Source organism: Diplotaxodon limnothrissa, linkage group LG7, assembly GCF_057381915.1.
Source record: "Diplotaxodon limnothrissa isolate DT_005_m linkage group LG7, D_limnothrissa_male_GT1.1, whole genome shotgun sequence".
Taxonomy (NCBI): Eukaryota; Metazoa; Chordata; class Actinopteri; order Cichliformes; family Cichlidae; genus Diplotaxodon; species Diplotaxodon limnothrissa.
The window spans coordinates 55,691,250-55,751,154 of record NC_140602.1 but is presented as its reverse complement, the minus strand read 5'-3'; the positions used below and the strand labels follow the sequence as shown (position 1 = coordinate 55,751,154).

At 39.9% G+C, this 59,905-nt stretch overlaps 2 protein-coding genes across 4 annotated transcripts; both read right to left on the bottom strand.

Annotated features, from left to right (window-relative positions):
• Window positions 1-1,594: 1,594 nt before the first annotated feature.
• On the bottom strand, window positions 1,595-51,390 carry erbin (erbb2 interacting protein). 3 transcript variants are annotated; one of them, XM_085359974.1, is made up of 26 exons: window positions 50,626-51,390; window positions 26,959-27,153; window positions 26,645-26,762; window positions 21,660-21,738; window positions 21,432-21,521; window positions 20,648-20,704; window positions 18,817-18,880; window positions 18,535-18,609; window positions 17,696-17,840; window positions 15,708-15,780; window positions 13,546-13,675; window positions 13,348-13,463; window positions 12,629-12,698; window positions 11,127-11,226; window positions 9,704-9,825; window positions 9,266-9,439; window positions 8,944-9,126; window positions 8,739-8,856; window positions 8,481-8,664; window positions 6,877-8,389; window positions 6,225-6,368; window positions 4,387-4,443; window positions 4,053-4,220; window positions 3,201-3,293; window positions 3,027-3,101; window positions 1,595-2,932 (listed from the first exon to the last, which is right to left on the bottom strand). In XM_085359974.1, the coding sequence occupies exons 2-26, from the start codon at window positions 27,142-27,144 to the stop codon at window positions 2,825-2,827; spliced, it is 4,242 nt and encodes a 1,413-aa protein (XP_085216100.1). In that variant the 5' UTR covers window positions 27,145-27,153; window positions 50,626-51,390; the 3' UTR covers window positions 1,595-2,824. The 3 variants fall into 3 exon arrangements, with proteins under 3 accessions (XP_085216100.1, XP_085216098.1, XP_085216099.1); XM_085359972.1 differs by lacking the exon at window positions 6,225-6,368 and having other exon boundaries at window positions 1,596-2,932; XM_085359973.1 differs by lacking the exon at window positions 6,225-6,368 and having other exon boundaries at window positions 1,596-2,932; window positions 8,754-8,856.
• A 704-nt stretch (window positions 51,391-52,094) lies between these two features.
• nln (neurolysin (metallopeptidase M3 family)) lies at window positions 52,095-59,637 on the bottom strand. The gene is made up of 13 exons (XM_085358473.1): window positions 59,597-59,637; window positions 58,632-58,879; window positions 57,442-57,590; window positions 56,944-57,048; window positions 56,624-56,726; window positions 56,373-56,533; window positions 55,573-55,708; window positions 54,355-54,721; window positions 54,016-54,217; window positions 53,741-53,927; window positions 53,528-53,656; window positions 53,180-53,316; window positions 52,095-53,089 (listed from the first exon to the last, which is right to left on the bottom strand). The coding sequence occupies exons 1-13, from the start codon at window positions 59,635-59,637 to the stop codon at window positions 52,940-52,942; spliced, it is 2,115 nt and encodes a 704-aa protein (XP_085214599.1). The 3' UTR covers window positions 52,095-52,939.
• Between the last annotated feature and the right edge of the window lie 268 nt (window positions 59,638-59,905).

The window sequence follows — 59,905 nt, the reverse complement described above, 5'->3', positions numbered from 1 at the left end:
TTTATGTAGTGATCCAGTTAATCTAATCCTAGTTTTGCATTCATCCTTTTATATAAACCCACAGTATAATAAAAGAAAATGACACAAAAATCTGTGTTAAACAGCATTAGTTTATTTTCCACAGGTTACTTCAGAAACAGGTAATTATGTACAAAATCTGGAATGTTGGATAAATGCATATCAATCATCGTCATGATCATCATCTCACCGTGACCATTTAGAAAGAGTAGCTATACATTAAAACTGGTGCCTCTGAATTGCAATTTATTGCTGGTTTTACAATCGCAAGTCACTAATGCCATTATGACCTCTTTTCTAAAACTTTTTAAGGGTATTTACAGTTTGATTAGGAAGGTCTGAAATCCAAAGAAGGCTGCTAAATAAATAAAACGGGAGCGTGAGAAACAAACCAACATGGATGAAGAAAGCATGAAAACAAGCTTGATCTCCCTAGATTGTCTACAATGTCAGACTTTATTTTTTATTTTTTGCCATGATTATAAAGTGACCATTAACCATTTCCCATTAAAAGTCAGAGACAGTACAGAAAACAACCCACAAAATTAAAACAAATAAAATCAATAATCTCATCAGTGTGAAAACAAAAAACAGGTTGTGAGAAACTAAAAATGTCAGAAGCACATTATGTTGTCACTTTCCTGAAAACAAAAGTTGCCCAAACTAGACTGAATTTAAAAACTAAAATGGTACAGCTTCATTTAGATCAGCGTGATATTCTAAATATTATTTTATTAAAAGGGATAAAAATGTCGTCAATTTCCACAGTGTTGTCATTTTGGTTTGTCAGTGCCACATGAATCAAATACTTTCCCACTGTTGCCACGTACAAGAAGAGCCCAGCAGACGACTCCTAATCTAATCGGCCGTCGTGAGTCGAGGGGATGCTTCTTGTTCAAACAAGAACAAGAACATTGTTAAAATGCAATTTATATTGTACAACTCAGTGGTCACAAATGTGCGGCTGCAAATGAGGCATTCACTGTCCCAATCAGAGTCTAGTTTTTTACGCTGACGACAATGCTTTAAAAACCACAATTTTCCTTCGGTGACGAACATTACAAATGTTTCGACCTACATTAAAACATTAGAAGACACGGTATGCTACGCAACACACGCTAAAACCTGCTCTTACACAACGCAGAGTTTTTGTTTGTTTTTTTAATCTTTTTTGAAACACTACCATATATTTATTTCCTGTGCCATTTCATTACAAAAAGATTCTTTTCACAATATAAAAAATCATGTAAAATCATCAGGGAATACTAAAAGGTTGTGTTGTTTAAAAAAAAGATTTGTTTTGTGTGAATGAAAATAAAGGCTTTAAATATTGCTTCTAAGCCATTATGCTGCAAACGTACTCAGGAGGTTGTGAATATGTGAGTATTGCTTGGGTTCTGGCGTCAAAGGTCCCCCCACCACCCTGTTCAAACAGTTCAAGGTCTATGGCACTTGACAACTGGTTTCTCCTAAATCTATTCTCTGTACAGCGAAGAAAATCCCCAAAACAAAAAGGTGATTAAAACAATGGCTAAACATTTTTATAGACACACAAGGCAACCTATGGTCCATTTAAAAAAAAAAAAAAAAAAAATTATAATAAAACTGCCAGATGTTGAAACCCTCTCAGCTCACTGTCGGCTGCCTGAAAGAGGAAGCCGCTAAAAATAAAAATTAAAAACATGACTCAAGTCTCTCTTAAGATACCTCCTGCTTTTCTTTACCGTCTGTCCACGGTTTCTAAACTTGCTTTGGTTAAACTAGCATAACCGCCACATCGTCCTCAGAGTCAAACAGCTCTCATGATTCGAGAAATGCACCTAAAAACAAGGAAACAACTTCGATGTATCCATCTGCAGCAATCTACCTACTAACCAAATATGAATATTTCCCAATAATCTGTGTTTTTCTGTATTTTAAATGAAAGACTAGCAAAGCAGATTAACCAAACCCAACTATTATATGCCTTCAATTTCCTGTCCCATTATGTGATTGCATGCAGGGTGCATTTCTTCAGCTCCATTTATATTGCAGATTTCCACAATCCAATGTGGCAATGTGATATGCCCAGTTGGAGTGATGAGGTCAGGGATGAGCTGAAATAGTGAAGTGTCTGTATGATGGTGGAGATTCGCAGGTTTGTGGAAGCAAACTGTTTGATCTTGCAAGAACAAAATAAAAACGGGATGGGGGGTGGGGGGCATCTCTCCCACAAAAAACAAAGCCAAACGCCTCCTTGATCCACATTCGTCTCTACATAGCAAGCACGTAACACTGTCCTCCAGTTAAGATCGCAAGCAGACTGGAAAATGGTTTCAACATCTTAAATAAAAAGAAAGAAAAGAAAAAAGGCAAACTGGATGGCAGAAAAGAAGGAGCTCTGCCCCCTAGTGGTCAGATTAATATCCATCTGCAGAAGTGAAATCAAACTCCTGATCCACTCATGACGAGTTTTGGGGTTTAAAAAAAAAAAAAGATGACCTGTACAGAGACCACAGTAAGTGACGTCATATCTTCAGCTTCTTTTGTAAAAAAAAAAAGAATATATATATATGTATATATATTCCACAGTGATGGCCTTTTGAGGACTCGGACTCGTACTTGCAGATGTTCTTCTGCTGTCTCACTTTGATCCACTACATTCAGTGGTTTTTTCCCCATTTAATCAAGGCTCCCATGATCTCTACTATAAATAGTCCCGATAGGTAGCAATGGATCAGTTTCTGAGTACAAAAATATGACAAGTCAACGTATGCTTTTCAGTTCTTCTCCCATATGTCACACTCTATTTGAGGTCAGTTTCAGTCTATGCTTGGATTCCTCTTACGATAATCAAGTCCACAGTGTTTGGAAAAGTCTTCAGAAGGGACACTGCGTTCCCGTGATCGATATTTACAAAGCTATATCCGTTTGCCTGAGGAGGGAGAAGAAAACGGTAGATTAGATTATTGGTTAATATTCCAAAGACATTAATCTCAAAACACTGATTCCTACAGACAGCAGAGTACCTGGATGATTTTATCCCCAGGCTGAAGAATTTTTGATGCCGGTCCTTCAGGTTGAACCCTTGTTACAAATATACCCTGAAATTATAACAATAAGATATACAATCTTAGAAAAGAACTGACTTCTTTGCAAGAGGGGGACAAAAAAAAAATAAAAAAATCAAGGTATTAATTTACATTGTCATCAGGACGAAAGGGGTTTCCCCGGCCTCCGATTCCTCCTGATATACTGAAACCCAGCTCAGGATTCTTCTCCACTTTCACACGGATCTGAAACACACCCACACACTTTCATTAAGCATGATCACTCTTACGATACAATATATTGACATTAGTCGTAAAATTAAAGGAGAAAGTTTTCTCGACTTAAAGTGTCAGCTACGATAAATGTAAACGAAAGAAAGCTACTAAAATTCCGTTGGCGTGAACAAGAATATCAGGTTCTCAATGTCAGCGAACATTGAACTAATTTCAAGTGGCAGGGGAAGAACTAATGAAACCACCAGACGAGTACAGTCAGAGTCTACCATCACAGCTCAGAGGAGGTGCAGAAGTCTAGGTCACTTTCAGACCACATCAACTGCAATATGCTAAAAAGGTTAACATAGACTCTTTGAGTGTAATAACATCTGGCCTATTTAATGCAATTCAGCAGGCAGCTAGCGGTTAGCTTAGTTTACCACAAAGGATGAAGGAGAAACTAAATAAAACTGAAACGATAACCTGAGGCTCTACAGTTGGATTTTTACTGGACCGTCTCTGGTTGAGAACGCCAAGTTCAGACTTGCGGGAGTAGGAACAAGCTTAACTTGGAACAGCAGTGTAAGTTGCAAAAAAAGGGGCTGGCACAAGCTCAATATGGAATTTAGCCAGTCATCAAATCGGTCTGATATTCTTAAATCTCTGGGCCAGTCACGATGAGGCATAATGACAACACCTCAGCTAATGGAAAGAGGCTTCTCTAAGAAAATACGTCATTCCCTTAAATACTGAATCGCATATTTCTTTGAGTAATAATCCATCCTTCACCTCTTGTTGGATGGGTTCAAGTGGAATTCGTGAAGGCCCCTGGGGCTGCTGGGAGACTTTGAGCATCAGGTAATCGATGAGCTGCTCTCTGGAAGGGTGACGTGCCATGGACGACTGGCTCATCGGAGGACGAGCCGAAGGACCCATCTGACCATTCATCAAAGGCACCTAAGAAATAATCACACACAATCAGCAGGTTTTATTGCTTGGAATTTCTATCCCTAATTCCCATGTAGCAAAACTATCAGTTTGGATGAATAGAAGATGCATAACATCTTGTTTACTCTAAACAAACTTGTATTTGCTAACCACAGTCTGGCGGTAGTAGACTTACTTTTCTGGCAGGGTCCAAAGTGTAGTTTTGCATCCCTTGGGGACCAAAAACATCATCCTGGATGGGAAGAAAGGAACGATTACCAACATTGCACTCAACCTCAATCCACTGAAATCGATTTGCAACCAGGGGTTAAAGTGGAGATTTGGCAAAAGTGGAAACCCTAAGATTGGGTGCAGCAGCCGTGCAGCACGGTAGAAAGACTTACTTTAGCTCTGATCTCCAGCTGATTTCTTTGTGTGTACACACTGATCAACTGCTATTCTGATATTCGCTCTCTTTGTGGATTTAGCAAATATGACGATTATCCTTTCTCAAAATTATGATTTTAGAAAATGACAAGTAAAATTCCAATTTTTCTCTTATAAAATTTCACTTGCTGGGCAGTCCTTACCTTTGAAAATAATACTTCATCTTCCTCTCTTGTCCACACTAGCATGCCGCCCCCCCCAGCCCGTCCATTTATGCACACTCTTCTTCTACATGACTTACTAGACGCTAAAGTACCTTGGCCACAACTTTACATCTGCACCCTGAACACATCACAAGGATGGGAAGAAAAAAGGATGTGTCGAAGGTGTAGGAGGGATGTCATTGTTTTCTTCTTGAGCAAGTATCTCCATGCAGTCAGCTGGAAGGACATGCCTATTGGATTTAAGGTGCTGGGACACCATTAGGGACTTGCCCACTTTAACCCCATTTGCAATCAAGGATAACAAAAAACATCGATTACTGAGACTCTGGGATCACACAAGCTGTTGATTTAGACGACACCACAGAGCGATCAACACACCAACTAAGACACGAAAAACTGAGATTAAAGTCTGCATAGCTTCTATTTAAACACCAAGCAGAATATAATTTGGAACATTAGCCACCAGGAGATGAGATGAATCTTGAATGTTAAGCAGTAAAGTGGTTACACAACACTCTCAGACAGCTTTAGTTTTGCCTCTACAGATCTAATACCCCCTTTCTAAATCATTTAGACACACACATTGACTACTTACCTTCCACAAACATAGCTTTCATCCCCCCACACACACACCGTGAGAGGTTATGAAGCGATTCTGAAGTGATCAAAAGTTTGGATTGAAGAAGGTGGCAGACGAGCAAAAGCAGCATTTGAAGTGCAATTAAAGGAGAAGAAAATGAATGGTTTGTGAAATGCAAAAGCAACAAGGAAGACAGATGACGCACGGCGATATTGATTCTGATGTACAAGAGCCTGGTAGGTTTAAAAGGAGCTGCTTTGTACCATACTTAATATTCATGAATAAATGAAAGTAGACTTTTCTTAGAGAGAACAAAACAAAGTTTGTTTTCATGTTGTCCGATATTTTTTTCCTCACACAGCCTCTAAATTTTGTTAGGAAGCAGTTTCACCTTTGATTACTTCCAAATAATTTTTATCAAAATTCAGTATGAAATTATACTAATCTCATTCTACCACAGATGTAGTAAAGTTTCTAAATGAGAAACCAAGTAAACCAACTAATGATGGTACAAATAAAGAAGGAGACCCCTTTTAAACAGCTCTACTTGTATTTAACCACAAAAAACAACACAAAAACCAGAATTCATCCATGTTTCACTCTGATATTTTAGGCACTAACAGAGATCATGGTCATGAAAATCATATGTTGGGAATGATATTTTCCCTTGCCTATAAAAGGACAAGTGAAACATGGCTTCCGAGCATCTGTGATCACTTCAACATTGGCGAGAGAAGGAAACAGACATTTCCTTCTCTTGTAAAGGATGTGAAACTTGCAGGAACTGGATACCCTGGCTTTAGTATGAGCTGCAGGAGCGATCTACGAGTTGACAGTACTCACACAGAAGCCCAGAGCTCCGTAGGGCTGTCCGTCCCTGACACTAAAGACCAGGGACCCTTGGCTGGCATGCATATCCCTACAGCTGCCGTAGTGAGACCAGCTCAGCGGAGCGTTATTGGAATTATAGGAGCGAGACAGCGCGTTCTGATGACACGGAACATCCAGCACCAACAAGTCAGTGGTGGCCATGCAATGCACCAAATGAGTGATGACATAATAAAAAACACAACAAAGAGGTTTAAAGCATATACAGACAAACATGCAGTGAATCACGTATAGTTTGCATATAGCTGGGTTAGTAGGCTACACCTAAATAGCTGATTCACACAAACATTTAGGTTTTGGTTTGTTTCAGCAGGTTTTGAGGTGACTCAAAGTAGGGATGGGCTCTTTATGGTGGTTGCTTTCATTTATGTATTCTTTGCCTCTATTTGACACTACAGTCTTAAATTCTGTTTGCATTCAGAAGCACCAACAAAAACCAAAACTATGTGCAGAGTGAGATCCTGTTGTTTAAAGTGTCCTCCACCTAAAGAATATTAGGAGTTCATTTGTGGTCATGTTATGCTGGTGGGCTTTTATGGATGAACAAACACACACACACACACACACACACACACACACGTTCTTTTTTCATAATAAAACTCTTTACCTTTTCCATCTTCTTGGCCTCGATGTGCCGCATCACCTGGTCTCTCCAGTCTACTGGAACCCTCCCTGCTCCCATTCCTCCCTGCATCTGTCCTGGCCCGTCGAGGAGTGAGTGCTCAGACTTCACCCTGGTGTTGGGCCTCTTGCTGGGGCTGCTGTGCTGGTAATTAAAATCGCTAACAGACATGGTCCGTTCTGGAAGCTCATGGGCCGGTGGCCTGCTGCTGTGAGGCCTGGAAGCTCCGGGTACATCGATGCTGTAAGTGCGAGCTGAGAGGGGCCTCTGCATGGCGTGACTCATTGCTAGTGGCCCTCTGGCGAGGGTGTGAATGTCCCTGTATGTCATGTAGTCTCCTTCGGACAACTGCATACGCCTTGGGTCAGACATGGAAGCTGTGGAGCTAGTGCTGCCTTGCCTCTGCAGGGTGCTGCTTCTAGGCTGGCCTGCAGCAGAATGAAGTCTCTCCATAGCCCACATCTCCCCAGAAGGTTTGGAAGCCATCGCAGGGCCTCTCTGCTGGGGCTGCAGAGGGTAAGGAGGCGCCTGATTACGGTTTGAGTAATTTGTGTTGGCTAGTGAGTGTGGAGGAGGAGCAGGATGGTAGCCTTGTTGCTCTGAAGCCATGGCTGTCCTCTGCCCCCAGAGACCCTCTTTAGACATGTCACTGTTTGTGTATTGTATGTTGTACTGAGGAGGAGGGGTTCCCATGGCCATGCTGGAGGAGACTGGATGTCTGCTTGTGTTGGCAGGAAGCTTAGAAGAGGAGAGCAGGTCTGAAGAGGACGCAGAGGAGTTGGGGTAGACCAGGAGAGTCTGATCATTGAGCAACTGGCCGGCTGACTTGCTCCTGACTATGCTCTGGCCCTGAGCTCCTGGCCCTGGCCCGGCCCCTGCCACCCTAGTCCCCACTGAGTCATCATCTCCATCAAAGGAGTACAACCTCATGGCCCCTGTTTCTATGTTGCTGATGCTGTGAGACTTCAACACCTGCGGGGGATGGCACCTTTTCTCTGGAGACAGTTCCTCAGTGCTGTGAGATAGAGACATGTCACTGCAGGCTGTCACGCCTGTCGAGGCCACGTGCACAGCAGCTGTTTCTCCTCTCATCCCTAGGCTTTTATTCCCCAGACTATCGTTGCAGTCACCTGCCTGTCGATTTCCATTCTGTAAATGATCCATGTTATCGTAACCCTCTTTGCTGTCCACTTCCTCCTGAGCTAACGAACCATTCTTGCCTTTATCCAGCTCATCCAGCTGAACCATGTTGTCAGTTGGCAGCTTGGTCACATTCATATTAATCTGGTCCCACTTGGTGTACGTGTCTCCCATACCATTGTTTATTTCCTTCTCAATGAAGGCCAGTCTGGCTTCCATGGACAGGTCGTAGTCTCCCATTTTCTCTGGTGGTGCCTGCTGGGTTTTTAAGAGGGCCTGGAGGGACGTTTCAGAGCCATTGCCATTATGGAGGAGAGGGGTGGTATCTTTAGGCTGGTTCATATTCTCATCTTCTTGCCTGAAATGAGGACAAATACTGAAATAGTAAAATAAGAGCAGGAGGAGCACTCCCCTCTTTAGTGTATATTACCATACGGAAAAGCACTAACCGGCTTTTTGGTAGGAAAGGCATCTTTGCCTCTCTCTCAGGTGTGCACAAAGAGTTGTCCTGGCTGCTGTCTGTGGTCAGAGACACAGAGTCTGACATGCGTGATGGAGATGAGCAGTTACTGTTGTTCTGGTTACTGTTAGCCACGGTGTCATCCAGCAAAGAATCTGCATCTTTCCCATCATCTGTTAATCAGAAATTACTGTCAGTGTTCTGCATCCAGACATTTCAATTTTCACTTTAGATCCTTCATAGTTACCTTTTTTATCCTTACTTAGAGTCACTACTTTAGGCTGGTTGATGGAAATCTCAATAAGAGGGGGTCTGAGCTCTGCAATCTTCATCTCGTCTTCTTCATCTGACAGCTCCTCAGAATCCTAAAGACAGAGGAAGCACTTTGTACTTCTTGTTTGTGTAACTGTGAGAAGTCCTAAAAATCTGAAGTACTGAATTATTTGGATTACCTCTAGTGTGTCCTCGTGGTTCATCATCGAGTCCTCTGAAGACTTGAGGGGGATTTTCTGGGAGCTGTAAGACTCAGAAGTGTCCTTTGCTTCGGGTGCAGAGAGATTTTGGCCACACACGTCGGCAGACACTTGGGCCTCCATGTTTGACGCTACACCATTGGGACAGGGGGCTTCAATCACCTGCACAAAAACAGTCCAGGTGATTAGTTATGCATTAAAACCTTATGGAGAGGTTAAAAAGGGAATTTAAATGAATCCAACAACATGACACCAGAAATGAAAGAGGCTGGTTTCTTTCCAAGTGGAGCCCTTCACTGACCTTTACCCCCACATCCTGCACTCCAATGTGGTTTCTCTCAACAGGTTTTGCTTCTTTGCTGGACTCATCACTCGACTCATCCTCCTTGAGCCTGTGAGCCACCGACTGGGCTGTTTTCACCATGTTCTTCAGCTCATCTGGGTATGGTGTAGGGTAGCGCTTCAGGTTTCCCTCCTACAACAGTTTGAATACACAGAGTTTAAAATTAAAGCTGACCAAAAATGGTAACACGCTGAAATAAATAAGACTGCTTTCATGCTAGAGATGACAGGGTTAAGCAGAAATTACATCCCATTTTATAAGACCCCATCCCCGCAGAGGAGGAAACAAAGTGAAGATTTGTGTCCAAAAAAGCCCCTGCTGCTGCGGTAATTCGTGTCGCCACTGTTGTTTTTGCTTTTCCAATTATATAAGCAGTAACAAATGTGCAGCACTAACCCTCGGGGGCGTTTCTCTCTCATCTTTGTCCTCGTCACATTCGAAGGCCACCTGAGCTCGGTGCTTGCGTTGCTCCTCCCACAGAGTTGGATTAAAGCTCTCAGAGTCAGAGTTTGGAATGTCTGTGGGGAAAAATAAAAATGCCAGGCAGTGAATCAAAATTTGTCTTTTGAATTTTTTCCCCACCCAAATTAGGACTTTTTAATTCAACCTAAATCTGTCACATAATAAATGTGACCACAAGATGGCGCAAAGGAAACACGAGGAATGCCAATAAACTGAAGGGAGCTGTGGAGGAACTTGAAAATTGGGAGTTAACCCAAAAAACTCCAAAAAGAACCAAACAGGGCTGTTAAACCCTGGAACTGATGTTGCAATAAATTCCTTTTCTATGATGGCATCCAAAAATTCCAAGAGAATATTTTGCTACTATGTACTAATCTTCAGTATGAATACTCCACCGTAAACGCAAAGAAGCAAGTTTGTGGTTAATCGGTAATGAAAAAAGCATGAAAGATTCAACTCAGTCTCTCTGTTTCACCATAACTCCTGTACGACTTGCCTGAAATGAAGCAAGCAGACAATTAGACGCTGTGAAATATTTGTGAAGGTGTCAGTCAGTGTGGTTTTCCTGTTGTAAAAAGCTTACTGCTCTCGATTTAGCAATAGAGAGACTAAGTGTGAAGGTGTGTAGTAGAATTTTCTGATAAGAGATCCCATTTGACTAATTCTCTGACAACATCAGCTCAAAAGATTACACACACAACTGTAGCTCACTTGACAACACCCCACAGCGTGAAGTCACAGTGAACCCGCTGAGTCACCTGCTGTGTACTCTCCATATCAACAAGTTGTAAAGCATGTTAACTGCAGTCAGGCTGTGAATACTTCCAGCTTCCAAGCAAAAGAAAAGGCTTGATCGGAAACAAGCCCTAGCTAATAAACACGGCAAATGGTGTAAAGCCCGCCACAGGGCCGTAACTGTTCAGGCTGTGACAGAAATCCCCGACGTCTCAAAAAAGACTCGTGACCATTTCAGTAGCTCAAGCACGCCGACCACGAACCACTAATTACTCTAAAGTAAAGATACAACACTGTCAGTGTGAGCCGTCTGCTGTAAAAGGAAACCAAACAAACAGGTGCTTGACAAGAAGACGATGGCTAGTGTTTCCCCTGCTTCAGTCTCAGATAACAAGGTCTTTTATAAAATATGCATTTAGGGATCCTTGTAGGTCATCAAACTTTGTGAGGGTAACACAATATAGTCTTCTTAACACCTAAGAATGTCCATGAGAATTTAGGGTTTATGTCAGTGCTAGTAGTACTTAGTCCTGATGCTGAAACCCAGGTGGGTGAGTGAAGTGTTTGATAGTCTGCCACTTACAGCTTGGAAATGTATATCAAACAAAGAGCAGTTACTCACATTCCTCAATCCTAATTTGCTGGGGGAACATGTAGTTGGTCAGCACTGTTTTCTGAGTCTCTGGATCTTCCTCTTTCTGGAGTGGGATCAGGGGTTTTGACTGTGTGGACAAAATATGGGGTTGAGTGCCATGTAAAATCAGCAGCTCTTTGACAAATACATGGGACATCAAAAACGTAAATATGGAAGAGAACACTTAACCGCAGGGGAAAATAACACATCACAAGATGGAGCCGTGATAAATTCAACCCGTCTTCCCCGAATTCTACACAGCTATTTCACGCCGACTTTCTTCACTTCTAATTTGCTTTCACATTACTTTAACACATCTGGGTGCCTCTTCCTGTCATCCATTTGTTGATGAGGCTGTTCTAAGCTTGCCTTAGGCCCCCGTCTGCATTGTTGCACCTGTCCAACTGCATCCATGTGTCTTAGTGTTGATGTAGCTGTTGCAGACTGCCTGTCTTCGCAGTGTCCTTGTTAGGAGTTATTTAGGTAGGAAAGTGATTGTGGAAAGATATAAGGACCACAAAATTTTAGAGATTTTATTCATTACAAATCAGACAGTTTATATAAGAGCAGGACAGCAGTGATGGATGCTGTGTGGATGACTCTACATCTTCTCTCTGCAGCATTCTCAAACAGCTGCAGTTTCCTGGGGACAATTTGTTAAGGCACCCAAACAGAACCTTGGGACAGTCTAGCCAGGAGAGGGGAAAAGGCATGAATAATTGATTTGAGAATGCAGTCAGAGTCAGACTGTAATTTGGAAATAAGCTGAACAAAAGCCAACACACTGAATCCACAGTGTCCCACAGAGTGTTCTCCATCCTTTCGTTGCCTCTGTATACTGACAATATGACCAGGTCAAGTATTCCTTTACAATAGAAAGTCACCCTGCTGTGACAAATTGGGATTATAAACCTTTTGCTCTCATGTGAGCCGACCAGACATTTCCTGTTAAGAAGTCCAAATTTCATGCACCTCAACTTGCCTGGTAATTTTGAACACCACTTTAATTCCGTCTGACTGCTGCAGTCTCGTCTTACAAATGCCCTCCTTGTCATTCAGATTTACACATTCAGTGGGCAAGGTTTCTTGTCTAGATTGCCACTCAAATAACCATTAAGGGGGCATTTTCTGAGAATCATTAGGATCCTTTTAAATTTGAAATATAGAATGACCCAAATGTGTTGATCAAGCAATACAGAGGTTCTTTATAATACAAGTGTTACTGGTGCTTCAACCTCTTTAGCTGTAAATGAACTTGTGCCAGAAACCTCTACTCTGTTTGAAAGACTGGTCATCCAATCTGACCTGCATTAGATCAGATGTCCTGGAAGTGGTTAGATGTACCTTCCTGCGAGCTACCGGGAAGGCTTCTTGATTTACAGCTGAATTTTTAGTGCGAGTCACAGACGCTCCTGCTATTGCTGTCCCCATCTGACACCTCTGAACCCAGAGGCCTTATTGTTTTATGCCTAATACTTGTGCAGCCTTACCTGATTTTCAGACAGCCACATTGCAGTCAGCTCAGTCAGTTTGGTGAAACTGTACGGAAGATTCTTCAACCTGAAGTAGAACAAAAAACAAAAAAACAAAACTCAGTCACCAAAACGCTTAAAACTGCTTTCCTGGGCGAGTTAAAAAAAAAAAGTCAATTTAATTCATTTTGTCAGGCAAATTTGATCTAAGCAGGCCGACTATAAAAGAGAAGCCTGGAAAATGTCCCTTTTTTCTTAAAAAAAGGAAACGATCAAGACCTTACCCTTTTTTCATTCTAATAAGCCTTCATCACAATACTGTAATCAGCAGGTACAATTTCAAACTCCACATTTGAAAATAAGCGTAAGACAAGACATTTGATTGCTTTTATTAACTGGTAGCTTTACATAGTGAAGGAATCACTGCTTTTAAAATGTCCTGGATTTAAAGTACGTAAAATTGATTATATATCATTTAATTTTATCAACTAATCTAACAATTGTTTTGTCAGTTATGTTGTGTAATTCTGATAAAATCTGGAACAAAATGTGTAGATTTCATAGTTAACATCTTGTTTAGTCTGAACAAAGTAAATAATTGCAAATAGATCTGATGCACAACAAAAAACAGAAGACTACAGCAATTGCGTGTTTGGATTTAGATAATATTTAAAATCAGGCCAGAGTTTCTAAAAAATACAAAAAAAATAAAAATACAACAAGCAGAGAAGGCTCACTTGTTGCTGCTGAGGTTGACGACTTTGAGCTTTTGCATGTCGCCCATCTCCTCGGGCAAAGACTCCAGCTTGTTGGAATGTAGAAACAGCACAGTTGCCCTCTTCCAGTTGCCCATCTGTGAAGCGAGCACACCAATGACTCTCACTGCAGACAGTGAACACACAGATTAAAATCTACAAACCGATGCGCACACTCACCTCGGGTGGAAGCTGGGCAAGGAAGTTGTGATCTGCAGCAAAGGTGCGCATATTGACACACTGGCCAATGGTGGCTGGCAACGCTTCAATCTCATTGAAACTGCAATCCAGCTCATCAATGCATGTCAGCCTGATGCAGAGAGACATGGCAAAAATCCACTTTAATGGCAGTTTTTTTGCAGTTAAATTGCCAAGAAGTTACCACCAGCAGCCAGACACTTACAAGCAAAGAAATACTGAACATACTGCTGCAATGGAGAACACCAATACATTTTTTTTAAATTTAATTTCGTTTTTGCTCATCTCTGATTGGACATCTGCATGTTCCCCCACACACACACACACACCAGTATAACTTGAGACCTATTTATTAAATACAGTAAACGTGTTTATCTAATTTATGTAAATTATATCAATGCGCGCAATCTGGGATTAGACTGTGTGTGACGTGGTGAATTTATTTCTGCGGTCCTTTGCACAGTCACATATCCTACACTGTTTGCAGAGACAGAAAATTAGGTTGAGATGGAAAGAAGGATGATATGGTAGGATCCCTGTCTGTGGTACATTATTGTTCCTACGTGCTACAATTTCTTGGCTCTCTGGTTGCAATATCAATTTGTTAACAGGTGAAAAAGCCATTAACACCACCAAGTGGGCAGGTACTAAATTAAGATCATCTTAGCTCTAAACTGCCACAGACAGTCATAACAGGGTGGGAAATATTTAAGAAGATTACCAAGAGCAACATCAACTCCAAAGGAACGGCCAATGGACAGGGCTTCAATAACAATATTAAGATTTGTAGCTAAGCAAGCTATTACTTACTAGAAAGCTCAGGATGGCTGAAGGATGTTAAGCAGACAGCCATGTAATGTCTAGGATGTTAGCACAAGATTCACTTGGAGTTTTGCTCTTTCTGAAAAAGCTCTTTCAGACGGCAGCTGCTGGGCTTCAAACACATGCAGAAGAAACTGAACACAGCGCTGCTACCACATTTAGGTGGCTCTTTTTGTTAAGCATACTAACATGCATCTGGTTTCATTGCTTACAACCGTCAGTGCATTCTGATCTCTTTAAATTCTTCACAGAGACTATTAAATAATGAACAGCTAAGTAACTAAATAAGAAAAGCTCTGATCAATGTTACTGTACAGTGACGGTGAAACACAAATAGACTGATGCAAATGCAAATCTCAAATATTTCATGGGACATCCTTTAAGCGGAATTTTGCTGAGTGAAAAATGTAAATGCACGCTGGGTTTCATATTAATGCAAAGCAGCCCCACGTCCAGAAAGCTCATATGCTACAGTACCATGAAACGCCACAAGGATCTGACGCCTGTCTACTAAAAATACACCAGGGAAACAAAAAAACCCCAGTGGACAAGTGGCGAAGTAAAACGAAACCAGCTACATATAAATGGGGGAGGAAATGAGCTTGCTTAAACTAAAACCCTTGCATGGGATTAAGTTAAACCATAGGCTTTGTCACATAATCTACGTCAAAGTACATAAGGCGGCACATTCTAACATAAGGGGCAATTGAGGGTGTTTGAAAACAGTAATAAAAAACTGCACAGATACAATTGTTTTTATCAGGTAATGTAGATTTGTCTTTCTCATGGATGTTGGAGGGGATGGATTAAAAAAATAAAAGCATGGATTAAATGGAACCTAATCTTTGTCAACTGTGTGTCAATGATTCAGAGTAGAAAGAGGATCAGCGTGTGGACCTGGCTCGGTACTCAGCAGCTGGCGACTGAGGGTTTACCTGTATACATTAGACAGAAAAACCTCTGAATAGTAACACAGGATTTCATATCATTACTGTCTATGAGGGTCATGAGACCAGTGTTTACCAGCAGCCCTTCCACACTGAAGCAAATGGATGAACTGTCCTTAAATCGCTATGGCAGATTCAAAGACTTGACATTCATAACCACTCTTTATAACCATAGCCATTACTAAGCTACCAATCATCAGCGCGAGACCAAAACAAACCGAGCAGGGGTTGCATTCTCTTTAATGGGGATATTTACTTTTTCCAGAAAAACGTTTTATCAGATCAATGGATTCCAGATATAAAAAAAACGACACAATAATCCACTGAGCTCAGGGTTTACTCTGCTGTTATCAAATCTATTGCTGTGATGCTCACCCTCCAATGGAATCTGGCAAGTACATCAGCTGATTTTCATCCACTTTCAGTGCAGTCAGTTTCTTCAGGTTGCCTTTAAAAAAAAAAAAAAAGGAACAGAGAGCTAGGATCAGGAAGGCGTCGACAACAGCTCAGATCAGTTATTGACTATCACTTGCTGGTACGCAGCAAAGAGGAAGATCCATTACACACCAGTTAATTAGATTCATTCATACTGTCAATACAGTAATGGCTATAGCAGTCGTCATCAACCATGATTTCAACAGCAGTGTTTGCATGAATTTAAAGGATTTTATTAGTCTTGTTTTTTGCAAAAGGGATGGGAGTAAGTATGCCATTCAAAATTATGACTGTCAATAAATATTATAAATGTAGCTTTACAATTTATTTCGAAAAATAGGCACCTATTTGTCAAAATTAACATTTGAAAAAGGGAAAAAAAAGTAGCCAACACAATTGTCAGCTGTCTGTCACCCAGTCGCACAGAGAAGTTGTCGGGCTCTGCACTGCTGAGGGTTAATGGGGCAGCATCGCTGCCACTGACACGTTCTGTTTGGGAGATTTTCCTTCCTACTGTCGCCAACTATAATAATAATAATGGATTGGATTTATATAGCGCTTTTCAAGGCACCCAAAGCGCTTTACAATACCACTATTCATTCACTCTCGCATTCACACACTGGTGGAGGCAGCTACAGTTGTAGCCACAGCTGCCCTGGGGCAGACTGACAGAAGCGAGGCTGCCATATCGCGCCATCGGCCCCTCTGGCCACTTGCTTATAGGGGGTGATCTGACTGTTGGGGTTTCTCCCTATTATTGTAGGGTCTTTATCTTTATAAATAACCTTGAGGTGAATGTTGTTATGATTTGGTGCTATAGAAATAAAACTGAATTGAAATCGAATGGAATGGGGTTCATTGGTTTCATAGCAATTGGCAGCAACCCCCACCAAGTGGCGCATACATTTTCCAGATGGTTGCTAGCTGGTCTGTAGGTCTGTGCGACAGAGGCCTTAATGCTGAGTTAACTGTGTCCCTCATGGCTGGAAGAAAACTGCTGATCCAGGTTGCTTTTTTTAGGCTTGCCCAGAACATCTAATATAAGTCTACATTATTGTACTCAATGATTTTATTTTACAGAACTTTTAACCTCATGTTTAAATCATATTTACCTTTGTGAGCCAATGTGTGTCTTTACACTGGTTTAAAACCTGTGGAGTTTTGTTTTTTTACACAAATAACTTTATTCTTAATATGTATAATACTAAATATCAGTTTCTTAATTTTTGAGCAATTTATTTATTTTTACTGGTCACTTAACAACTTGTCACAAATGTAACCCAAATTGAATATGGTGTTTTATTTCTATTTGTCCACAAAGAAAAACAAAACGACGCAGTGAATCATAAATGAGTAAGCTGCATTGATATTGCTAAATGTTTCATACCCGTGACATTTGAATACATGAGTAATTGGAACCTAATTCATTAGAGATGAATAAGGGTTGGGTAAAAGCAATCCTGAGCTGTAGAAATATCTGAATAATTGTATTTCTTCTGTTACAGACATCACAATATGTTATGAGTATCTCACTGTGTACTTCACTACAGTTTTATATTGTTAGCATAATTTGGTTTCATCAAAAACCAAAAATAACACTGAATACTGAAAAATAAGTAAAAGGTTATTATGCAGCACATCAGTTTCATGCTCTGTTGCAATTATATATAGATCAGTTTCTATTAGAGAAAATGACACAGAAAAATAAAGTCTTGTGGTAGTACTGTCCCGTCGGCTCACACTGCAAGTGCTAAAAGAGACATAGAAAGAGACAAGAGAGGCTTTTTCACTGATGAAGGGCTTGGAAAGATTTAAAAGCTGGCAACAGCTAAAAGAGAGTTAAGGTGTTTCATAACAGGTCTTCTAATACGGTGTGTGTGTGTGTGTGTGTGTGTGTGTGTGTGTGTGTGTGTGTGTCAGATCTTTACCGATGGAGCCTGGCAGCTGTGTGAGAGCATTGTTGGAGAGCAGAAGGTCCTGTAGATTCTCACAGCCGCGGATTTGTTCATCCACCATCTCCAAGTTGTTCTTCGACACGTCTAGATACACCAGTTGTTTTAGTGTCCCCAACATCTGCACAAAATAAAATAAAAAGTCACCCTTAATTTATGCAGCAGTATGAGATGCAAACTGTGGCAGTAAGTTAAAATGATCACAAACAAGCAGTTAACTAACATTTTCTGCAGTGAAGTAAATAACTATATATGCAGACATGATATAATCCCACAGTGGGAGACAATATCACACTTATTTTAGGTTGAAAACACTGTTCTGCTAATAAAATGAGTAACACTTAATGGTTTGTTTCATACTCCACAGACGTCATGGCTTATAAAAGGCCAGATTGTGATTACAGCTGATGCTACTGAAATGCTGGCAGCAGAACTAATGCTTTAATTATGACCCACTTACAAACAAGCTGGTCATTTGGATGAAAGAAGAGCCTCATTTAACAAATCCTGACTGTCAACACACCGACATAAGAATTCATTCATAGCTGATTTTTTTCTGGGGGACATATGCAAACCCAAAACTATGCATTTTGTTGTGCGAGTTCATCCTACGACAGAATCGCGTTCAAAGCGCAGCCCTCTCTGCTGGTTTTAGAGAGCTCAAAGTCTGATGTAAACTGACTGCAGCTCGTTTTGATGAAGACTTGAGGAGACACACAGTTTTGGGGGGTTGGGGGAGAATCGAGGGAAATAATCTCAAGATGATGTGTTAAGACGCAGCAGTCACTGAACGGGAATATGAGCGTATATGATACCCCAGGTAAAAAGGTCAGTTTGTTCCCGTCCATCCACAGCTCCTTGAGTCCAGTCAGCCACTCCACCACCTCAGGCTGCACATGTAGAAAAGAGAAAGCACGTAGTTGTGAGCAAGCTAAAAAAAATGAATCACATTATCATGTATAAATGACGGTTCAGAGTGTAAGGAAAAGAAAAATTTCAACATACGTGCTTAAAAAACCAAAATAGGACAGGGAACAGATTAAGGAAGGACGAGGTGAGAGCCCCGAGCAGTGACAGACTGACTGAAAGATACTCACCACTTCAGTGAACTCATTACTCCCCAGGTCCAACCTCTCCAGCTGTGTGAGCTTCTGCATGCTTCTGCAGACACACAAGAAGGAAACATAAAAAACAAAACAACAAAAACACATGAATTTCATGGTTTACATATTAAAGAAGAAGAAAAAAAAACAGCCATAAGAAAATTCCTCCTCTATGCCACTATCAGTCAGTTTTCATGCTGTTCGATTTGGAAAGCACACATGCTCCGCCTTCGCTCCTGTCACTGAATAATTTTATGTGGAAATAAATACCTTTTAGAGCTTAGGCGTGATAGAAATATGCTCTAAATAATGGAAAATGTGCCCTAAGCCTTGCTCCAAATTTTCTCTCACATTCAGGCCACAGGCTCACATTCTCCCCTACACTGTAAACACGCACTGCTTACAACACTGATTTAACTGACCACAGCACAACAGACAACTGGAGAGAAAATATTTTCATAGAGGCTTATTATTAGTGATTAAGAACAACTCTTTCCTCACAGATCGAATAACAAGACACCTTTGAGGACATTTGTCCTTTACTGCCAGCAGCAAAAAACAAAAACGTAGCACGTACACAGACACGCGCATGCGCAAATAAAAGCAAAATAAAAATAAAACATTTCCATTGACTGTCAATTTCACAATGTGAATATAAAAGTTGATTAAAAAGTATAATCCCAACCCTAAAGCAAATCAAGACACCGTGAAAACTGTGTTAGTGGAAATGTACTTGTGGGACAGAAATGATACCAAGGAACGAACAGCGTTTCTCCCCACACCACAAAAAACCCCACACCAAACCAAACAGCTAAAAAAGGGTGAGAAAGAGCTGTTTTGGCTAATCTAGAAAGTGAGTTCACCAGTTAAAAAAACAGCACTAAGGGGCTTATGACCCTGAGCGAGGAACACTGCAGCCTTCTTTAAAACACTTGGTTTATGCATGTGCTCAGTGTGTGTCTGTGCACCAGAGGAGAGAGATGGAGAATAGAGGCAGCAGCTTCTACATGAAAGCCCTGAGAAGACTTCTATTGCACCCCTTTGCACACATTGTTTACATCTCTGAAATGCTTGTGTGTTGCACTGGCAACGCTCCCGATCATTAGTCCCTTTCTTTGTCAGGCCTCCAGACTTTAACAGGTCTGGCCTCTGTCACATAAACACAGCCAGAAAAAAGGGATCCGCTCCGAGCTGTGGCACTGACTGTACTGCACTTTATACACCGGCTGGAACATCAGTCAGTGAAAAATAAATGCAAAAAATAATAATAATAAAGGGGAAATTATAAAAGGAAACTCAGACAGAGGGGGGAAGGGGAAAAAAAGGCAAGTATCGTTAAGCATGGTAAGATGGTAAAGCTAGTCAAGTGTGACAGAAATTAAAGAGAAACCAGGGAGACGGTGACTTCCCCCAAAAATCACCTGGAGCTTTCTCTAATATCTGTGGGACATTCAGTCTCACAGCACACTTCTCAAATAGCAAAAAGACCTTCACCACTGTCTCAGTAGAGGATTATAAAACCTGTCAGCGCAAGTGGCCAAGTAAAGGGGACTCTTATGTAACACAGTGGAATTTAATACTACAGTTAGAGGTTTAGAGAAAGAGTCTATGATTAAAACAAAGGATAAAGGACAGACATAGCAGGGGGTGCAAGAGGAAGAGGACAATGAGGAAGTAGGGATTAAAAAAAATAAAAAATAAATCTTGTCGCAGTTCATAAAGCGACTTAATTTCAGAGAGACTCTGCTTTTATTATTATTTTTAATTAAAATGAACATTCTTCATATTTCACATTTGGAAGGTTTGCTAAATAAAAACCACCTACTTTGGCAACATCTTTAACTGATTCTCCCTCAGCTCCAGGATTTGTAGCTTAGTCAACCTGCAAGCAGGAAAAAAAATCATTGTCATTATTAGTTGATTTTCCCCAAAAGGGATATTATGTGAAATGGCTTTTGAAGCTTAGCGGCCATGATTTTCTCAGCCGGCTTATCTTTCACTAAGCAGCTATGATGTGCAGTTACATGACAGCAAAAAAAGTCTGATGTAATCTTCTCTTGTATAGAACTAGTACTAAAAGGAAGAAATATAAAGATGGAATCAGCACCAGATCACATCACGTTTTCTGCATTCAGAAGGCTCAACACAAACTTTGTGTAACGCGCAAGTAATGAAAGTGATTAATAATCTGTGTAGCCTAACTATATATTGAAAAGTATAGTAAGTAAATGTTAAGAAGACAACATGATCATTTTAAATAAAGTGATAATTTTTTAAAGCTGTGTGTTTCTCCAGTATGACTTAAATGTAAATGCTAAAGAATTAATGGTAAGCCAGGTCTGAGAGATATAATAGTTCTGTGTATGCTCGCTGCATCACTTTTGTGCTGTTGACATGACATAAGTAGTACTTGGTCCTGGTGCCACACAGCACAAGTGTAGCCCACAGTATGAATCAAAATCACTTCTACTGGGTCATCTTATCGAGCTAGCATCATTTTGTGTTGCATTTCTGCGGTTGTTAATGACTTGACTGCATTTAGAAAATTCAAATGTCAGTATCATGACTCCATCAAGTCCAGCGTGTGACAAACCAGGGAAGAAACCGACCTGCCGAAGCTGGCTGGTAGGAACTCCAGAAAGGCATCGTTCAGGTAGAGCTGCGTCAGACTCAGAAGCTGAGTGAAGCCTTCAGGGAGCCTGATAACACATGCAAAGGCAAGAACGCGAATGAGAACACACAAGCAGCCTCGTAAGCCTCTGCAAGAACACTAGGAACCCAAACTTTATAGGGAACATTAAACTAAAATGTGTTAGGTGAGGGAAAGTCGAACTCACTTGGATATGGGATTCACACTGGCTTCTACAATTGCTAGGCCTTTGCAGTTCTTGATGTTCTCTGGAAAGTCCTGGATGCCTGGAGAGAAACAGAAGTCATCAAAAATTATCATCAGCAGGGCAGGAGTACGACTACAAAGCTACATCTGCTCAGTGTATCTCAGCTGCTTTGTTACTGCTGACACAAAATGAATAACTCCCGTCAAATGAAAAAAAGATAAAACATAATGAAAGACATCTTATTTAACACAAATAAACAACCAGAAAGGTTCTCTGACTGAACAGAGTGTGATCGTGGTATAATAAGAGCAGCTCTGCACCTTTCTTCGCCCTTATTTTTTGTCTTCACTGAAAAGAGAGAAGAAAAGTGCAGAACTGCATGCGGTTACATAATAAAAGAGCAGGAAACAAAGAGCAAAAACAAAAATAGAAGGTGAGGGATCTATTTTGAAGTCTGCAACTTCTCACCAAACCTTCACAGCAAGGTGAGCATTGTGACCAAGTCTCACGGTTTATTTCCACCTACTTTCTTTTATGCCCACAACACTTAGGCTAAAGTGCTTTGTGTGGAAGGATAAGCTCCATTTAATGTAAACACGGGACATGAAGCTCCGGTTCATGAAAATGCCACTACATCCTTTAATGTCTGTTTAATCTAGGCTGCTTTTACACTCGTTTATAGTCCAAGTACCTTTTTAACCTCTCTGTTCCTGAAAGGGTTTTGCCGACTGTGCAGGTAGAGAAGCGTATGGACAGTCAGGCTATTTTCCCTAACTTTGGATCTGTACAACACTCATGGATTTAAAATGAAGCAGTCAAGATGCAAATCAATTTTTTTGCATTCACCTTTAATAATTTACAGTCCTGTCTTTTACACAGGCCAAAGTAATTGGACAAACTAGCATTATTATAAATATAATTATTATTACTTAAATGGGAATCTGTAGCAATCCTTTCCACAGACATCATTAAATGCTGCATGTCCTCCCTCGAGATGCTCTGCCAGGCTTTTGCTGCTTCTTTGTGAGTCTCTCTGCTTTCAGCTTTGCTTTCACTAAAAGGCATCTCAACTCAGCTGAGGTCATGTGAGTGACATTTAAGAACATTCCCTTTCATTGCCTTAAACAACTTTTGGGGTTTTGGGGTCATTATCCATCTGCACTGTAAAGCACCAGCCTTTTAGTCTTGCAGCTTTTCAGCACAGTGTAAGCTATAAGTTTTAAAAATCCATCCTGTTGCTTCAACAGTCACTTTATCTAGAAACACTAGTGAACCAGTTCCTCTGGCAAACATACAGTACATGCCATGTCATTTTGAAAGAGGATGTAGTATGAGCTCTTCCTTGCCTTTTGTATATGTTTTTTTTCTCTTAACATCTTCCTGGTACAAATTGGGTATACCAGAACTGGAAGGCCTTTTGTTTTCCTTTCAAATTACACTGACCACACCTTGGTCTAGTTAAGAGTTCATATGAATCAAAGGAGCTTGCAAAGAAAAGCGTCTGGACTTCTTTAAGTTACTTGAAGACGTTTCACCTCTCATCCGAGAAGCTTCTTCAGTTCTAAGGTCAAATGGTGGAGAGTCCCAGATATAAACCTAGTGGGAGTATCCCCTCACAGGGGGACAAAAGGACCCCCTGATGATCCTCTAATCGCCTGAGCCAAGGTGTGAAACTGGGTGTGGGTCCCAATCAGCCCGAGTTTCGGGTGAGTTCATTGTGAAACCTGGCCCCACCTTATCATGCGAATTCCTGAGATCAGATGGCCCAGGATGTGAGTGGGTGTTAAGGCGTCTGGGAAGGGATCTCAAAACTGGATTACAGATGGCAGAGAGTTGGTGTCGTAAACCACCGCCTCTGTTCAAAGATGGTCGCTCACAGTGGACATAGATGGCTTCTTTCACTCCTCTTTCAAACCATCTGTCCTCTCTGTCCAAAATGTGAGCATTCCTCGCTGCACTGTACAGCATGCTGTACAGTGCAGCGAGGAATGCCCAGACCTCTACATTGGAGAGACCAAACAGCCACTTCACAAGCGCATGGCACAACACAGAAGAGCCACCTCCACAGGACAAGACTCAGCAGTCCATCTGCATCTTAAGGATAAAGGACACTCTTTCGAGGATGCCAATGTTCAAATTTTGGACAGAGAGGACAGATGGTTTGATGGCATGCTGGGGGAGCAGGCTGAGGGTCGCAGATGCCAACAGACTTAATAAACTAATCCGTAAGGCCAGCAATGTTGTGGGGATGGAGCTGGACTCCCTCAAGGTGGTGTCGGAGAGGCGGATGCTGTCCAAGATAAAGACAATGTTGGATAACACCTCCCACCCACTCCATGACATGTTGGTCAGTCACAGGAGCTCGTTCAGTGAGAGACTGAGATTACCGAAAAGCACCACTGAACGACACAGGAAATCATTCCTGCCTGTGGCCATCTCCCTGTACAACGCATCCACTTAACACACTGTTTGCTGCTACAACTACACATGTTTCTTTTCCAACTATTTATCTATGAGTGACTTATGTATGTATGTATGTATGTATGTATGTATGTATGTATGTATGTATGTATATATATATATATATATATACATACATACATACATACATACATACATACATACATACATATGTATGTATATATATATATATATATATATATATATATATATATATATATATATATATATATATATATATATATATATATATATATATATATATATATAGTACTATTCTTAGTTAGTGTATTGTCTGTCTTGTCTTAATGTTGGTTTAAAATGGAGCACTGTAACAAAAAATAATTTCCCCCAGGGATCAATAAAGTATTCTGATTCTGATTCTGATTAGAGGATCATCAGGGGGTCCTTTTGTCCCTCTGTGGGGGGTTACTCCCACTAGGTTATATCTGGGACTCTCCACCATTTGACCTTAGAACTGAAGAAGCTTCTCGGATGAGAGGTGAAACGTCTTCAAGTAACTTAAAGAAGTCCAGACGCTTTTCTTTGCAAGCTCCTTTGATTCATATGACCTGGATGACTGAGAACCTTCACAGACAGTTCATATGAATAGCTACCAAATGCAAAGTCAAACCCCAGAGTCAGCTCCAGATTTATTTTAAACAATGAGGAAACAATCGGGAACCACACCTGCTGATGGAGCAGCTTACTATTCAAATGTCCAACTACTTCTCAGCTGCAAGTAATGAAGAGACCGTTTAAAAATGGGTGTAATTACCAGCCAGTTAATGCAATTTTCACTTACATTCACACTTGCTGGGGATTTATGTTTTGGTGGGGAATCTGTGCACATAACCTCTGTTACATCCTAACTAGAAATATAACTACACAATGACTGATTACTGCTGTGCATTTATTGGCTTTTTCTTGGCAGTTTTTGAATTTATTAGTGATCGAGTGATGACCATTGCCTCAATATAGGGAGGAAAAATAATAACACCGATCTAAGGACCTATAAACATCAGCAAATTCCTAGAGGGAGACTGCTGAAACTTTTGTAATGGATATTAGTGAATGTACTAAGAAACGGAAAAACAAGAAGGACAAATATGTTTGCCCCCCAAAACCCCACCGCAACAAAGTGTCCAAGGAGGGAAAAAATATAATTGTCCAGCACAAGCATAAATACTGGCAACAACGTCTGCCACTTACTAGGTTACATTGTAGCCACTGCAGGATTCCCCACAGAAGTCTAAATCACGCCTTGTGGTCAGTTTTGAAACACTAATTAACCCAAATCCATTCATGTCTTTGGACTGTGGGAGGAAGCTGGTACCCAGAGGAGACAGGGAGACATGGACATGTAAACTCCACACAGACTGGTTTAGAACTCAGGACCTTCTTATTGTGAGGCAATAGTGCTAACACCACCATGGAGCTCACACACACATGAGTGTGGGTGGCCATCTGTCTCTCTGTTAATTGGCTGACAGCTTGACAACCTGTCCAGGGTTGTCAATCTGTCCTTCCCCACCTCTCACCCTATAACAGCTGGGATAGGCTCCAGCCCCGCTTCAATGGATAAATGTAGAAAGTGAATGGACAATTAATGCAATATTTTTGTTACATTCTTTGAATTAAAACTGGAAGTCATCCATTATGTTTTTTAAAAACTGTCAGAGTTATTTTGTTGTTGTTCATTTGTCCTTGTTTAATATCATACTTTTTAATTTTTCTACTGCATGGTACTGGTTTTCTTTCAATTTACAAAAGTCTACTTTACAAATAATGATTGTGATACGGAGGCTAAAACTGTGTCAATTTATTGCAGATGTATTTGATATAAAAACTGAATATACATTTTGTTGTTGTTTTTTTAAAAAGGCAGAAATTATTTAAACAGCAGAGTCATCTGACTGATTCGGTGTGCAGCCTCACACACTTTGTTCTGCACCTGTTTTTTGTTCTAAATGTCACCCTAGAAGAGCACCAAGTGTGTCTGTGGAAAGCTTTCATCAAACAGGCAACATTTAAAGGGCTTCAAGTACAAAGCCCTGTCATGTTCAACAGTGCAAATGTTTAATATCAAAGCAGTAAATGTTAAACTTTGACAAATGCCGCTGCTTCCGACTCTACAAAACAGTTGACAATTCACCCTGTAGATATTTTGTTACAGTGTGTGTGTGTGTGAGAGAACCAGCTCAAAGAAGCTTTATATCGCCCTTTCAGTTTTTTCCATTTCACTTGAGAGAGAGTTTCTAGCTGCTTGCAGGTCTGGGCTTGTCCACTTGCTCTATTGATCGGTTTTTTGAGTCATGTTGTGACGTAAACACAGCAAATTAAACATGCTGTGGCATTTCGCCTTGTCTCATCTTTGAAAAAGCAAATCTAAACAAGGTATTAATGCGTTCATATATTTTCTTGCCGTCATGACAACAAAAAGACAGTTTCGACGTTTGAAATTTCAAAGGAAAGTTTTCAGGCTTTAAAGCAAAAAGGTTCTACAAAGGAATCATCCTGCTTACTGTTTTTGCTGACATCAAGCTCCCTGAGATTGATGAGGTTTGCGATCGCTGCTGGCAACACTGCCAGGTCGTTATCTGGCATGCTCAGTCGGTTGAGTAACTGGCAGTTAAACAGTTGCTTGTAGAATGAGGAGGGGGGGAAAAAAGAAATTATAAACACCATGTGGTTTAACATGTGGTTCACCTATACAGTCTCATGAGAAATGTACAAATGTCCCGACTTTTAATAAAGCTCAACTGTATCCCTCAAAGACTCCTAGCAACAAAGATGTACAAACACTGAAGGTTTCTATACATCACAATGCATGCCTTACTTTAGGCAGCTCCTCGATCTGGTTGGCATCGAGGTAGAGTTCTTGCAGGGTCTTCTCGAAGTTAAAGATCTCCTTAGGAACAGTCTCCAGGCTGCAGTGGGAGTAGTCCAGCGATGTTACGATCTCCTCCTCGCCCCGCAAGCAGCGGCATGGTACCAGACGAACAAACAGGCTCCGCTTGGACATCCTGAGGCACTATGGAGGGAAAATGGAGAGATATGAAGAAGGAGACTAGGACGATAAGGAGGCAGACTGGTGACTAGTGCTACTTTCACATTTCACTTCCTGTGTAACACAAGGATGTTGACATTTGATCAACTTTAATGAAATGGAAATGATTAAAATCGCACATTTAATTTGAATAAGTATGACAACAAAAAAGCAGCATCAGCCCGTAGAGTAACAATCAAGACTTAAATAGATTAGAAAAATGGATGTGAAACAACGGTCATGTTTAGCTTCTGGTGCGACTTCCACAAATCACTCAGATCATCATAAAAGGGAAAATTCAACATTTGTCAACCTTTGCTCTCACATTTAAATCCAATATGACTACTAGTCATTATTGTTTCTCACAGTTTCTAATAAAGCACAGAAGTAGGAGGAAGTAGTACCCATTTGATTTACAATTCTGTTTCTTTCAATAGCCACGGGGCTGCCGGCTATGTTTACTTTTGGTCGTCTTACTTTAGTCTGCGATATCGGATAAATTTAACCTCCCCGGAAAGCTGTAGGAGGCTGTCTCTTGCTAGTCTGTAAATCTCATCTCCACATCTGAGGAGGAGGGTAAAACTGTCACAATGGACAAGGCAAACAAACACTGGAATTTAAATGGAAATACTTGTTACTAGAGAATTACACTTAAAAATAATAATGCAGCCCAAAATCTGTCCCAAAGCACAGTACACTGTCTGGTGTGTAACGGCTCTCCAGGCACTTTTGCAGACGGACCTCTCAAAGCAGTTGGCAAGCTGCATCATGCACACTCAATACTATTATTTCTTCCAAGGGAATGGGCTGCCAGTTTTTTCCTCAAATTTGCATACACTGCACATAATCACTGCCAGTCACACAGATTTTTACTGAACAAAAATAACTTTTATTTTAGGTCATGAGTAAATATCCTGGAAAAGACGGACTCTTTCTGTTTACCATTTGGGAAAAGCCAATTTTCACATCTAACTTTCCATAAATATGCCAAATGTGATGCTGTTCAATGAAGTGGAGGATATAAATTCAAAAAGTAAGCCATGAGTCAGCCATTATTTTGGAAATCCTTGTCCTTGACTGGTTTCATGCAAAGCTCTCTACACCAAAATAAACTGATATCGATAAGACAGAAAATCTTTTCTGCTCTCAATGTGGATGAACAGATTAAAAGGTGGATAGGAGGGGTGTTGTTAAGCACTGCTGGAAATTAAATGCATGTTTTCTATAGATCAAATCTACACAATTTTTCATCAAAGTGCAGTACACACTATTGAATGTGACTTTGGTCAACAGGGGCTTTGTTTGGACCATGCAGAGACTGCGACTTTCCCTCCCCCTTAATCTTAATCTGAGTATTGTCATAGAAAATCATCTCAGAATACTTCATCCGCTCTGTATCTTGTCTGGCTGACAGAGCTGCCGAAGTGTGGTAGACTTTAAATTTTCGTTGCATGCTTTATGTGGGTGAGAGCAAGTATTTCCGTTAGACTTTGCTACAAACAGCAACAGCATACTTATTTTAGGGGTGATATTGGGCCAATAAAAAGTAAAACACAGACCTCTTTTTCTAGAGAGTGCAAAGTAGTAGAGACGGCAGTATGATCTACTTGTTTGCCACAGCTTTTGTGACAATTCAGTCCACAATTGTCCCAAATGCAGAACCAGTCAGCTATTCTTCCATTTCCCACTCATTAATAATGGCTGCATGTATGCACTCACCCACACTCACATGAAGTATGCACATGTAAAAGGCTGTCAGCCTCCCACACAATCTTCTCTATGGAAGAGGCCAGCTCATGTATAAGTACTTAGAGTAATCTGGGCCATCAGCAGAGGAGACGACAGAGGGCCTGCCTCCATTCAACCCAAGCAAGAAGAAATAAAGACATGTATGATGCATGCTATTAAGAGTGGTCAGAGAGGGAGGAGGGAATGCAGCATGAATTAACAGAGAAGGTGTAGTAATTATGAGTTAATGTAAGGTATGCAAAAAACAAACAAAAAGGTCAGGCAATCAGTGAGACTTTTTACTTAATACCGGTATTTACAGTATTTGAATTTATGACAACATACCTGAAAAACTTTGTTTTGTATCTTAAACAAAACCTTTTTTTTTTTAATGGATCCTGAGTGTTAGTCATCAGAGCCGAAGAGCTGTACTGCCACGTAAAAACAGTTTTTTTAAATAACACTATTATTCAAGGTGGTGCGCTGCTTCGATGTGAAGACGAACAGAAATGGACAAGATATGCTGCACTGCAGGGCTGGCTGGCCCAAAGAGTAATCTGGAAAGCAGCACACTAATGAGAACCGTACTGTCTACAACAGATCGGTTTATCCACTGACCTACATGTTACGGGACAGATGACTGACCACACTCACCCAACTTCAGTCGATCAGGAGCTTTTGACTTCTTAACTAAGAAAATTCAAGACATGCAACGGAGATTTCCAGACATGTTAAGCTCTTGACTGACTGACATTTTCTTTCTTAGCCTACTTATTTCGGCAAAGTATTTACTTGAACCATCGTGCTAGTAAGTGCTTAGGCTGATGGGATGGAAAAGGTTAAAAAGTAAAAAAAACCCCCCAAAAAACTTAAAAAAAAAACAACACTAGCTATATTTATTCATAGATTTTCAAACTGTGTGGGTGTGTGTGAATAGTCAGCATGTGACTTTGCAGGCACACTTTCTGTGTAACAGTAAATGAAACAATCTAGAGGGCAAGCCAGTCACAGAATCCCACTTAGTTCTCCCACTCAGAGCCAAAAAAAAAAAAAAACCCACTTCCCTGTCACAACCCTTTCCCTGCAACTTAAGTGCCTCCCGGGTCAGTGGTGTTGCTATAGATACTACAGTGAATTGTAGAAGCAGCTCTCAGACATAAAAAGTCATTCACAAAACACACAGCTGAACTCACTTATTAACTGCGTATGTGGAACGCGTCTCACTAATAAAATACAGAAACGGCTGTACAGAAAGAGGTCTATGCAAGAGAACTGTACAATGAAACTGAAAATGGCACATTTTCAGTTTTTACCATCCATTTCATGCCAGAACTATCTGTGTGAATTCTGTAAAAGGTCACCAAGGTCTTCCACTGTGGCCAACAAGTATTCAATGGCCAACTTCTAGTTTATCCAGTAGTAGCAGTAGTTTGCTTTAGTGACTAATAAGTCCCAATTGAAAATAATTGGGGTAATTGCCCATCAAATGCTTTCCGCAGAAAGGATTTATACTCTCTGAGGTAACCAGCAGTTAAGCTCAGATATAGTACCCACACTGTAGTAACTTGTGCTCCGTCTGTCTTTGTTTTGGTGACTAACTTTTCTCACCTCCATGGCATGCTCTGTTCATTTCTTGTCCTCTGTCAAATTAGCATCTCTACCCATTTTACAAACTGAGCAGCTCACTTCAAACTTTGAGGCACAGCTACATTATATGCCAGTCAGCCCAAAAGCTGTCTTTGAATCGTTGCTTAAGGATCGTGAGCATTAATGTAATCCTTAACTTCATTTCAATATTAACACTGTAGTGTTGAAAATGAAACTGCAAAACATCTGATGAGTTTATTCTGAAATTCAGACTGTTCCTGTTGTGACATAAAGGCTATTCTGCAAAACACTGCCAGAAAGCTGAACGTCACCCAACTGTATGTACGGAAATACGGTTCTCACAGAAATACGTAACTAGCTTTAACAGGAACAAAAAGAGAAATAGGCTGACAAGTACATCACACTCTAAGATTGGGAAACAGAGGCTTCACAGCTCAGCTAGTACACAGTATGGGATGAAATCTTCATTCTTTTCACACAGAAACAACAAGAACACTCTCACAAGTTTTCTAAGAAAAATGATTTGATGATGGACATTTTGAAATCATTATCATAACCAAAGATGCTGATGCTCAAGACTCAATGAGTCATCTTCACTACTTTGTTACTCAGCAAGCCTCACTCAGTACGCGTCTATGGAAAACAACCTAGGGCCAATCACGGAAGCTCCACTCCTGCCACGCCTACAGGAACACAAACACAATGGCAGCTGAAACGGAGGTTGTGCACCTGCACTTAGATATTCTATTGAAAACATAATTAGAAAATAAAGCATTTATGATTTATAATTCACGTACTAACTTTCAACTTTCACTCGGACCAATTCTCATCATTTTATATTTTTCCAAAAAGGTTTTTCTTTCTTTTCATTTAAGTGAAGCAATGCTTTTTGAGCTTTTAAAGCCCTTAGTCATTGTTTGAGTTTCTAGAGAAATTAAACAACAATAGGAAATCAAATTAATTGTAAGCACATCAACTCTCAAAATAGACACAGAAGGTATTGTTGATGCACCTTCGTGTGCATTTGTAAGTACCGTGGGTTAAATTGAAGTGCAAGTATAGTGTTTGACGGCAGCAAACGGCTTGTGTTATTTATAGTACATGTCTGGTTGATATGGCAGAATGTGATTAGTATGGGGTAGCTCTTGCCTTATGAAAGGAGCTTTTGATCCAGATTGCAGGGAACTGTTACATGATTTCTGAGCCACAGCTGAAATTTTACATTAGAGATTATAACGACAGAAACAATACAGCAGCGAGGAAAAGAGGCACATAATGACCCGCAGACCCCATGGGATACATTTGAACTGCTTCTCACTGTGATGGAAAAGGAAAGGGAAAAAGTAACTTCCTTAATTTGGGGAGGAGTGCTAAAATGCCACTTTAACTCCTTTTAAAACTGAATCTTATTCTTTACCATTCGATTTGTCAGTGGAAAAACAAAGTGCAGAACGCAAGTTGCGAGATTTACACAATGCTTATTTTCCCAAATGTCAAGTTGCACAACCTTTAAAAGAACTACAATCCTTGTATATTTCAACATGAACAAGCACATACTAGCATGAGACAAATTGTGGTGAAATTCAACTTCAGTATTCAAACCACACTTAAAACATTTCTACATCTGTAGACTAAATGCAGACTACTCGGATTTGTAGTCATGATCTCATGCTTGTATAAATATAGACACATAAACAAGATGATCACTAATATTGATATTTACAACACCATCAAAGAAAAATTTTTAGTTCACAATTTTTGCAAAATACGGTGAAACTTGATCTAAGATCTAGCAAGACTCCTTTCAATTTTAATTCTGTAAACCCCAAACCTCTGTTAGCTGTAAATTTGAAATTACAATGAACTTATATTATGAAGTACAGCTGAGATTAAAGTTGGTACGGTAAAACTGTGTTCTTTACTGAAGAAACACCACAATAAAATCCCTCGAGATTTCCTTTCCTCAGGCCACCTCATTAACAACATTACATTTAAATCCAGCAGGCACAACAGGAGAAGTGTTGCTTGTCAATAATGCAGATAGATGTTGAGTTAAGACAGGGGTGTCAAACTCAAATACACAGTGGGCCAAAATTCAAAACTGGAACAAAGTCGCAGGCTAACGTTAATATTTATTGAAAAAAAATCTTCCTCTAGATATAAGAATGAATCTTTTCTTATGGACTCAAACAAGTTTTGCTGAAAAACTGAATATGGAACAAGCAAAGCTTAATACTAAACAATATATATATTAGCTGTATAATACCAGTAGGCCAGCTCTAATAGTAATTTGGTATGGCTTCGCGGGCCAAATGTAATTAGGCTGCGGGCCAAATTTGGCCCGCGGGCCAGAGTTTGACACCTATGAGTTAAGACAACAAAAATCAAGCTGCTGACTAAGACACACAGTCAAGTTTTTCTACCCCACATATTCTTAATCCAAGAAAAAGTGTACTTTTTTCCCCCCAAATCACAAAACAACAACAGACTAGAAATACAGCTGAGACAGGTAGAAAGGTAAGCCTGTTGTCAGTATCTGTAGCAGCTAAGTGGAACCTGAACTTCCAGTTTTGCTCCCTCTTTGCTTTTGGTTCTCACCAGCGATCTTAGGTCTCAGTGGTCTTGCGTGACAACTGAAAACAAAACCGTGATTGTTTTCTTTGAATTTCTGGTGAAATGAGGCAGTGCAACCTGATCTCCAACAAAGAGCTTTTACAACATCTTCCCAATTTTCTCCTCTAAACAGATTGGCTCTGACAGAATACACTCATACTAACGAGAAGCATATCAATCTCAACACTTGCATGCGCCCAACAAAAACTCCTCAAAATTAGAATACTGGAAGGCTTTGGAAATGTAACAGTCCATTATCACTGCTAAACATGCTGAAGCTCTAGAAGGAAAACACTCAATGGGAACACTTAGCTGTGAATCAGCTGTTAAACAACGTGCTTATAGTAAACGACACAAAACTGCTCAAGAAAACTAAAGAATTTAAATATATGTAATGACTGCAGTGGACAAAAATCTGCACAAACTCAGGCCATTATTTGCTTCAACCATCCCAACAATTTGCACTATTGACTAACAACACACTGTTTAAATATGCAATCCTCCCACATGCTATGTTACACATATGCCTCCACCCCAGCTACGTCCACTAGGATATTTACTCAGAAAGCATTTAAGTTGATTTTAATGGGTGTCATTCTGGGATGGCAAATCCCTTCAAGTTTCATCCTCATTTAGTGCCCCGTGTGTCGATTTAAGTTTATTTATTTTATTTTTTTAAATGACACATACACGCACGCAAAAAAATACTTTAAATATACAAATGGAGATGTACTTGAGGTAGTCTTATTTTCAACTCATTTATTCAGACACTGAGAACTAAAGAGATGGCGGGATCTCCAGAAGAATGATGACAATCAGGGAAAAGGTAACTCGCGTCCAAAGATGGTGTCTTCTCTGCCTTACACAGGGGAGAAGCATGTTCAGAAACTTGCCTTCTGTGTAAGCTACTAACAATCTGTCCTACAATTTGCTTTTTTTCACTTTAAATGTTAGAATGTCAAGTAGTGTGTCTCAATTCCTCCCTCATTTCATTATATTTTGCTTGGAAAATTGAAAACGGTGCAGTGACTTTTTGAAATGTGCTTTCATACATTAGAATACAATATCTAAGGCGAAAACAATTCTAACAATGTTGTTTGGTATGACCACCTTTGTTTAACTCTTTCCTGTCATTTCTTTAGTAGTCTTCAGGAATAGTCCTCCAGTGTCCAAAGCTTCTCTCAGATGTGAGCTGGGTTTTGTTCTGTTCAGATTATCCCACGTTGCTTTAATACAGTTGATGTTTGGGCTCTTGGGAGGCCAATCCATGACTAAAAAAAGTGTTTGATTGTGTGTTTTTAGGCCCAGGTATGGTTTCACTGCATTAGCAGGTTGTTTGACATATCATCATCATGATTATTGCGCTTCCAAGTCTTTAAAATTTTATAACAATACTCAAAATGTATGAAGATGTTTTAGAATTAAACAATGACAAGTCCTAAAATCTTATTGCCCCTGAGAAGATATTCAGTGTAGTTTAGTATGAAGCCGTTGTGTAGAAAGTAATACAATTTGTTGCCAACGGAGTGTAAAAGTGATCAAATAAATACAGCAAATCCCAGACTTCTTGAAGTTGTGTGCATGGTGTTTTTGCCAGACAACTTTGTTGTTTACCCTCCCATTTTTTCTGGGACACTCATCAGGTGATGTCATACAGTCTTAAGATATGGCTTAACTGTGCAACTGAAAGAACTGGAAGGCGTGGCATCAGTTAGGTGTGGGCACATGAAGAACACAAGAGTTATAAATAAATGAATGAAAGGAGACGGTATGACCGGAATTTGAAAATGTGTTTTCATATATAAGCTGAGATCTTTAAGGAGATTAAAAGACAACAAATGAGAAAATGGACACTCTTTTACACCATCTCTCCTTTAAAAGTGTCCTCTACAGAGGACTGTAATTCTGCTCTGACCGAGTACAAGATGAAACATGATGTGGCCATGTATCAGCAAATCAACAACAACCCCGGATAGAGCATCTGAATGATAAGCAATAGTAATTGAGTAGCTAACATCACAAGTCTTTTTTTTCTTTTTAAATGTGTATTTTCGTTTGTTTCTTCATGTTGTTGTAGCTGTATTATTTTAACAAGTTCAAAATATGGACATGTTACATTACAATCTAACAATTCTTGAGTTAATTATGCAAGTTGCAAAATCAGAACAAAAGCCACAACCTTTTAAGAACTACCTTGTTGTGTCTTTGGAAGCCACTTCCTGGCAACATAAAGACTGACAACATTTCTGCTGAGATGTGCAACAACGTGGGTATCCTGTGAGATGGGTTCACCACAGTCGTTAATTGACGTCAGGTTTCTATTTCACCGTATACGCAATACCAGCCCACGGAGTGCAAGATTTCCTAGTGAGCACCATTTGCAAAAGTTCTACAGCAGACTTGTCTAATACAATAAGTAAACTAAAACTACAAAGTGTTTTAACTGCAGCTAACTGTTACTGTTAAAATGAGAACAAAGACTATTTCTGAGTCACATCTGTATACTAGTACACAAATGTAATAAAGTAAAAAAAAATAGTTAAATACAGCTTATTCTTAAGCATCACCTGCATGACATTCCATCTAATTGCTTGTAATTGTTATTTTTTTAACATATTATTTTTGTATCCCCACTTATTACTTGATACCCCATTTCTACAATACACATAATGTCTGAGAGGTCTAACCCCAAGCAAAGAAACCAGAATGAGAAGAAGCACTTTCTAGATCATCTCTCCTTTTAATGTTTGCTCTACTGGAGCCTATAACTCTGTTAAAAACAATTACAGGATCATTTATGATGTGGCTGTGTCACAAATCAGCAAAAACTACTCAATTTTAAGACCAGAATGAGATTAGCAAAGAGCTGCAAGATAAAAAGGTCCACCGCTGACCTGCTTAAAGGTTTTGCCTAGATGGCTGCATAAATGTAATACAATCCAAACTGGACAACAGAGGTAATTCTTTCCTGTGCACAGCATGTGAAAACTCTTACAAAGATCAATGCATTTGCATGTGAAGATAATCCTTATGGTTATAAATAGCTGCCTGCTCCAACATCCTGTCTGCCGGTAAGTATTTAATTAAATATGATATCCAGCTAAATATGAACCTTTGAGATCCTTTGCACAGAGGAAATACTGATACAAACTCTCTTGACAACAACAACAAAAAAAACAAACCTATGCATGTTCGTCTTTTTCTTCATGCAAAATACACTTAACGCAAGTCAAATGTACATTTTAAAAATTGGAATTTCTTTTATGTATATTGGATTGGCTTAAGTACCATTTTTCTGTAGAACAGCATGTGACACACAAGAACAGACATCAACAGCAGGAGACACACGGCGCTCTGGCCCAACGTATTGGGCTTTTTATGCCAACTATCTATTGTACTCAAAGATAAATCTCACATGACACTCTGAATACATACGGCTACCTTTTTCTCTACACTAGCTTATCTGGTTTACAATGAGGTACAGGCAGATGCTTAGAGTTAGCATGTTGACTGAACAAGGAGTTCAAGTGCTATGGGACCAACATTGGCTTGTGCTCAACTCATGAAAAGCAGGAGGGCTATCTGCTCATATACTAGGCAGCTGTGAATTAGTGAATTATTATTCTTTAATGCAGTGATAACAATCACAGTAACTGAGAACATCTATGGCATTTTTTTTTAAAACAACTTAGTGAAAAATGGTACTTCCACAGTAAATACAGATACATGGCTAAGGCAAGGTAAGTATCCACTATAGTCACTTCTTTGTTTGTATTTAGCCATGTGAGAGGGAGGGGAAAAAAGGGGAGGGTGATACAGTCTGCCAAGTCTCAATAACCAGGTCAGACACATTCAGGTCAGAGCCATGTATCCATGTAGACAACTGCCGCATTTTCCTTCTGCAAAGCATGGAAGTGGATAACATTCCCCTTTGTCTTTTTAAAAGTCAAAAAGTCTGATCATTAAATGCCATTAAAAACAAAAAAAAAAAAACCCAAAAAAACAAAAAAAACCCCCAAAAAACAGAAACCCAGTAAACTATGAAACTGAGGATAGACTAAAATGAAACATACATGCTTCCCCTACTCTCATTAGCTCAGCTTAACCTTGTGCAAAGCACTGTTATCAGTTTATCTTGTACAGAAGAAAAAGAAAATAGCTCATTTCCCCCTTGAAAAAAAACAAACAACTATGAGATCATGTATAAAGGTGAGATTGCAAAATACAGAATATCAAAGTTACTAGAACAGACTAGCTGTAGACTTCCTTTTCAAACATTTCTACCTACAATATAAAAACCACAAAAGACCAAGCTGTTGAAACACACTGTCAAGCAGAAGCCTGGCGTTTTGCATCTAGTTGATTTATCTTGCAAATCCAGTACTGTACAGGATCCTGCAGACAAATTTGATGGTCTAAAAGTGGCCTCAAAGAAAACAGCACAACTAAGCAGATGCTCTACAAGATACCGGATCACATGCTGAAGGACAAATGCAACTGTAGTTCACCATTTACAGCTGTTCTTTCTATAAGAAACTCAAATTTAAGTGAATTTTGCCAAACAAGTTGAATTCACAGAAGAATGGTACTTCTACTTTGTTCACATCATATTTCAAATAAACACATTTGTAAGTGAAAAGATAATGCCAAAGAAGCTGTACATCAAAATATAGATTATAAAAAAATTATATAATGTTAAAAGTTGTCAATCAATGCCTATATAATTTCTTCAAAATATGTTATACTCCTTAAGGTGTTATCATACACAGTGAAAGAACTCAGTAGATGTGCCTTTAAAAGCAGTAAGCAGCCGTTTCTAATTCGTTACTGAACAATAGTTTCAGTCCTCAGCAAACTTTGACATACCATGCATTTATCACAGTGCTGAAAGGCTGCTTAAACAGTAGCTCCATCATCATTATGCAGCTCTACATCAATAGCCTTCTGTCCCTTGTAAATGCTCGCTTCGAGGCTGCAGCTAAGGACTCCAACAATGCTAGTGCTAGCGGCGCTAACGGCTACAGACAGGAAGATACTGCCAGCACCGGAAACGTTCTCGTCATCTCCGAGCATGAAGTAAGGAGAGCCTTCAAGAGAGTGAACACCAGGAAAGCAGCAGGACCAGATGGCATCCCAGGTCGTATCCTCAGAGACTGCGCATACCAGCTAGCTCCTGTGTTCACTGAGATATTCAACATCTCTTTATCTCAGTCGGTGATCCCCACATGCTTCAAAGAGTCCATCATTGTTCCTGTCCCGAAGAAACCCCACCCTGCTTCTCTCAATGACTATCGCCCTGTAGCCCTCACCTCAGTAGTGATGAAGTGCTTTGAACGCCTGGTCAGAGACTTCATCATTTCTTCACTACCAGACACACTGGACCCACTACAGTTCGCTTACCGTCCAAATCGTTCCACAGACGATGCCATCTCTCATCTCCTCCACACATCACTCACTCACTTGGACACTAGAAGGGGGAATTATGTTAAAATGCTCTTCATAGACTACAGCTCTGCATTTAACACCATAATTCCCTCCACACTCACCACCAAGCTGGAGCATCTGGGACTCAGCTCATCTATGTGTCAGTGGATCTCCAACTTCCTAACTGGCAGACCACAGGCAGTAAGGATGGGCGGACATGTCTCAGCCTCCACCACTCTCGGCACTGGAGCCCCCCAGGGGTGTGTTCTGAGCCCCCTGCTGTACTCTCTGTACACATATGACTGTGTGGCCACTACCAGCTCCACCACCATCATCAAGTTTGCTGACGACACCGTCGTGGCGGGCCTGATCTCTGATAACAACGAGACGGCCTACCTGAAGGAGATTAGGAATCTGGAGAACTGGTGCCAGAGGAACAACCTCCTTCTAAACGTCAGTAAGACAAAGGAGCTGATAGTGGACTTCAGCACTAAGCAGGAGAGGAACTACCAGACCCCTGTCATCAACGAGTGCCCAGTGGAGAGAGTGGACAGCTTCAAATACCTCGGAGTTCACATCACACAGGACCTGTCATGGTCCTGTCACATCAACATCATGGTGAAAAAGGCCCGTCAGCGTCTCTAGCACCTCAGACGCTTGAGAGACTTCCAACTGCCCTCCAAGGTGCTCAGGAACTTTTACTCCTGCACCATAGAGAGCATCCTGACGGGAAACATCTTAACCTGGTTCGGGAACAGCACCATGCTGGATAGACGAGCTCTACAGAGGGTTGTGCGGTCAGCTGAGCGCACCATCCGCTCCGAGCTCCCTGACCTGCACTCAATCTACAGCAGGCGGTGCTGGACCAAGGCCAGGAAGATCGTGAAGGACCTCAGCCATCCCAACAACAGACTGTTCTCTCTGTTGAGGTCAGGAAAGCGATTCCGCTCCCTGAAGACCAACACAGAGAGACTGAGGAGGAGCTTCTTCCCGCAGGCGATACGGTCTCTCAATCACACCACCACACAGTACTGACCCACATATATAGTTCTTACACACACACTGGACATTCTGGACATTGTTTTCACTTCATCACTTAAATCACTTTAAGCATATTTGCACTGCACAAGACATAATGTGGATTGCACAACACTGGTCACTATATTCTTCATTTCCAGTTAATACTTGTACAGCTGCTATTATTGTGTATATATTTATTTATTTATATTTCTTCATACATTCTTATATAGTTCTATACTGTGTATCGTGTATTTTGTTGTACAGTTATTTTATTTTCAACTTTAATTTATATATTTTATCTTATTCTTTCCCAGTTAAATTTACCCTTCATTCTAATTTGTGTTGTACAGTTATTTCATTTTTAACCTTAATTTATATTTTATTCCTTCCTAGTTAAATTTACCCTTTTTAATTTGTCATATTTATTTCCTATCTTATTCATAGCCTTTTCCTTTTTTTTTTTTTTCTTCCCCTCTTTAGGTCACGAGCAGTTGTCTAAGCATTTCACTGCATATCGTACTGTGTATGACTGTGTACGTGACAAATAAAATTTGAATTTGATTTGATGTACTTATCATGGATAGAAAATGACCACGGAAATTAGACACTTGTTTGCTGACCTCGGTTTAGGTTACAGGTATCAAATGCACATTCAAGAAAAGCCCTGCATGCAAACAGAGTGGGAAAAACCAAGCACTCAAACAAGTAAATGTTGCACTTCGGACAAAGCCCTGAACGTCAAGTTCAGGGCTTTGTTCTCATACAGAAACCAGCTACGAAGTGTCACCTGTCATCACTATTCAGGTCGCAAGACTTGTACATTCATAGTGTCCTTGAGACAAACTGAATAATCGTTTATGGAGCACCTAAAAAAAAAAAAAAATACAAATTCAATTTATTGTATTTAAAACATAGAAGAAGCTCTACTGTTGGTCAAAGTCAGACCTTCGTCAAGCCTGTGAAACTGGATGAATTTCATGGAAAAAAAAAAAAAAAAAAGACAGTTGTTTGTTAACAATCACTGTAAAGGCATCTTTACAATGTTTGCTGGTGGGATTTACTCTCAGCACAGAGTAAGTGAAACCTGTACCCATGACATCACAGTGGGACCATTTCAAAGTCAATTTGCCACCAAATTAACAGAACATTAGGTACATGATGATAATTGCAGCTATTATTTATTTATTTTTTTTAAACACTTGCCATACACTTGACTATAAAAAACAAAACAAAACAGATGTTTTGCTGCAAGGTAATATATAAGCATCTTAGCTTAAATGTGTCTGTTTAATAACCTAAGATTGGTATATTTTCTGACCTGTTTGAGTTGGGAATGCTAAATGCACACAGAGCTAGTCTGGCAGGTGTATCACGTCTCCTATCCTACAGAGATTTCTGACATTGTCAGAACTTTGCCTATAACAATGGACAGGGATGCCACCACGCTGACATAAAGCAGGTGAAAACACTACAAACTACTATATAACATGCAATGACTTTCACGATAAATAAAAGACTGAAAAAAGTAAATAAATGGTCCGACAGTGAACTGTTCCTTTTGTGATTTAACCATCAGAATAACTGTGAAACAATCTTGCAATAACTTTTTAGCCAATAGCAGTAGATACGAGAAGCTTCTTAGATTTATAGGCATTGGAATTCAAAACTGTTACGTCCTTATGAGGCAGTAAGGTACCCTTTAACACGTTGAGGCAATCATCTATTTAGCATCACAATGTGTGCACACCAGACGACTTCTTATATAAGTACCACTGCTGTGTTTATTATTTGTCTAACACTTTTTAAAGGTTTATTGGAAACAGCCAGGCTTGTTAAAAGGGGCATCATGGTGCATGTTAAGTAACCAAATTCAGGTTAACAAAACCTCTTATTTTCAGTCATTATGTTGAACCATGCTTGGTAGGGGTTGCCTTGGCAGCAGTGGAAGTGATGTTCATCATATTCATTTGGGGGGGGGGGGGGGTAAGCAGCTTCCTCAGCAAATGTTTTTGTAACATTTTATTAATTTAGTAAAAGGACATATTGAAGAGGTTCTTCCTGCCTTGGGACTCATATGAGAGACAGCAACACACAACTCAATTTTAGATCAGATGATAAAATAATATTTAAAAAACCATTTGCACAATGTTTTGTCACAATAATCTTAAAGTCTTAATAAAAGAACGATGCAACTGTTTTCATGTTAAGGTAATAACACACTGTAAGATTCATTGAAAATACTCTTCTTTAACTAGGGAAAACCTGTATGACTAACAATAAAAACAAATGTAACATGATCTTGCTTCTCAGGTCAGAACACAACACTGTTGTATATGCATGGCTGGAAAAGTATTAGCCTTGCCAGCTGATCTGAGACAAACTGAGCCAGCTAGAAAGATCGGATCATCCCGCCGCTATCTTCATTGAGCACAACAGAGCTATAGAGCAGGAAAGAGGGAGGAAAAGGAGGGGGATTTTGACTTATTCATAGCATCTCCCAATCAGCTGCAAACACATTGGACTGCACTGACACTCATTAGTTTCTGCTCCACTTCCCCTTTGGGTGCCTTTATCCTCATTACATCTATAAGAGATACTGAAGCCTGCTAAACAAAAAAGTTCCCACTGTCACACATTTCAATAAAGCAAAGGAAGCATCAGTTTCAAATTGGGGGTGTTGGCTGGGGTGGGGGGTGGGGGGTCGAGGGGGCGTGTCTGGGCATTTTTCCATCCCCCTTTACTTTTCATTCAGAAAGCAACATTGCCATTGGTGCCACTGTGGGTTTAGGAAATCACCTGCAAATGAGGAAATACTTAAATGTATCAGTTCATATATTGAGATCTAAAACTTTATGCTGAAGTTCCTGAAGTCCTATTGAGCATACGATTAAGTTTGATTAATAAATATGAGATACATCACGAGAGTACATTTGGCAAACGATTAGCAATGGGTGGCTTTGACTTTCTCACACTAATCTCTTCCTGCTCTAACCTACATTTTTCAATTCAAATAAAATACTGCAAATAATAGTGGACCCTCAAACTGTTCCTCAGAAAAATCATTTATATATTTATGTTCTGTAAAGCTTTGTCAAGATATTACAGGAAACACTATAACAGTATCCAGTAGTACAAACTGTCTCACTTCCCCATTAGACTTACAGAGGGCAGTTCCATGGGAAGTCAATCACACAGCCAGAGCCCATTTACAGAGACACTTTTTTGTTTTGTTTACTGTGGAAATAATATCATTAGATCTGACTGCTGGTCTAATTTGTTATCAGCCTAAGGAGAACTAACCCAAAATCAAATTTAGCAGGTCCTCAGTCTGCTGTCAAATATGACACTGTGACCGAACACAAGGATTTGAGGATGCACTGCTGGTTAATTAGTGTGTGCTTAACTGGCAAAAAGAACAACTAAAATTGTAGCTGGACATATGACATTGTAGGCAGACTATAGTATATTAGGGTCAGTGATCAAAGTCAGCCTCTGCTATGTTCTTAAATAACAAAACAGTGAGGTGACTGGAACCCATACACTCAGTTTCTCTCGTTTCCAAACGTTGCCTGTGCAAACAAATAAAACTGAGTTTCACATTATTGATATCTCATCTGAGACCGAGCAGTTAGGTCATCATATCAGAATTTGTTAACTGTACATTATTAAAATACAGATGTGTGCAGTTAATATAGATATAAATGGATCAAAAACAATAATTCTGTAGTATTTGTAAGCAGGTGAGTCATTATTGTATTATCATTACCATTCCATTACATGATTAATAAACAAGACAAACTGTATTCTATTTACAATACTGACAGTGCACATTAGTTTATCTTTAATACCCAGCTGTGGCACAAAAAACATAAGTGATAATATATGCACTACTCTGAATATTAATTAGGGAAAAAGAAGCGATAACATTAAGTCATTTGAGCTGCATGAGCTGTATACCCAATGAGCTGCAGTGTATCCCGATTCAATGTTGAGAAAACTTTGGATTATATGTGGAAGCTATTTGGCAACATACAGTGAATAATTTGGAGAAGTCTAAATTGGTCACTTGGGAGAAGTCCCTAATTAAAGTTACAAAACCAACGTGATTAGCTGAGAAAGAGGTGTGCAAAAGAAACACATTCTACCCCCAAGTAAGGATTACTGGAGAAAAACTCACGAGAACCTATAAGTGTATAATTTCTTTCTTTTTCCTGTCTTCATGCATTGCAGCATTACTCATTCATGAATATGAATGTGCCAAGCTGGAAAGAGCCTAATCGGGTTATCAAGCCACACAAAAACTCTCAGTGAGTTTATTTTGAAAGGGTACACAACATTTGACTTTCCTATCCACAAATAATTGTATATATTAACCATTTTTAATAGTGTCTAATACTTTTGTGTGCCTTGAAATCGACCAATCGTTAATCCTTATATCATACTTTTCTAGCGCATTAATATTTCAGCGTCTTGTGTGGAAGATATATTTAATGCATGACACTAGCCGTACAGCTTCCTCAACCAAACGCAAAGGATCTTATCATATGCAGACATTCTGAAAACAATGCGTTGCTCTGCCTACTGCACATCAGTTATACTGTACATTATAAAGGCAGCTTATGGCAATAATACCAAGCTTATTTGTAGCTATTATTACAACAGACCATGCATGGCAGGACTTACTTCTAAGAACCTCTTTCTTTCCTCTTTTCCATTTGATAAACAAACCCCTTTCAAAATGTTTCCATTACACAAGTTCCTCTACAAAGAATGTCACATTTTCACACCACTAAGAAGTCTGATGCCATTTCCCCCCCATATATTTTTAGGGCAACTTGGAGCATTTAATGGTTAGGTACCAATGGCTAAAGATGCATTTCACTAAACATACCTGTGCCGATTAACACAAAGACTGAATGAGGCAGAAATACGCTGTGCTAACTGGGTCAGAGAAGCAGAGAAATCACTGGGGGAGAAGCTGAATACACAGATGTATTTAAAGCCAACACACCAGCATGCCAAATGGTATGCAAATTTACACTTTTCACACATAACAAGTCAATACACAGACTCACTGAACTTGTTATGGACCATCCATCCACTCTATGAGAAGCCTACATTCTACTTTATAGGCTATTCATTAAATATTGATGTCTAGAGGCATTGCATTACTTCCCATTTTATTAAGCCAGCTTTTAACAACCCCTGGGCATCAGACCAAGGGGAGAGAAAAAAAAGAAATCCATAAATGTAGACTATATATGCTATGTTGCCACTGTCCCAAAATCCTTCCTTAGGATGTCAAAATAAGGTGCCCAAAGGGGAAAAAAAACTTTCTTTCTTAAACGCTTTGATGCATCTTCAACAGCAATCATAACAAATTAGCCAATTCTATATCACTCTAGAGTTAATTTTGAAGAGAAGCGCATGTGTTTTTTTTAATACAGCTAGACCTAGGTCAGTTGGACTGAAAAGCTGGCATAAATTATAAATATCAGCTTGGGACATCCCTAGTCTTAATATAGCCTGTTCCACATCAAATTAGCTGCTTCAGTTACTGTATGAAGAGCATGTCACAGATAACACTCCCTCCAATTAATCCCATGCAATCATCAGCACAGACATGCACATCCCCATAAAAATCATCCTCTACCATGTTTGAAAAAGAAACATCTGCAGCTATAGTCTCTTTCACTGTCATCCTCTAATTCTGCACAAGTATGATAACAGTTTAACCACAACTGGCTCACATACGGTAGCACGAATCCCATGATCTTGCATTGTTACGTGACTGCACTTCTAACCTCAAACATGTGGTCCGTGCTTTCAATCAAATCAACCATTTTTGTCCCACTTTGGTACAAGCTTTCGCGTGCTTTTCTTGCATTTCTTGGCAGAATAAAAAACCACAACAAAACACTGGTCTTTTCAGGGATTCACAGTTATCCTGGAAAACTGCAAAGGCCCAAAGGCTGATGGTCATAAAACAAAAAATCTAAACCAAAACAAAACACATACATATGTGACCCACATGAAAAATAGAAAGCGGTTCGTCTCCCTGTCAGTCACGTCTAAAGCAAAATAAACACACAGATGACATTTAACACTCTGGCTGTAGGACTCCTATAGCTTTAACTTCAGCTTCCACATGGAAGTGAAAACACTTCTATAAGCCATAACAGTGAAGGTGCCTCTGGATAATGCAATAGCAAAACAAAACAGCGGTTGATACCAACAACAATTTCAACAAATTACTGGAATTAAGTTTATCACTACTATGTTGTGATCATCATGTTTTAACTGGCCTTATTGGGATTGCTGCAAAGTAAAGGCCCCGCTATGTTACAAAAACATAAAAGTTCTTAAAAGGATGGAACACAACTAGCCTCGCACCACTTACCATGAAAACATTTTTTTAATACACCAAGACAACCAGCTCGTGATGTGTACTAGGGCTGTTCGATATAACGATATATATCGAATGACGATATAAAAACGTCTATTGTTTCATTTTACGCTATCGTTTGTTTCGTGATGTCGCAAAATAAACTGTTTACGGCAATATTTTTTCATCGTTTTGATGGTCACTGTAGTGGCTATATTAATTTCTTAAAGTTCTCTCTTTCTCTTATATTTAATATAACCACACTACAGACGGACAAGCGCCTGTTTTCATGCGTTGTGGTTAGCAACAACGATGGTAAAACCATCGCGTGTCCGCTTGTTTATGTTCCACATAAACCTTTCACAATAAAGCTCAAGATCCTGTTGAGACTTTTCAAAATAAACTGAATCACGTGAAAGAGCAGATTATTTACGGATGAGAATTAAAAAAAAGAGCCGCCAGATGCTAAAAAATAAACCTTAGACTCAAACGTTAGAACAGGCTTTTCCCCGCAGCGCGCTGTGTAATAAATACTCAAAGAAAACGGCGGCCTTTACAACTTCTGTCTAAAAATGTATAGTTTCATGCATCAGTTAAAACACTCGACACCAGCTACATGACGCGCAGCTGGAAACACGTCCCGCAAAACGAGCTGCCCGAGATTCACAAAATTTACAGAAAATGTTACACTTTTGTGATTTATATCGTTATCTGGACGATAGAATTCTTATATCGGGATATGAGATTTTGGTCATATCGCACAGCCCTAATGTGTGCTATCAACTCTTCTGCACTGTTACCATTTCTGAAACATTAACTGAAATGAAAAAATAAATAAATTACTTAATTTTTATAAGCAAAATGTTTCAAGCAAGAGAGTGTGAAGCAGAAAAATCAAAAAACTTTCTCTCTGACCTGACTTTACAATTATCATCTTATCATCCACGACTAGGAACTTTGTCTTCTTTCAACAACTTATTTTCTAAAGCCAGCAGGCTTACACTTTTTTCATTTGTATGCATTTTAGTGAGAGAAGAGCCATGTAACTACCCCACAGAGATCAATTAGAACTTTCTCAAGGATTTCTGAAGAAGACACAGAAACTACCTCCATCCTGCTCAAGTGACTACATGTTTAAACACCAGGAACACACACATACATAGACACACACACACAAAGAAAAAAAAAAACACATCTGTATAGCAACTTCTTGGGGTGCTATGAGTTTTAGTCTAGATCAATAACAGTTATGCTTTGGAGTGTATTAGCAATTTTGCAAGTGGTGTACACAGCCCATATTAGAGAAATTTTCACAGCTGGTTACAGTTAGTCACACAGAAGCCCATCAGCATAGCAACTTCAACTGCTGCTTAGCTGACACAGGTGGAAACAATTGACAACTGATGGGTCATTAGTCATTTGAATTTCATCATGTGATTGGTGGATCTGAAACCACCAATTTATACTAATTTATCCATCTGTCAGTGTCCTTGTCTTCGTTTTTAAATCAGCAAGCTTAAATTGCCAAAGTATCACAATTAAAGTCTAACATTTACTTTTTTCGTCATTTTAGGTTGTAAGCATTACCCGTTTTTTCCTTCAGCTTTTTCATCCAACCTAACAACAACTTCTACATAAATTGCATCAACTAGTTTAAAAATATATACATATTGATCTAATATTACAATCCCAAAACTTAACTGGTTTCTAACACTGTTTTCAACACATCTCTGCAATGATGCCACTGATTCCCACATTAGGGTTTCCACCACAAAACCTACAGGCTGCTAAGAGTGTGTGTAGTTTTACTCACAGGAGGACAGAAGTGCGAGGCGGAGAGAGACAAACACTCATTTCTAATTTCCGCATTCAAGGTAAGATGTCTCTATACCACAAGGCGAGCACTTCATATTTAACCTCTTTTACAAATTGTCGGGCCTGTTTATGAGCTGAACAGGTAAAACATTAAGTCAAATTTTAGACAAGTTCTTTACTAACTTTTCTATGTCTAAAAATGGTCAAGTGGACTTTTAATACACTGGAGAAATCCTTGTACATGCTGACAAAGTATTCCCTGCATTCTGTTATTTCACAAAACGCCTGAAGACATGGGACAAGTACAAGAGCACTGAATCAATCAATATAGTCTGCATGTAAATGAATGATGAGGAATGTGAAAACACTTCTCGGGTAACCACTACAAACACAGTTTAGATTAAGGAAAGTTATTTCCCCTCAACTCTACCAACAATACTCTACATTTCTAACATGATGACTCAGTCACCTGCCAGGAGCAATTTATTAGAGACACAACATAAATTCTACCACATTCACACAGGAAAGTCTGTCACAGCAAGGATCAGCTAATTTCCTAACGTGGTAAACACTTCTCACAGGGTGTCTCAGTCGTTGGTCAGCCACCAACTCGTCAACAACATCACATGCGCAGTTAGTCACCGAACATGTGCTCTTTGGACTAGCACACTACATGTTACCTACTAACAACAAAGGTAGAAATAAGGATACGAGTCAGATCAAGGCTAGACACACTGATGAGGAAACAAGCACTTGTATGGTCACAGAAGCAGAAGATTAAGGAGGGGGAAGAAGAAAAAAAAAAAAAAAAAAGGTTTCCTACGTGGTATAAAGCGTCATCAGAAAAGACACCCGTTAAGATCCAGTGACAATGAAAAGCACCATGTTACGTACTTGTTTAACAGCCAACACCAGATGTAAACAAAAATAGATAAGCCTGTACACCCACTTTTCCATCAGTAGATATACCGCTGACTGTGAGTTTAGCAGGATCACTCATTGTTTAAGAAAAGCTTTTAACATGATATACCCATAAGATAAGAAACACAGTTTTACTGCTTTTGGCAGCGTCTTGTCTCCGACTGACACAACAAACTTTCAGGCAAGTGGAACAACACTTCTTTGACACCAGTGCGAGAAAAGAACAGTAAAGGAAAGAGCCTTTGTTACAGTGAACCTTATCTTCAGTTCTAGATAAGGTCTGTTGTAAATGATCACATGAGGAACTTGATAACCAAAATGCCATGACAGGCCTTCAATACCTCCATGAAACCAGTGTACTGTAAGAATACTATACACACTTCTGTTAGTGATATACAAAATACTCAATACACAGCTTCTCCCAATGAGTGGAACTGTATCTACAAGAATACAAAATTAGTGTACACAAACACCTTTGGGAAAACATCCAAAATTCTGGCAATTCTCTGCTTACACTATATATACTTTGAGTCAGTTTCATTACCAATACCTGAATAATCTTCTCCAAACAGCTGAATATCAGCTGGTAGATAAAGGGCCCATAGCATTGACAAGCAGGGGAAGATGGAGCCTAGTCTTTGTTTACATTTTATTACAGCTGGGAGAGCCTTTAAAGACCGATCTGATAAGGTTTCTGTTTGCTTGACTGACAGCTCTAAATACCTAATTCAACGGTTCAGTTTTAAATCATCCTGGAAGACATTCATGTGCCAGCCACTGACACCACCTGTGAGATTGAAAAATTCAATTGCAAAACACTGTGCCCGAAATGGACGTATAGTATTGAAAATGAACGTGTAATTGTACCGCAATTGTGTATGTATTCGCACAGTTATGGTTGCAGTAGCCTTTGACACCTCCACGCACGTGAATTTTGAGTTTAAATAATACTTTTCATTAAGTAAAAATCTGTTATCATGACATCCATAGTTAGTATCTCAACTTACTACTAAATATTATCTCTGACAACACTCCACCTGGTTCAGTAAGTTTGTAAAGTTATGTTGTGAAATCTAAGATAATCTACACAGATGCATAAATATCTCCGATTCACCTCTAAACTGTACTTTATAGTCAATTACGTTCCAGTGAGAAGTTGCGGATTTAATCTAGGGCATTTTACTAACGACACTCGATCCCGGTCTTATTGCTTGTCTACCTGAGCGTTGCCTTCATGGTGCCCTGAGACTCAACCTGATTGCATCTCCTGACACCATTTCCCAGAGCGGTGAATGACGAACACTAACAGCAAGTCGACAGGCTAGGACAGACCTGCTGAAATTCCTCAGAGTAGTCCTGAATTTATCCCGGATCTTGACGGGATTAAATTACAGTGGAGTTAAGTGAGGACACTAATCTGATTAATGAAGCGGCGAGAAAATGAAAACGCCAATATGTTGATAAGTATGGCGCGCTAATCCGTCCTATACGGTATAGGCGCAACAAAAGATGCGAGTGTTGCTATTGCGGTGCAGTTATTAATGGCTGGTTTTATGAATAGTATCAACACTTATAGACTGACAGCTTGAAATGTACTACACCGCTTTCTAAAGCGAATAAATTAGTGCCAAGCGAGCTACATCGCAAAGGGGCAAAAGCATATGATGCGAAACCTTCCGAAAACACAGCTGCTCAAGTCTGTTAATACAGTCCAAAACCTGTTGTTTTAAACCAACAATGCTCTCACAGCCATTACTAAACTGCAAGCACTGAGACAATACATTATCGTATAGTTCCACATTTAAAATCAACCGCATTAATGCGAGACTTCAAGTGGGACAACCTGAGAATGGGACCTCAGCGATACAACGCTAGAGCTAGCGTTAGCATGCTGTGTGGGGCCCCGCAGAGAAGCAGTAACTTGCGCAAACAAAGACACTTACCTGAGTTACTGTCGGGTCAGCGTCTCATTTAATGATATCCAGCTTATGTGCAGGCTGATACTACCCAACAAACACCTTGAGAAGTGGGCATTAGCTGGTTTCACTGGTTTGCTTCACGACAGTTCAATTGGGTCTGGCTAGTGTTAGCAGCTAGCTAATATTGCCTTACTTAGAGAGCAACTCGAAGCTGGCCCAGTGCGTACATTCTCCTCAGCGAGCCGCCCTCAAGTTTAACGTTGTCCCTCTCAGTTGTTTTGAGACATAAAAATATTGCCTTGTGGCACTGCCAGACTGACCGACGACGAAGACAAGAGCAAAAATGGTCCTTAACTGATGCAAATTAATGACACAACATTAAAAAAAATCCAAAATGTCCACTACATTCAGCAAGGAAATACAAAAGGCAAAACTGCGAACCACCTCCGGCACAGCGAAACCTTTTCCTCTAAAGTGTGCCGCACCCAGATGTTTTCGCTCATAATTTCCAGGTCTTTGCTCATTTACAATAGGCGCAGCTCTACAGACTGGAACGAAGCTACATTGAGGCTGTGGGGAACAGCACGAAGTGGCGAGTTTCTTCTCTGTGACCTCCGCGGGTACATGGAGAAAGCTGTCCACCAGTAGTCGCCTTTCCAGCCTCACCGAGCCCCGTGGACGACGCTTTCACTATCTCACCCAGACACTACTAGTGATTCCGCTTATCTTCCTCTGTGCATTGACTTATTGACACTGTTTTCCCTTTCAAATAGGCTACAGGATATTCACACAGACTGCAAACACGTATACAAACCAGACCGACAAGGTATTTTATTAACCCATTTACATATAACGTACAAAAAAAGGTGTTTGTACGGTTTGCAGCAGCCTTCGTCGTTCTTGTTATGTCGTGGCGCCCTCTGGCGTAAGTAGAAGTTTTTTGCATTTCACTGGAAATTTAAATTAAATAGAATAATATTGGCCTTTTTTCTAATTATTTTTAATGGAGATTTAAAGATAGCCAAAGATATATCCATTAAAATAGCCAAGTGCCTTTCAAGCGTAGAATTTCCCCCATAATGTTTGAAACTTAAAAACAGGTGTGTTCAATGTAAAAGGCTTGAACAGTCTAACTTCTAGTGTCAACCCTCTAAACGACTTAATGAAATTGTCAGGCCACCAAGAGTAGGTAGCCGATAAATGTAATATTATGACGCAGCAGAAAGAAACAGTTGAAAAGAGGATTTTAACTATATTGTGAATCTAGTAAGGGTATGTTAGCTTCTATGCTTGGATACCTGTAACTAAAGCCTGCTGTTAGTATTTTTGTACCACTGACATAGTATCTGATCACTGCATTGAAGGAAATTCTGACATGTCACAGCTTAAGTGATGGCATAAGTAATGAAATTAATGATGACAATGTATGTTTCCAAAAAGAACTATTGTGGAAACCAGATTATTCATATTCTTTAATATAAAGAAATGTCCATTCTTAATTGCACGAGTGTCAAACATAAGGCCCAGGGGCCAGAATCGTTGGAAGGACTCCAACTCTGCCCACTGGACGGCTTTGGAAAATGTGAAGGGGGGCTTAAATTATGGACATGAGTTCTACAGCAATTCCTACTTATAAATAACTCCACCATGGTCATCCATACAACACCAAAGTAATTATGTAAAAGAAAAACATTTAAATGACAAAAAATAGTTCCCATTTTTCAGTATCTACAATAGAAATGTTTTTTTTCAATGGGTTCATAGTAAGACAAAATAAAGAGAAACAGATAATTTTCTCTGAACTAACAAAAGCTTTCTGCCTTATAATTACAGGACAGTCTTGGCAATGAGCAACCAGAACCTTTTCTGTAAATTTATACATTTCTTACCATTTAAGCCCAAAGAATTGTGCTGGCAGATGCCTTTTATTTCCTACGGCACAATTCTTTTATCATGTAGATAAACTGCACTTCTTGTTCATATATGAAGATATCTGATGGATTTAATGTGTAGTTAAACTTCTTTACCCTGACAGAAAGTTTCACTGGTCTGTCTCCCTTAAGATCAAATGAAGTTGTATGTGGCCCTTGAAATAAAATGAGTTTGACATCCCTGGTTTATTGTTTTAGTAACACCAGGACGAATTAAAAAGGCTGTAAAATACACTGAACATGTCATGACGAGGTCCTGTCGTGATCTACTGTACATTTAAACAAAGGCAGACAGAACTCTAGCGTGAAATCCTGAAGATAGTAATAATACCCCATTTCTCAACTGAAATGTACCTGCATCCAGATATAATATAATAATGACAAAAACAGTTAAAGAGAACATCAGTTTACATTGATGCTTCTTGTGAGTTAACCAGTCCTTTGCATTGGAAAAAAGCATCCTGACACGGCGCACGTCCGAGGAAGGTTTTCACCATGTCCATCCCATCCACAGAGCCCCCAGCTTCCAGTATCACTCTTCTGTACTCTTTTCCAACCTGTGTTTAGGGCATAAATGCACATATAAAGACAGTTTCAAGGAAAATAAGACACATCATTAGAGTTAAATGTTCATCCAGAAAACCAACCTTTGGATTCATAATGCCTTCCTTTTTAAAACGACTGAAGAAAATGTCCATGGAGTAGACTTCGCTCCATAGATAGCTATAGTACTGACCATCATATCCACCAGCTAAGTGGCTAAAACTGGCTGTCATGTTGGTTCCTGCAGAGAGCAGATCTTTGTTACAAATCACTAATACAAACTCCAAAAAAGAAAAATGATATTGTCTATGTGCTTCATACAAAAAACTGAATACAAACTGCTAATGCCCACAGTGGACTGTTTATTATAAAATGTAAATCCTCATCACTGATAGAAAGCTTAATGCAATAATTTCTCAAATATATTCTAAATAGCTGAAGCTAAAGCTGACCTGGTGTAGCAGGAATACCCAGGATGTCCTGGCAGTGCTTTGCAAACACCTCCGCAGTGTCTGCACGTGGGCTGATGTGAAGCGACTGGTCCACCTTACTAAGGACTACCTGACGTAGGTTCATAAGCCCTGAAGTGAACACATCAACAGAGGCTCTTCACTTACACATAAATGTTACACAGACTTTCTTTGTGCAAAGTTTGAGTGTCTGACCAGTGTTAGCAACTCTGGAGGCAAGCAGTTTGTCGAGCAGCTCGTCTGGGATGGGGGTGCCATCTTTGTAGTGACGGGACATTCTTCTCAGAGGCTCCTTTTCCCAAACCCAGTTCTCAAGCATTTGAGACGGCACCTCCACAAAGTCTGTCTCCACCATTGTTCCGCTGAATTCTGAAAAAGCGGTCTGACACATACACAGAAAAACTCATTCTTATTCATTAGCACACAGTATACAAATATCACTAACTTCCTGACTGAATATAGCAACTTACATTTGAGCAGATTTCGTGCATGACATGACCAAACTCATGAAAATAGGTCTCCACTTCATGGTGTTGGAGGAGAGAAGGACAATCTTTCCTGGGCTTGGTGAAGTTTGCCACCATGGCTGCAACCGGTAGCCTGCGCTTTCCATCAGGGCCTCCGCAGCCAGGCTGGAGCCCAAAGCAACCTGCGTGGCCATATTTTCCTTCCCTGGTGAAATGTCACAGTCAGGCTGAAGTCTATCACACAGATCAAGAGCTCTGGTCAATGTTAGTGAGCTCACACTTCATAAAAACATCAAACACAGGATCTTGTCTTGTCTCTGAAAAAAATGACACATAATCTACCTTGGATGCAGATCCAGGTAGAACTGACCAATCTCCTCCCCCGTTTCAGTGTCCAGGGCTGAGTACAGCTTGACATTTTCATGCCACACGTCAGCCTGTTCCACCTCTGTGAATGTGAGACCCAGCAGCTCCTGGTAGATACCAAACAGCCCTTCTGTCACCACATCAAGAGGGAAATACTCGATCAGTTTGTCCTTGTCCACAGCAAACTTGCGCTGCTCCACTTGATTCATGTAGTAGGGCAAGTCCCAGGCATTAATCTTCTCATCAAACTGGTAGCCCTTCATCAGGCACTCCCTCTTCTTCAGCGCAAGAATGTATTTCCTCTCTTTGATTCCCACGGGCTTCAGTGCTTCATGGAACTTGTCTATAAAGGCAGAAAAAGAAAACCTCCTTAGTTGTAATGTGAAGCATGCAATTTCTTTGAACCTTTTGCTGTCTACTTTTTAAAGCCCAAATCAAACTAACTCCCTTTGCACACTCAAAAAAAGAAGATGAAAGTTGAGCATTTTTGTAGAGGAAATCTGTTTCAAATCTGCAGATGCTGAATATTCAAAATTTGTTGTTTGCATTGAAAACTATTTCTGCAGCTCTGGGTTCCTGTGTGATATTTTTTTGAGTTTTGGTTCCTGTTTTGATTCTATTTATGTCATTTCTTATGTTTCTATTCTTCTTCTTTCTGTAGTATCCCACTGCTTCCTTGTCTTTGTCTCTTTAGTTAGTTCCCTTGTCTTTCTAATTTACACTTCCTGTTTTTACTGTGGGAAAAACTTTTCCTTGTGCCTCGTGTACTTTAACCTTTTGCTTTTGTTCCTATTCTATGATTTCTTCTTACTGAGCATCTCTCTGTGCGTGTATACAGTCTTGTCTTTTTCCTTTGTTGGATTGGAATTTTAGTGCTTCTTGTGGTCCTTTTGTGGGCTCTGGTTTTTGCGATTAAAGACATGCTTTTAGTTGTTCAACCTGATTACAGCCGATGATTATACTACTAATTATAAAAAGCTGATGTTGTGTAATTTGTCATTAGTAACTGATTACATTTCACCTTGCATGTTATGTGACTGCGTGTGGAGCTGCACAGCCATTCATCTGTCCTATTGAGTTTCTTTTCCTACTTTAAGGCAGTTATCAGGAGGCGGGAGAGCTCATCTTAAATGACAGGGAATGTTTCCATGTGGATGTGTGTGCCAGCGAGGTCAGATGTCAAAGAGACCATACCCAGAAAGTCAGACACGTTGCTTGCATTTTTAGCCATGTTAATCTCCAGCACATACTCAGCATGGCTACCGTAACCAAGTAAGCGTGCAACCTTCGCCCGCAGCTGTATCAACTCTTCTAAGATTGCCGTGTTTACCTGGGGGGGAAAAAACGAGAGACGCGGATCAGTGAAATCATTTAGGCTTATTAAAATGAATGATAATGTTTAGGGTTTCCAGCCTGAGTAGATTCTGTGACACATTTGGTAACCAGCAGTAATATGTGGTTTCACTGAGCAGGTTCTCTGGGCTGCAACTTCAGCCCACTAAAGACATGGGATATGCAACATTGCTTGTTTCATTAATGTGCTAAAGTGACAGCAATCGCTGATTGTATCCTTGTATGTCATTTAGACATACGAGCAGGTGACAAATTAAAGGAAAAAGCTTCCCAATGTGGCTTGAGTAGCTACCACAACAACACCAGGGCCTGTTGTCCGCAGCTTTTTATATCACACATTTTCTCATTTCACCTGCACATGTGTATGGATCCATAGCTGTCCAACATCAACATGACTTGTAGTTATTTATTTATTTTAAACTGGAGTGTTTATTGAACCTTCAGAAAACGAAAAAAAAAGAAAGAGTTTGTATCATTTTTGGTATATGAGCATTATTGCTCATAGTATGCTTATCCTAATCAAACAAAAACCTATAAGTGGCCAAAGAATCAGATGGTTAGAGGTCTTAGAAACTAATATATCAAATATGATCCGCTTGGCGTTACAGGGTATAAATATTAATCATCAGCCTGCGGTTTACCTCTTTACACCTGCTGTTAAAAGCCATTTCCATCTTTCTCCTTGTTTCAGGATTATGGCACCTCTTCATCAGTGGATAGTAATGGGGATATTCCAGGGTCACTTTATACCGTCCTTCAGCCGTCTTATCCAGTCCACTTAGAAAAGTGGCAGCTAGCCCACCTGAGCAAGTATGGCACAAGAGAATCAGTGAATACGGTTAAAGCGTGGCTCTCAAGGCAGCGTTTCATGAGTTTCACGTATCAAACACACCTAATTCGTGCTCAGAGAAAATAAGAAATTTGCTCTCCTCGTTCAGATTCTTGTTAAACTCGATGGAGAGTTCACTGATGAGCTTGGAAGTTCTTTTTATTTCCTTAGGAGAGAGAACACAGAGCAAAAGACATCACAGAGATTTTAATTTTTTACTATCTAATAAGATAAGCAAAGATTTACAGGCACTTTCTATGTGATTCTATTTGCTTACTTCTTCGTTTCAATTATGAAACACTGGAATTAATCTCTAAACTCTTTTAACCTGTAACTTTAACAAACGACTTCCATATTAATAATCAGATCACACATTACATTACCTCTTGTATATCTTTAGACAGGTGCAATCCTTTCCTCTGGCCCAGTGTAACAAGTCTGTCCAGGAATCTTTTTTCCTCAGCTGAAAGGTTGTCTTTCTGTTTATTCTACCAAAACACAATCATAACACTAAACATCTTCTCATACAGGTAGAATAGCAGGCATTCTGCTAAATTTATTCACCTATTTATATATTGCATGCCAGGGAGCCAGCACAGCATGAAATAACATATGGCACTGGCTGCCACTGATCAGATGAGATTACATTTCATTTCCAGGCTATTAAGAACCAGTAGTCCTTGCGCCTCTATGATCTGTTGGCCTCTGGCTGACATGAAGTGTGAAAAAAGTTTAAGATTTTCTTAAATGCAGCCAATCCTCACACACTAGCCTTATGATTAAGACTGCTTTAACACGTCATTATCTGTGTGGCCTCATAAAGTTATCAGTTTTTACAAAAGTCCTCACTTTACTTGAAGTGAATGTGGCTCGAGTCGTACCTGCAAGGCAGTGATTCGTTTGAACACATCTTCCCGCATGTTTATCTCCACGTCCAACTCAGACAGTCTCTTGTCAGCTTCGGTGCTTGCTGATCGCAGCTCCTTAGAAGGACAAACATACTGAGGGAAGGCGAGAACGTGGTGTGATGCTAAGGGAGCAAAGCAAAAAAAAAAAAAAAAAGCAACGGTGAACGTTACAAAAATAATAGAACAATAAAAAACAACAACAAGAACAACATTTTATGCAAGAATTCAAATCCATGAATAGGTTGGTTTCTATTCAGCTAAAAGCCTTTGTACTCCTTCCTAATGAAGACAAAAAATAGAAGAGAATACCTAAATTAGATTTCTGATAATGGTACATACTTTAAGGGCGTAAAATATTCCAATATCAATTAATTTTTAAAAAAATGTGTAAACACATATACATGCCAGAGTGACGTAGTAGCTCATCAGGTTCATGATCAATCACAGTTTGCATGTTACTGCCTGTAAACCCACAAACGTGACCTTGACTTTGAGCACAAATTGGGTGAAGCTCTATTAGCTGACCATTGCATGTAACTTTGAATACTGTGGGAGCAGTAATCATTCATGTGAGCTATGGATGGATGGATGGATGGATGCCTCGCCATTATATAAACTCATCAGGCCTTGGATAGGAAATGTCACTAATTAGTTCAGGAAGTGTAACAGGAAGACACAACTTGACTCCACACCACAGTCTGCTCAGGTGTGATGCTACTCTTATGCTGCAGACAGTGCTAGGAGTAATGTAAGCAAAGAAATTGCTGCAAGAAGTAAAGAATCTTCACATGTGCAGCATAACTCCCTGTGATATCACCGATACCCGATGCATTTTACCTGCCAATACCCTGATACAGAGTCCATGTAATGTGCAGTACTTTGCATGTTAAATTATTTATTTTTATATATATATGTGTGTGTGTGTGTGTGTGTGTGTGTGTGTGTGTACTTGTCTGGGATCATTTTCCCTGTAAAGATGGATCCACACTGACTGACTCAGTTGAAAGTGAAGGGATCAGGAAACATGCTCTCCATTGTCCTAGTATAGCTTACTGATGTTATTAACATATAGTTAACTTGTGTATACTCATTAGTGGGATTCAAACATTGTTGGGTTTGTTGGTTTCATGGAATTGTAAACCAGAATACACCAGTAGACTTACATGCATAATCCATCTTAGCATTAGCCAAGGTCATCAGGGTGTTTTCAACAGAGACATTTTCTATATTTAGGGATCCAACGTCGTCATAGACCTTCTTTACTCTGGCAATCAAGCTGTCTGTCATAGTCCTGATCTCATCTGGAGACAGGTCCCACCTCAGTGTGTTCCTTGCATGTCCTGCCTGAGCGCAGTGTCTGGCAGACAGCACTGACCCACTAGCGATGGTCATTCTCAGATGTTTACAGACCCTGTAAGAAAACCGGACCTTTTAATACCCACCGCCGCCCCCCAAACGTACAATATTTTCTGTTGCTCCATAGTCAAGAAAACGATCCGCTCGAATAGGTGGTATTAATGTAAGCACTATCTTCATGGACACACTCGACACACTTATTTCCATGTTATAACCGGTGATATTTTTCCTTCATCCATCAGTGTAGAGCAGGGCTGCCCAATCCCAGTCCTCGAGAGCTACTATCCTGCAGCTTTTAGATGCATCCCTACTCCAACACAGCTGAATCAAATGAATGGCTTGTTATCAGGCCTTTGCCAAACACGATGGCATGCTGAAGAGGTAATCAAACCATTTGATTCAGCTGTGTTGGAGTAGGGATGCATCTAAAAGCTGCAGGACGGTAGCTCTCGAGGACCGGGATTGGGCACCCCTGGTGTAGAGTTTCATGCCATGGCAGTGCGAGCGGAAGCCTTTCAAACGAAGTTCATAAAAGCGTGGAATAACTGTCAAGCAGCCAAAACGTACAAAACAGCTCAGCTATCCTTAAAGTGCCAATAAGCAGGAGATGACACTTTGTCAATTTAAATTATTTTTAGTTGTGGACCGGTGTCCGTGGAAGCAGAAGAGAGCAATTTAAAGTTGTTGAACGTAGTTTACCAATCTGTCACACATACGTAATAAACAACTTCAATTTAGTGGACTAGTCCATAGTGGACTATGTTTGGCATACCTCAAATGTGCTCGGCAAGCTATAGCTGTTAGCAGATACATGCCAGCAGTATCGTGCGATTTCTTTCAGCAAAAAAAAAATATAATTACATAAAAATAAAAATGAACCCCTTTCTTCCTCCCTTACGGTGGCTCAGTCCCTGTAGTCGCCGCAATGAACGGTATCTCTCCCCGTTTCTCGCGTGGGAACCGCTTCTTATTTCCGTTGTTAACGCGCAGGCGCAGAGGAGGAGGACGCGATCGATCCGACTCGAGCCCTCCTCATGACGCGGTAGCAGCAGACAGCTGGATAAGACCTCAGGTAGGTGGG

What these genes read in the sequence shown, in the direction of transcription:
- erbin (XM_085359974.1), bottom strand. Translation starts at nt 27,144, where the DNA reads ATGTCCAAGCGGAGCCTGTTTGTTCGTCTGGTACCATGCCGCTGCTTG. An exon ending in GCTTGATGTCAGCAAAAACA is followed by an intron (nt 21,739 to 26,644) that starts GTAAGCAGGATG and finishes GTTTCTCTCCAG; the next exon opens with GCATCCAGGACTTTCCAGAG. An exon ending in CTTTGGACCCTGCCAGAAAA is followed by an intron (nt 4,221 to 4,386) that starts GTAAGTCTACTA and finishes ATTATTTCTTAG; the next exon opens with GTGCCTTTGATGAATGGTCA.
- nln (XM_085358473.1), bottom strand. Translation starts at nt 59,637, where the DNA reads ATGTATCTGCTAACAGCTATAGCTTGCCGAGCACATTTGAG. An exon ending in TGCTAAGATGGATTATGCAT is followed by an intron (nt 57,591 to 58,631) that starts GTAAGTCTACTG and finishes TTGCTCCCTTAG; the next exon opens with CATCACACCACGTTCTCGCC. An exon ending in TGTCTAAAGATATACAAGAG is followed by an intron (nt 56,727 to 56,943) that starts GTAATGTAATGT and finishes CTCTCTCCTAAG; the next exon opens with GAAATAAAAAGAACTTCCAA.